This window comes from Helianthus annuus, chromosome 8 (assembly GCF_002127325.2).
Source record: "Helianthus annuus cultivar XRQ/B chromosome 8, HanXRQr2.0-SUNRISE, whole genome shotgun sequence".
Lineage (NCBI taxonomy): Eukaryota > Viridiplantae > Streptophyta > Magnoliopsida > Asterales > Asteraceae > Helianthus > Helianthus annuus.
In genome coordinates this window covers 18,490,258-18,562,346 of record NC_035440.2, presented here as the reverse complement: position 1 = coordinate 18,562,346, position 72,089 = coordinate 18,490,258, and the positions used below count along the sequence as shown (strand labels likewise).

Genomic DNA, 72,089 nt, shown 5'->3' with positions numbered 1-72,089 from the left:
TAAGCCAGAAAGATCCGAACAGCTTCCAGACGTGCAACAGGTGCATAGACTTCGTTGTAGTCGATCCCTTCTATCTGACGAAAACCTTGAACGACTAAACGAGCTTTGTTCCGAAAAACCACTCCACGGTCGTCTTTCTTGCATTTGAAGACCCATCGAGTGCCAATCTTCTTGTAGTTCTCAGGCTTTCCAACAAGCTTCCAAACACCAAGCTTGTGAAATTGCTGTAATTCTTCCTGCATGGCTTCAACCCAAGCACTGTCTTTCAATGCTTCTTTCCACGACTTTGGTTCTTCTTGTGACACGTAACACGCGAAGGACCAGTCATTTTGTTGGCCAGATTCTCTTATAGCTGAATACAAACCAGCATTCCGGTTGTTTCTCAGCTGATTTCGCGTCTGCACACCGCGATGGACATTTCCTATTATGTTCTGCTGGGTATCGTGAATCCTCATTTCAGGATTATCTGGCACACGAGCATTGATACCCAAATTGGTAAGATTAAGATCAACAACCAACTCCACACCAGGAATGTGGGTAGAGGTGGATGCATTCCCTTCAGCAGTGTCTATATTCTGCGTATGAGGTGTATCACCAGAGGCACCTTGAACAGGAGCAGCTGGAGCTGAAGATCCTTCGGCTGCATCATGATATTCATCATCTTCAGAAGAATCATTATAATCAGCAGCATCTTCATAAACCTCATTTTGAACCATATTGTTGACAGACGAAGAAACTTGAGGATCAACAACAATAGGTCTAACCAAAGGCGAGTCAGCAGCGTGGTCACTTTCCAACAACATCCTAGCCGCTGCTGATTCTTCGTCAAAGGTTGGCAGAATGAAGGAGTCAAATAGCCCATCATAATCGAACATCCACGGATCACCCGGAGCCCTAACAGGACTCGTGTACCTTTGAACCCTAACTTCACTCCATAGCTCAATCTTTTTGGAAGCTAGATTCCAAACACGAAAATTCGGAGTAGCATATCCAAGGAAGAAACCCTCGATAGCTCTTGCACCAAACTTTCCATCCGGCTCAATCATAGTACATGGAGCACCAAACGGTTCAAGGTAAGAAAGATCCGGTTTCCTTTTCTGAAGGAGTTCGAAGCAAGTCTTGCCATGTCTCTTTACTGTAAGAACTCTGTTCAACGTGTAGCATGCAGCCGATACAGCCTCCCCCCAGAATTGAATAGGGAGTTCCGACTCTACTAACATTATTCTTGCAGTTTCTATAATTGTTCGATTCTTCCTCTCCGCGACACCATTTTGTTGTGGAGTATAACGAGAACTGTACTCATGAAGAATGCCTTTAGAAGTACAAAACTCATCCATAACTTGATTCTTGAATTCGGTTCCATTGTCGCTTCGGATCCTCTTCACTTTCAACGAATAGAGATTCTCCAACATTGTAAGAAGATCCTTGAGGATGCCAGGAGTTTGACTCTTGTGTGCCATGAAGGATACCCAAGAAAATCTAGAGTAGTCATCAGTAACTACTAAACAATAGGCATCACCAAACGTTGTCTTGTGCTTCATAGGTCCAAACAGGTCCATATGAAGACGTTCGAGAGGCATGCTGACAGTGTTGATTTTCTTCAAAGGGTGAGACTTCTTAGTTTGCTTCCCTTTTTGGCACGAGACACAGATATCTTGTAAATGAAAACTTCTCACAGGCACACCATTCACAAGATTATTTTTCACCAAATGGTTCATCTTTCTCAAGTGAATGTGTCCCATTCTTCTGTGCCAAGATATAGACTCCTTTTCTGTGGCTTTTGAGACAAAGCAAGTGACTTGTGCAGATGTTGTAATCGCCTGGCTCATGTCGAGAATATAAAGATCATTAACTCTCGGAGCCGATAAGAGAATCCATTCTTGTGGAATTTTGAATCCAGGTTTTAGCACATAGCAGCCGGCATCATCAAAATGCACGGTGAATTTCTTATCGCAGATTTGCGACACACTGAGAAGATTGTGATCAATTTGCTTCACATAATTGATCTTATCAAAGCACACGATGCCATTGGAGATACTTCCCTCTCCAGTGATAAAACCGCCTTTGTCACCCGCAAAAGCAACATACCCTCCTCTAATATTTCTCACGTCGTATAGGAGCCGTAAGTCGCCAGTCATGTGCCTGGATGCTCCACTATCAACAATCCAATGACTATTAATAGTTCCTCCTAGAACATCCTGCACATGTCAATTAAACACATCAGTTGAGAATGGGGACCCAAGCCTTAGTGGTCTTGGGTCGTCCCTTAGCATCACGAAACGTGAGCTCGATCTCTTGATGGTTTTCAAGAACAACTGCTCCCCCTGAATTGTCACCCGACTTAGGTAACCAAGTTCGTTTTTGCCTACCAGTTTTTGAAGATTCTGGTTTTATAGGTTGTGACACACTTGGTTCCTTTTGAACTGTTTTAACTTCAGATTTTAAAGCTTTTTCAACAGTTTTTATGTTCTTACGTCGTTTTTAGTTTCTTGTTCTTTTACAGTTCGTTTATCATGTTTAGGTGAAACTGACTGACGTTGAGGGTGAACTGTTTCAGGTGGAGCTTTCTCAACAAATTTCTTCTTTGGAGCATTTGGGCAGTTTCTGATGATGTGCCCAATTTCTCCACATTTGAAACAAGTTCTCCTTTCAACGGACTTAGGAGAACTTGATCGACTAGCAGATGTTGAACCTGTAGAACCTGAGGTACTTGCTTTTTCATCACACCCGTTTGTGTGTTGGGTGTAATTGTTATCACTGTTACGTTTCAAAATCTTGACTTGTTGTACAAAATTAGTGTTTGATTTGTTTTCAAAAGTCTCAATTTTATCTGTACCTTTTGATGCTACAAATTTAACATCTTTTGCTTTCTTCTTGTAACGAGCTCCTTTTGATTCAACCTTAGCCTTTGGCTTTGGAGCTCGTTGTTGTTGTTTACCCTTAGAAGCAGTAGGTTGTTGAGTGGTTGGAGATTTTTGATTACCAAACTGTTTTCTAATCTCAGCCTTAGGAATTGGATCACATTGTGTTACAACAATTCCCGGAAGTGTTTTTCCTAAAAACTTGTTTGTGTTGTCTTCAAAGACTTTATCAATCAAAGATTGATTTACATTTTTAATTGGAAAAACTTGATCTGAGTAGATTTTATTATCTCCAACCAGTGTATACAACACATTACTGCTTTTAACAGTAGACACACATGTCTCATCAACTTTGACAGGATTAATCACTTGTTTCTGAACAGGTTGCACAACAGGAGTAGGAGGATCACAAAGAATATGATTCTCAATTGGAATTTCTACTCCTTTTGTTTCATCAAATGATTCATCCTTGTCATTCACATCTGGTTCATCATCTGAAGAATCATAGTCCTCAATGATTGGAGGACTTTGCTTCACGGATGATGACGTTTCTGGTTGCTTAGAGGATGAATTTTCCGGCTTGAACCCTAGGCCAGTAGCAAATTCCTCAACATCTAGAGGCACACTGGGTTCATACCGAGGCATTTCCTCCTCATCAGGCATCTTGGTATAATTGTTCATCAAAGGGGGGGGGGCATTTCGTGTACCCTATGCCTTTCTGATTTCCCTATGCTCACATTGGGCAATGGCTAATTGCTTTTTAGTTTCTTCCACAATGTTAATATATTCATTTATACTTACTTGCTTGTGGTAAACTACTTTGTTAACCTCGGACACATTTTTCTTTAATGTTTCTATTACAGATTTAAATTCCTTTTCATTCCGAGTTAAAGCCATGTTCGCTTCTTTGCATTTTGACAGTTCAATAACCAAATTCTGGTTATGACTATGAAGCTTTTCTGATTCAAGCTTCATATCAGCACATGATTTACAAACACTAGGAGCAGGAAGTTCAGAATTTACCTGACTAGAAGAGGCTGAACCGTTTGCCATAAAGGCAGTTTGAAAAGAAAAAGCTCCATCTTCAGAAAATAGCTTCTCCATTTCCTTTGATGCAGTATCCGCCTTCCTAATCAGAATTGATTTCTGACATTTAAGCTCATCAGCTTCATTCAGAAGATCCTGAATATCTTCACCTTCTTCTTCCTTCACATCAGGCTCTGAGTGATTATCCCCAGAAACAGAGCCTTCTTCATCCGAACTTCCAGAATAACCAGAACTGTCATCACTTCCAGAAGACTCTTCTTTATGAACATGCTCTATGACCTTAGCATACAAAGCTGTTCCACTTCCCTGATCACCTTCACCAAACTGCACTGACCAGTCACATCCTTCATCAGCTTGAACAGCCAAAGCTCGATTGTGATTTGTAGTTCCAGGCTGTCCCTGATTGTTATTCACTGCCACCATCCTCCGTTCACGGTTTTCTTGTTGGGCATTCACATTCGTCTGGTTCCTGAAAGGGTTGTGATTGTCGTGTTTTGTTGGTAGAGTGCACTCACGTTTGAAGTGCCCTTTATTACCACAGTTGAAGCATGTAACGGCATTGATATCAAACCCATACTTCGTATCTTTCTTTCCTTCTAACGAAGTTCTACCAGTACGAGCCGTGAAGTCTTTGGCCCTTCTAACCGCACTTGCAAAAGCCCACTTGATATCCATCAACTCCATTTCTTCCTTGTCGATCTGTTGGTAGTCTTCATTGGTCATATTGATGTTTCCAAACTGACCATGGTATTAATAATTTCCATATGCTCCTTAGCAACTTCAATGCTAAGGTGTGAAAGATTTGAGTTGTCGACTCGGATTGTGTTAGGATTTTGGGGTTGAGGTTTAGGATTGCTTGCATAATGAGCTTGCTGTTGTTGAGGTTGTGGTTGTGGCTGTGTTGGGACAGGAATGTAAGACCTCGGATCAAATTGAGGTTGTGGTGGAGCAGCTGTTGATTGAGGAAATGGAAAGGAACTTGTGTTGGAGACAAATGCAGTCTGCAGTTTAGGTTGCTGGGCTGCAGCTGCTCTAGCTAGAGCATCGAAACCCGGAAGATACATTTCTGTATTTTGAGGGGCGGGAGCTCTCTTGGCTTTCCTGATTTCTTCATCATTTTTGTGTTCCAGCTTTTGAATGAACTCGTAGATGTTAACTTGATCTAGAGTTCCAGTATGCTTCAACAGCTCAATGAAAGAGCTCCACTTTGGAGGTAAGGCGTCAGCAAACCTGCTCACCATGTCTTGTTGAGTAGAGACAACTCCATAAGCACACATTTCACTAATCAAATGATAGAAACGTGTGGTCATATCATTCAGAGTCTCGTTTTCCAAAAACTGAAAAGATTCAAACTCTTTCTTCAACAAATCATGCCGAGACTTTCGAGCAGCTGCATTGCCTTCTCCTCTAGCTACTAAACAATCCCACAATGCTTTCGTAGTCTTGCAGTATGAGAACTGATGGTAGATGTCTTTGTTGAGTGCTTGAGTAAGTGTTGCAAAGGCCTTTTTCTCCAATTCATAAGCCTTCTTGTCTTTTTCAAGCATATTGGCATAACCCTCAGAAGTGGACGCAGCAGTCTCCAAATTTTCATTGAATGCATTGATGAAACACGTCCAAAGATCGGTGCTTTGCCCTTGGACATACGTGTGAAAGCGGTTTTTCCATGATGGAAACTCATTCATATGATTTAGCTTTGGTGGACGATTGTTACTGCCCGTTTCGCTTTCACTGATCAAAAGGTTTTGAATGCTTTGACTTTGATTGGATACCAAAGCCCATTGACTTGGACTGATTGATGGAGAAGGTAACATACTCTTTGCCCAATCTGCAGCAGTGACTAACTCTTGATTGGATCGTGAGTCCAAACTCCAATCCCAGGGACTTGTACAGCTCATTTTGATCAAATATTAATTGAAGATCTACACAAGCACAAACTGTTAAGTGTACACAGACACAAATTGAAAGATACAAGACTTGTTCGAAAGATCAAGATTTGTTCGAAGGATCAACAGTGATCGAAAGATTACTGTTGAGTTTCGAGCAAAGTCTTCGAAAGATTCACAATGAAAGATCCTTATCTTTCGAGCAATTATCACGAAAGATTCACAATTCGAAAGATATTTATCTCTCGAATACTGATCTCGAAAGATTCACAATGAAAGATCCTTATCTTTCGAGATGAATCCTTATCTTTCGGACTACTAACTTTCGAGAAGATTCCCTGGTTCGAAGGATAGATCTTTGACTTCGAAGGATGGGTCGAAAGATGATTATCTATCGAGCCTTCCTGATCGAAAGATGGTCTTTCGATGTCGAAAGATATCCTTCGAATCCTTCTGACACAACTGAAAAAGGTGACAGGTTGGTACGAAAGGTGATAGGTTGATGTACCAACTTTCGGCAGAAAGGATGTTCTGCCAACAACTTTTCACCAACCTTTTGACTTTCAAACAAGATTTCCCAAAAAGGCAAATCTTATCCAACAAGTCCAGTCACCGGAACACACCGGAAATATGGCCGGAAAAATCAAAGTCACTTAAAAACAAGTTTTCAAGTTACCCAACCCAACCTTGAACACTCCCGAAAGTTTAGAACTCGTTTTTCAGTTTTAAGATGCAAGAAAAACCACCAAAACGGGTGCTAAACCTAGTGTCCAAAAACACCAAGAACTCGAACAACCCGGTTTTAAACAAGGTAAAGAGCCAAAGCTCTGATACCACTTGTAGGTCCCTTTCCGGAGGATGACGAACCTAAACCTTGTTATACAAACCTACTAGCGAGTGCGGAATCCAAGCTAGCAAGCAAACCGGGATGAAGCAAGTATAAACACAACACACAAGGTTCACCGATTAACACCAATGTATTAATACTTATGAAGGTTTCGGTTACAAGCACAATGTTTACAAATCTAACTTGCAAACTCTCAAAGTGTGTGTGTGTGTTTCGGACAGAATGCTCTCAAAGAAACTCTCTATCTCTCGGTGTGCAACTGTCTAAGTGTCTCACTGTCTTAATGAAACACAACACACTGCATGGGTATTTATACCCAGCCCATGATGTCTGGTCCGAAGGATCCGATAGATGGTCCGAAGGATCATCTATCGATGACAAAGTATTCGAAGGATCAGCAGGGACCTCGAAAGATCACCTTTCGAGATCTATCATTCGAAACATATCTTTCGATGAGATCGAAGGATCCACATTATCCTTCGATCTCTTATCCTTCGACACAGAACATCTTTCAACATTTACAAACTGTTGTCCAAGTCAAACCGGAGGATGGTTGACTTGGTCAACTTACAACACTAATCAGGACATCGTTTACATACAGACCGAATACAGACAAAGTACAGACACAAGTGCACCAACAAACATCAATAAATCTAGCGGTCCAGTTCGTGCATTGACTTAGACTTTTGTTGCCCTTGTAATCAATTCTGTAATTATGTTATTCATGTGGATCTATCCTTTTTTTTAACTTTTAATTTTTATTTTTGTAAGAAAGGTTATTGCTATTTCTTATCTCAGTTTTTGTTTCTTTGCATATGGTGTATGTATCTGGGGACTTTTTTTTTTCTCTTTCTACTCACTGAATTATGCTTACAAGGTAATAATATATGAGAAAATCATAAAAGTAGCCATTTTCTTAGTGTGTTATACCTCTATCGTCATGTCAAAACAATTTCACGCACACAGCCGTGAGATACGTGAATCATTGATCGAGTAATTATTTTTGCTCGCCTAAATACTAAATGTTTTCCTTCTATACACGAATAATTATACATACGCTCTATGGTGCTGCGTATAACAATATCATCATTGATGAAAAAGCCTGCGAGTAAAAGTAGACAAGCGTCTTGTGGCTAACTGAGTTATATGTATCTGACATGACTACATATGTGTAACGCACCTAAGAAAATGATTATTTTCATGATTTTCTCATATTTATTTAGTTCTTGGAGCTTTTATGCTATTTTTCGGTTTATGATTTACATGTTTCTATATAGGACTAAAATACTAGCAACTGAAATTGTGGAATACTGTTGGAAATACAAACATATGTTAAACTTTAGTTATGTTATGTATATTTATTCAAACATTATGTATATGTATGATATGTAAACTGATAACTAGTATATTAGGGGAAGCATGATAAGCGGTTTAAAAGGATAAGCGGGTAAATATATTTAAACTACATTATAAGGCAGTTACCCGCCAAATCCAACCGCCATATGTAATGTATATATATGTACTGCCGGCAAATGTTTGCCGGTTACCAAGACATTTTCCCTCCAAAACTGAAAGTGTCCATTTAGTATTTGTTTTCGTTCAATCTTTCTTGTTCTGCACATTCGTTAATCATGTCTGCAAAATATGTTATCTCTTCCGCTGCAAATGGTAATACATATGCAGACGGTGATGATGTCTCGGATGTCCAACATAGTGGTATCAGAGCCACTTCTAGATCCGATGCAGAAATTAAACCAACAGTCACAACAATGCCATGTCAACATTGTTTTGATGAGAAGAATGAAAGAAAACGAAGATCCCGACGAGAACGTTTATGTTATTACTGTCACTTGCCTGGTCATCAAATTTACGCATGTAAAGCCAAGGAGAACGATGAAGAGTTACAACTAATTCGGCAAGCGATCAATGCCGGAATAAGAACCCAGAATGAAGATGTTCACTGTCATGATGAGATGATAGTCACGGGGACAGACGGTGGACAATGGAAGGACATCTGGTATGTTCATTCAACTTTTCATCATCATTATGTGGGTAATATTGATGTTTTCAAAAGGGTTAAACACATCATGGGTGTTGAAACAAAATCCGGTATGAATAATTTTATATTCATACGCAGAGTAGGAATTGTGGAGATGAAAACATGAAATGAAACGCTGAGAATTCCCAGTGTATTTTACTCACCGGATATTGATCGAAATGTTCTAAGTCTTGAACAATTAACACTCCAAGGTTTCACGGTCAGAAAATCCGGTGGTTCATGTAAAATTTTTCCTATGTTTTCATCTCCGGTGGTGAATTCCATAAATGAGATAACTGGGCTATCGAAAGAGGAAGAACTGGGATTAAAAGAGAAAGAGAGGCTACAAAATATGTGTGGAATTGATGATGAATTCAAAAACGATTATTTGAATTCCTATTTTGAATCGCTGAATGTATCGGAGAAAGAAGAAGATGACTGGAATTTAATGATTTTAAAATCATTAGAATTTCGTGATTTCGGCGATTGCAAGGCTCTGATAAACATGCTTGATGATCGTGAATACGTATTCAAGTATAGAGTTATTTTACAAAAGAAATTCGAAGAAATGGTCAAGTGGTTTCTGAATGGATATATGGGAATTATCTCAAGGCCTATCCCTCCCTACACTATGGATCAAAAGAAGATAGATCTGTTAAGTCTCTATATTCTGGTAGCAAGGGATGGTGGATACCGAGAAGTAACAACTAAAAACACATGGCCAATCATAGCCCGGGACTTAGGTTTCAGATATGAAGATGGAGATTACATGAGAATGGTATATGCTATGTATCTCGATGTACTCGAATATTACTACAAATTCAAGTCGATACAGGAGGAAGTTCATGTGAAAGAGATGGCAAATGAAGTCGATAAATTAGCAGGAGACAAACACCGAAAGACTCGGAGTGAAGGACTGGATCAGAATGGAATTACCGATAATGTTTATGCAGGTGCATGTTCTACTTCGACACAGTTTGCACTCTTTGCTAGCAATGGTTGGGAGGATAACTGGAATTTGCACAAAAGAAGGAAGCGTTTCAACTTTGGGTACATGAAGAAGGCAATGGAAGATGCAAATCGAAGTGTAATGGAGAAGGGTTCCAACATAACCAAAGTTTAAGGGGGTTGTGTTGGAAATACAAACATATGTTAAACTTTAGTTATGTTATGTATATTTATTCGAACATTATGTATATGTATGATATGTAAACTGATAACTAGTATATTAGGGGAAGCATGATAAGCGGTTTAAAAGGATAAGCGGGTAAATATATTTAAACTACATTATAAGGCAGTTACCCGCCAAATCCAACCGCCATATGTAATGTATATATATGTACTGCCGGCAAATGTTTGCCGGTTACCAAGACATTTTCCCTCCAAAACTGAAAGTGTCCATTTAGTATTTGTTTTCGTTCAATCTTTCTTGTTCTGCACATTCGTTAATCATGTCTGCAAAATATGTTATCTCTTCCGCTGCAAATGGTAATACATATGTAGACGGTGATGATGTCTCGGATGTCCAACAAATACGTAGTCGATCTCTAAAATTAATGGAATCTGTTTGGTTGAACAGCCAGCTTAAAAGCAGTGTTTGGATATAAAAATAGAATACCAATCTTGAGTTTGCGTATCATATCTGCTTGACTAGATCGTTCATTTAACGTATATTTTATCAGCCTCATTGTTGCTAATGGTGGTTTTAACTTTTATAGTTTATTTAACGTATATTTTATCAACTATATTGTTGCTAGTGGTGGTTGTCATTAGTGATAATGATAATTAACTAAACTAATTTTATATGATCATGACTATTGATTCTTATTCTTTAGTTATACCTATGGTTTACCTGCAAACTTTAGTTTAAAAAACTCTCTATTAGATATAAATACTTATAATATAACCTAGATAGTGTGACATGTATTATTTATTTTTATAACCTAGCGGTTACTCTAATTGGCCGCACGTATATATTCATTTATCATGTATGAACAGAATTATTAAGATTCATATTTTTATGAACACATTATTCATTCAATCAAAACCCTAGAAATCCTAACAAAGTGGTATCAGAGCCACACGCATCGATCAAATACTATCAAATACGAACTCCAGATCTCTGTTTTAGATTATTCTCGGTTCAAAGATGAATCCAGCGACCGGAATTCAAACACAAATTCCAAAACTTACTGGGCAAAATTACTATCACTGGCATATTCAGATGAGGGTTTTACTGGAATCTCAAGAATTGTGGAATATTGTAGAAGACGGATATCAAGAATTAGGAACGAATCCTTCAGAAGACGCTATTGCCGCATACCGGGAATCAACGAAAAAGGACAGAAGAGCACTGCATATTATTTTCCAGTCGGTTAATGAAACTGTCCTTGAACGTATTGCAATGGCAAAAACGTCAAAAGATGCATGGATCACACTACACAAATCTTACAGAGGAGAGAATCGCGTAAAAACGGTAAAATTACAAACTCTTAGATGTAGTTTCGACGCTTTAAAGATGAAAGAGGGTGAGACTGTTGAAGATTATTTCAACAGAACAACTTTAATTGTGAATCAATTAAGAATGAATGAGGAGAAAATTTGTGAGCAACGAGTGGTAGAAAAAATTCTACGAAGTTTGACTCGAAATTTCGAGTATGTAGTTATTACCGTAGAAGAAACGAAAGATTTAGAGAGCCTGTCCACCGAAGAACTCATGGGCATACTTCAGTCTCATGAACTACGGATGAAATTATATGATGATGTTCCTATGGAACATGCATTTCAAATGCAAAACTCAAACACGGACAAATCCGGGCAAGCGAAGGGACGTGGTAGAAACAAAGGCAGATCTTAGGGCTCTATAAGATGTTTTAATTGTCAAAAACTCGGACATACAACCAAGTTTTGTCCGAAAAAGGATGGGAATGAGAAATCTGACAATGCTCTAATTCATAAGGAAGATGAATTAGATGAGCAACAAGATGATACCATGTTCATGATTTTTAACATGGAAGAAATGATTAAGGAAGATTGTTGGTACTTGGATAGTGGGTGCAGCAATCATATGACAGGCAACAAGGGCATATGACAGGCAACAAGGGTCTGTTTGTCAAGTTAGATGAATCACTTCAGAAAGAAGTGAGAACGGGTGATGATAAACGACTAGAAGTTCAAGGAATCGGAGAAGTGATGATATCAATAAAAGGTCATAATAAGAAGGTTCAAAATGTCTTTTATGTGAAGGGTTTAAAACACAACTTATTAAGTGTGGGTCAGTTGCTACAGAAGGGTTACAAAGTTGAGTTTTTGAAGGAACGATGTATCATCAAAGATACAAACAATAGAATTATAGGGGTCATTAAACTGAAAAATAATAAAATGTTTCCTTTGAATCCTGAGAGCGACATATCACTTGCACTTACGATGACGACAACCGATACCTCCACTCTTTGGCATGAACGATTTGGGCATGTGAATTTTGACACTTTGGTTGAAATGGGAAATAAAGAACTAGTATGAGGAATACCAAAAATCACAAAGAATTCAAACACCTTTGCAAATTGTTCATTGGGATATATGTGGTCCCATGAAGACGGAGTCCATTGGTGGGTGTAGGTACTTTATTACGTTTATTGATGACTTCACACGAAAAACATGGGTATATTTCCTCAAGCTCAAATCCGAAGCTCTAAGTTATTTTAAACAATTTAGAGCACTTGTGGAAAAATAGTCAGATCATAAGATAAAGACGCTAAGATCTGATCGTGGAGGTGAATACTATAGCAAAGCATTTCAAGAATATTTAGTGCTAAATGGAATACATCATCAACTAACGAATAGCTACACCATTCAACAAAATGGAGTGGCTGAACGGAAAAACAGAACTTTGATGGAACTTAGTCGAAGCATGATGAACATGAAAAAATTACCAAATAGTTACTGGGCCGAAGCCGTGGCCTGCTCTACCTACATATTGAACCCAACAGTAACTAAAACAAGGCCCAATGTGACCCCTTATGAAGCCTGGAATGGACGAAAACCAAGTGTTGAACACTTCAAAGTGTTTGGATGTTTGGCATATGTACATGTTCCGAAACAACTTCGAAGCAAACTTGATATCAAAACCGAGAAAACTGTGTTTGTAGGATATAGCACAAATACAAAAGGATACAAGTTATATAATCTCCTCACAAATAAAATCATGATTAGCCGAGATGTTATATTTGATGAAAGTAAGACTTGGGTACCTGAATCCGATTCCACTTCGATACCGTTTCTTTTCTGATGAATGATGGAGATAGTTCAGGCACAAGATCTCAGTTAAATCCAGAAATAATACATGAAGTTTCTGGTGAAAATGGAGGCGCTGCCGAAAGTTCTGAAACCAGCAACCATCACCGTCATGGTGAAGTTGAAGTAGCAGCCGAGAACTCAGAATCAATCAACAGTCACATACCTGCAGAAAGCTCATGGGAGGACAGACATCGGACTCAAACTCCACAGTCCAACGTAGTGATGAGGTCATCAATACTAGAAGTATCGGAAGTATTTACAGGAATTCACGGGAACTTATGAAGAAGAGATATCTCAAAAATATGGTGAAAGTCAATCGGTTAACTTCGTTCTCTATGCCAACGCAGATCCATCGTCTTACGAAGAAGCAAGTAAAGACATTAAATGGCAAGAAATCAAACATGGGAGTTAGTAAATCCTCCAATGAATCAGAAGCCGATTGGTGTAAAATGGATTTACAAGACCAAGTTCGATGAGCATGGCAACGTGGACAAATATAAAGCTAGATTAGTAGTGAAAGGATATAAACAAAAACATGGAATAGATTATCAGGAAGTTTTTGCTCCTATGATTCGGTTTGAAACGGTTAGACTGGTTCTGGCACTAGCTGCAAGGAACGACTGGTATCTACATCAAATGGATGTAAAGACGGCTTTTCTCAATGAAAACTTAAATGAGCAAGTATATGTGGAGCACCCTAAAGGATATGTTAAGAAAGGACAAGAAGAAAAGCTATGTCTCCTTAAACGTGCTCTATATGGATTAAAACAGGCTCCTAGAGCCTGGTAAAGTCAAATAGACAATTATTTTAAGTTAAACGGCTTCAAGAAGTGCACATACGAGCACACTCTATTCATCAAGGACACCAATGAAGGGAAGTTGGTGATATGTTTATATGTCGATGATTTGATCATAGCAAGCAACTCTATGAATTTAATTAATGCTTTTAAAAGCATGATGAAGAAAGAGTTTGAGATAACTGACATGGGGAAACTACACGATTTTCTTGGAATGGAAGTTTCATATGAAAATGGAAATATAATTCTTTCTCAAAGAAAATATATGCGAGGCCTACTAGAAAAGTACAGCATGACTCAATGTAATTCAGTCTCTACTCCCATGGAATATGGAATAAAACTGTTAAAAGAGGAATCAGATGTATTTGCTGACGAAGGAATATATCGAAGCCTAGTTGGAAGTCTCATGTATCTTACTAACACCAGGCCAGATATCACATATGTTGTAACTAAGATCAGCAGGTACATGGAACATCCAAAGAAAAACCATTGGGAAGCACGCAAACGAATACTCAGATATATTAAAGGAACATTGAATCAGGGGGCCATATACTCAAAGGGTGGACAAGGAAAACTGATGGGGTTCAGTGATAGCGATTATGCAGGAAATGTAGACGACAGTAAGAGCACGTCAGGACATGTATTTCTTCTAGGGTCAAGTCCCATTTCCTGGCAATCCAAGAAACAAAAGGTTGTGGCATTATCATCTACGGAAGCAGAATATATGGCCTTATCTTTAGCCGGATGTCAAGCAATCTGGATCAAAGGGATACTTGACGAGCTCCAAGGAAAGATAGAATATCCAATTCCAATTTATTGTGACAACAAGTCAACAATATGTCAGGCAAAAGATCCAGTTTACCATGGCAAGAGTAAACATATTAGAGTCAAGTATCACTTTATTCGAGATTTGATCAAGAAAAGCGAAGTAGAAGTATTGTTCTGTGTAACAAAGGATCAAACTGCAGAAATTATGACTAAAGCACTACAAAACAAGGATTTCTCAAGACTGAAGGCTCGTCTTAATATGGAAACTATCTAGCCTACGGGAGGGTATTAGATATAAATACTGTTGGTGCACTTGTGTCTGTACTTTGTCTGTATTCAGTCAGGATGTAAACGATGTCCTTGTCAGTCCTGTAAGTTGACCAAGTCAACCGTCCTCCTGGTTTGACTTGGCCAAACAGTTAGAAAATGGTTGTCGAATATTCTGTGTCGAAGGTTGGTCCATCGAAGGATTGCTTCTATCCTTCGATGACCTCGAAAGATATGTTACGAAGGATACTGTTGGACTTCGAAGGATATACAATCCTTCGAAGTATGTGTGAATCCTTCGATAGCTTTCACATCGATAGATGATCCTTCGAGACATCTATCGGATCCTTCGGACAGACTTGCTGTGTTTGGGTATAAATACCCATGCAGTGTGTTCATTTGAGACAGATGCACACAGAGAGATAGAAATATATTGAGAGCATTCTGTCCGGAACACACACACACACTTTGAGAGTTTACAAAACAGATTTGTAAACATTGTGCTTGTAACCGGAACCTTCATTCGCATTAATACAAGTGGTGTTAATCGGTGAACCTTGTGTGTTTTGTGTTTATACTTGTCTCAACTCGGTTGCACTCTAGCTTGGATTCCGCACTCGCTAGTGTGTTAATATAACAAGGTTAAGGTTTAACCTCATCCTCCACGAGGGACCTACAAGTGGTATCAGAGCCGTGGCTCTTTACCTTGTTAAAACCGGGTTTTGTTCAAGTCTTGGTGTGTTTGGACACTTGGTTTAGTACCCGTTTTTGGTGGTTTTCTTACATTTTTAAACATAAAAACGTGTTCTAAACCTTTCGGGTGTGTTCAAAGGCGGGTTGGGTAACTTAAAACTTGTTTTTAAGATTTTTGGTGATTTCCGGCCATAATTCCGGTGGGTTCCGGTGACCGGATTTTCTGGATAAGGTTTTCCTTTTTGGGAATATTTTATTTCAAAATCAAAGTTGGTAGAAAAGGCATGGTCTGTCCATACTCTTTTGCCGAAAGTTGACTTCGAAAACCCATCACCTTTTCACCAACCTGTCATATCAGTGTCAGTGTGTCAGGAGTATTCGAAGGATATCATTCGACATCGAAAGATCATCTTTCGATCAAGGAAGCTTCGATAGATATACATCTTTCGACCCATCCTTCGGAGTCAGAGTCTTATCCTTCGATCAAGGAATCTATTCGAAGGATAGCTGTTCGAAAGATAAGGATATTTATTTCGAAAGATAAGGATCTTTCATTGTGAATCTTTCGAGATCAGTATTCGAAAGATAAGGATCTGTCATTTGTGAATCTTTCGAAGTCTTTGTTCGAAACTCAACAGTGGTCTTTCGAACACTGTTGATCCTTCGAACAAGTCTTGATCTTTCGTACAAGTCAGTATCTTTCAATTCGTGTCTGTTTGATCGTTAACAGTTTGTGTTTGTGTAGGTTTTCTATTAGTATCTCATTAAAATGAGTTGTACAAGTCCTTGGGACTGGAGTATTGACTCACAATCCAGTCAAGAGCTAACCTCTGCTGCAGCTTGGGCGAAAAGTATGTTTCCACCGCCATCAATCAGTCCAAGTCAATGGGCATTGGTATCCAATCAGAGTCAAAGCATTCAAAATCTTTTGATTAGTGAAAGCGAAACGGGCAGCAACAATCGTCCACCAAAGTTGAACCATATGAACGACTTTCCATCATGGAAAAACCGCTTTCACACGTATGTTCAAGGGCAAAGCACCGATCTTTGGACGTGTTTCATCAATGCATTCAATGCTAATCTTGAGGTTGCGGCGTCCACTTCAGAAGGTTATGCCAACATGCTCGAAAATGACAAGAAGGCTTATGAATTGGAGAAAAAGGCCTTTGCTACACTTACACAAGCACTCAACAAAGATATCTATCATCAGTTCTCCTACTGCAAGACCACGAAAACATTGTGGGATGCCTTAGTTGCTAGAGGAGAAGGCAATGCAGCTACTCGAAAGTCTCGTCATGATTTGTTGAAGAAAGAGTTTGAATCATTTCAATTTTTGGAAAACGAAACTCTAAATGATATGACAACACGGTTCTATCATCTGATTAGTGAAATGTGTGCTTATGGGGTTGTATCTACTCAACAAGACATGGTGAATAGGTTTGCTGACGCTTTGCCTCCAAAATGGAGTTCTTTTATTGAGTTGTTGAAGCACACTGGAACTCTAGACACGGTTAACATCTATGAGTTCATTCAGAAGCTGGAACATAAAAATGATGAAGAAATCAGGAAAGCAAAGCGAGCTCCCGCTCCTCAGAATACAGAAATGTACCTTCCAGGCTTCGATGCTTTGGCAAGATCCGCTGCAGCTCAGCAACCTAAACTGCAAACTGCATTTGTGTCCAACACAAGTTCTCTTCCGTTTCCTCAATCAACTGCTGCTCCGGCTTTTGATCCAAGGTCTTACATTCCCGTCCCAACACAGCCACAAGTCCAACCTCCACAACAACAACAGCAGGCTCACTATACAAACAATCCTCAACCTCAAAACCCTAACACAATCCGAGTCAATAATTCAAACCTTTCACGCCTCAGCATTGAAGTTGCTATGGAGCATTTGGAAATTATCAATACAATGGTCAGTGCTTACTGTGGTTTGGTAGCTGGTCAGCTTGGAAACATCAACATGACCAATGAAGATTATCAACAGATCGACAAGGAAGAAATGGAGTTGATGGATATTAAGTGGGCTTTTGCAAGTGCAGTTAGAAGGGCCAAAGACTTCATGGCTCGTACTGGTAGAACTTCGTTGGAAGGAAAGAAAGATACGAAGTATGGGTTTGATATTAACGCTGTTACATGCTTCAATTGTGGTAATAAAGGGCACTTCAAACGAGAGTGCACTCGACCAACAAAACAAGGCAATCACAACCCTTTCAGAAACCAGACGAGTACTACAAATGTGAATGCCCAGCAAGAAAACCGTGAAAGGAGGATGGTGGCAGTTAATAACAATCAGGGCCAGTCTGGAACTTCAAATCCCAATCGGGCTTTGGCTGTTCAAGCAGATGAGGGATGTGACTGGTCTGTACAGTTTGGTGAAGATGATCAGAGAAGTGGAACAGCTTGTTATGCAAAGATCATCGAGCATGTTCATAAAGAAGAGTCCTCTGGAAGTGATGACAGTTCTGGTTATTCTGGAAGTTCTGATGAAGAAGGCTCTGTTTCTGGAGATAATCACTCAGAGTCCGATGTGAAGGAGGAAGGAGGTGATGATATTCAAGATCTACTGAATGAATCTGATGAGCTTAAATGTCAGAAATCAATTCTGATTAGGAAGGCGGCTACTGCATCAAAGGAAATGGAGAAGTTATTTTCTGAAGATGGAGCTTTTTCTTTACAAACAGCCTTTATGGCAAATGTCTCAGCCTCTTCGAGTCAGGTAAATTCTGAACCTCCTGCTCCTAGTGTTTGTGAATCATGTGCTGAAATGAAGCTTGAACTAGAAAAGCTTCATAGTGTAGGTCCCTTTCCGGAGGATGACGAACCTAAACCTTGTTATACAAACCTACTAGCGAGTGCGGAATCCAAGCTAGTAAGCAAACCGGGATGAAGCAAGTAGAGAAACAAACACACACAGGTTCACCGATTAACACCACTGTATTAATACGTATGAAGGTTTCAGTTACAAGCACAATGTTTACAAATCTAACTTGCAAACTCTCAAGTGTGTGTGTGTGTTTCCGGACAGAATGCTCTCAAGAAAACTCTCTATCTTTCTGTCTGTGTGCATCTATCTCTCTCACATACACTGCATGGGTATATATACCCAGCCCAGGTTGACATGTCCGAAGGATTCGATAGATGGTCGAAGGATCATCTATCGACTACAAAGCTTTCGAAGGATCAGTATTCACCTCGAAGGATGATCTATCGATCATCCATTCGAAGGTTCATCTTTCGAGTTCATCGAAGGATCAGTATTATCCTTCGATGTGCATCCTTCGAGCCAGACAAATGACAACCAATAACTAACAGTTTGACCAAGTCAATCCGGAGGATGGTTGACTCGGTCAACTTACAGAACTGACACGGACATCGTTTACATCAAGACTAAATACAGACAAAGTACAGACACAAGTGCACCAACAAACTCCCCCTTGGCTGTAGCTTTGTCTCGAACTTCGATGGTCGTTGGTCTTCGAGTTCTCAAAACTCTGATGTCCTCTCAAGTCTCGGATGTCCTTTCGAGTCTTCAATGTCGGAGGATCTTTAAAGTCTTCACGTCTTGAAAGCAGAAAGTGTATCAACAAACTACCCGTATCATGTAGGAAGTGTGTTGACAAACTCCCCCTTAACATAAGCTCCCCCTTGAGTTATGCTCGTGAACAACTTGATCTTTATGAAGTGAGATCCTTGTGGTTTTGATGATGGCCAGCGGCAACTCGATCATCTTCATCTTTTGAGCGCCTTCTCGTGGTGTCTTCATTCCAAAGCTTGTCATCGACCATGTTCTCCTAGCCTTTAGAATCTGCACATGCAAGAAATCTAAACGCGTAATGAGAACAACTGCTTGGAATAGTTAGTGTGACCAAATGACACACGAATGACCATGTTACAATCAAACACCGTCCGACAGTTTGAAAGTTTAATAAATTTGTCAATTTTAGTCTTTAACTTTCAAAACATGCAAATTTCGACCGTTTATGAAGATTTAGTCAATTTGGTTTTCGTTCAGATTTCAGGTAACGAAGACTCGAGCTCCAACATCGTACGATCGAAAATAAAGTAGAAATAAAATCTTTTTGGCTTTTATAAAGTTTATATTAAAACTCAGATTTTAGGTGAGTTTTTGAAATTAAAAGACAACAATTTTAATATCCTTTGAGTGTTATCAAAACGACATCACCGCTAATGTCGTGCTGATATGCACCAAACGACGAAACTGTTTAAAAGAAAACAATAAAGGTTAAGCAGTAAATAAATATATACAGACATTCTTTTTGCGAGTTTCGAGGGTAAGAGAATCATATCAGTGTACGGTCATGCCAAAACACTCTTGTTGTTCAGTTAGTTAACATTAAAATAAGCATCCTATAACAATTATCGGTATTGTTGTCCACTTAAGCTCAACTTATCAGATGTAATCATGGCGAGGGGATACGTTAAGGTATGATTTATACTTACCGACCGGTGTTCATCCACATCACGACACATTCCCGTATCAAGGTATGCACGAGAGTTCATCTTACCGGTGAGTATACCGATTATCATCTGTTTGACCGTATAAGCTGTGAGATACTCACTTATTTTGATTTGAAAACAAGCCCTATGTGATATAATCACTTATTGATGAGGAACTTGATTTTCATATGCATGAGGGCACAGGTGCAAGTCCGTGAACAGGTCAGTACTTCCGTACAGCAGAGAGACGAAATTGACACCCGGATGAATGTGATATTTTATCACTTATTTGTTTTGGACATGTGATTGTTTATCACTTATTGAGGTCGAATGCAGTATGTAATATGTACACGTATGTATAGTATCATGGAAGATCTAGACTTGCGTCCCCGTTATTTTTCGGTAAAAGATACAACCATGATACCCAGATGATAAGCAGCATAAAGACCGAATATCTCAGAACCTCGGCAATCTATCAAACGAAATTTCGGTACTAAGACCATATGCCAATGAGTGGTTCCCACCTGGTCTTCAGTCGATTAAGATTTATATCACCCTGCACACTTTAAAATGATTGTGAGCCTACCGATACATCTTATATAGAGCTGCTTATCGTTTTTCAATTAAGGTTTAAAGAGGTTTGGATAGACCACTGATGTACTATCATTTTCTCTTTTGCTCGCCAGGAAACTCATTTTTGTTTTTCTATTGTTTTTGTGTTTTTGAAATTTTTCGATGTTTTTGGATTTTCAGATTTTTGGATTTACTCCCCCTAAAATCAATAAACTAAGATAAATTTAAAACACAAAGGAATTTACAAAAATGATTTTCCGATGTTGGTTTACTCTTGCTTGACCTTAATGCCGTTTACCAATAATAAGAAGTCAAATCTAGATTTGTCAAAAGCTTTGGTAAATAAGTCGGCACGTTGGTCATCGGTGTGGACCTTAACAACATCGATTAGCCTTTTCTCAAAGCAATCACGTATGAAGTGATATTTGATTTCGATGTGTTTGGTCTTTGAATGCTGCACAGGATTTCTAGTGATATCTAAAGCAGCAGAATTATCAACGTAAATAGGAGTAGTTAGGAATTCAAAACCGTAGTCCCGCAATTGTTGTTGGATCCAAAGAACTTGGGAGCAACAACTTGAGGCAGCAATGTATTCAGCTTCGCATGTTGATGTAGCGACGCATGTCTGCTTCTTGCACTGCCATGTGACTAGGCGATTTCCTAAAAACTGACATCCAGCCGTTGTGGATTTGCCGTCGATTTTGCATCCGCCAAAATCAGAATCACTAAATGCTACCAATCCAAAGTTATTATCCCTAGGATACCACAGACCGGTGTCAGGGTAAGCCTTCAAATAACGAAAAATCCTTTTAACAGCTGCAAGATGTGAGGCCTTCGGGTTAACTTGATATCTGGCAAGCAGGCATGTTGGATACATTATGTCTGGTCTTGATGCTGTGAGGTACATAAGAGATCCGATCATTGCGCGGTAGTAAGAAGGACTAACAGCTTCACCCTTCAAGTCAGGAGTAATTCCGTGATTAGTTGGCAATGGGGTACCAATGGGCGTTGCATCAGACATCTGGAACCGGCTCAAGATGTCACCAACATATTTAGTCTGATGGATGAATATCCCAGACTCAGTTTGTTGCACTTGTAGGCCCAAGAAAAAGGTCATTTCCCCCATAGCACTCATCTCGAATTTATCCTGCATAATGCGCTCGAAATTCCTACACAAAGCATCATTAGTAGAACCAAAAATAATATCATCAACATATACCTGTACCAGAAGAAGATCTCCATCTTGTTCTTTGATGAAGAGAGTACAATCGATAAGACCTCTTCGAAAACCGTTCTCCAGCAGATATGTAGATAAGGTTACATACCAAGCTCGTGGTGCTTGATGAAGACCATAAAGAGCTTTGTTGAGCAACCAAACCCGATCAGGATGGACAGGATCTTCAAAACCTGGAGGCTGTTCGACATATACCTCTTCTTCAACCACACCATGTAAGAATGCACTTTTGACGTCCATCTGATAAACCTTGAATCCTTTGAAAGACGCATAGGCTAGAAAGATTCGAATTGCTTCGAGACGTGCAACAGGTGCATACACTTCGTTGTAGTCGATCCCTTCTATCTGACGAAAACCTTGAACGACTAAACGAGCTTTGTTCCGAATAACCACTCCACTGTCGTCTTTCTTGCATTTGAAGACCCATCGAGTGCCAATCTTCTTGTAATTCTCAGGTTTTTCAACAAGCTTCCAAACACCAAGCTTGTGAAATTGCTGCAATTCTTCTTGCATGGCTTCAACCCAAGCACTATCTTTCAATGCTTCTTTCCACGATTTTGGTTCTTCTTGTGACACGTAACACGCGAAGGCTAGTCATTTTGTTGACCAGATTCTCTTATAGCTGAATACAAACCAGCATTCCGGTTGTTTCTCAGCTGATTACGCGTCTGCACACCGCGATGGACATCTCCTATTATGTTCTGCTGGGGATGGGTATCGTGAATCCTCATTTCAGGATTATCTGGCACACGAGCATTGATACCCAAATTATTCAGATTAAGATCAACAACCAGCTCCACACCAGGAATGTGGGTAGAGGTGGATGCATTCCCTTCAGCAGTGTCTACATTCTGCATATGAGGTGTATCACCAGAGGCACCCTGAACAGGAGCAGCTGGAGCCGAAGATCCTTCGGCTGCATCATAATATTCATCATCTTCAGAAGAGTCATTATAATCAGCAGCATCTTCATAAACCTCATTTTGAACCATATTGTTGACAGACGAAGAAGCTTGAGGGTCAACAACAATAGGTCTAACCAAAGGCGAGACAGCAGCGTTGTCACTTTCCAACAACATCCTAGCCGCTGCTGATTCTTCGTCAAAGGTTGGCAGATTGAAGGAGTCAAATAGTCCATCATAATCGAACATCCACGGATCACCCGGAGCCCTAACAGGACTCGTGTACCTTTGAACCCTAACTTCACTCCAAAGCTCAATCTTTTTGGTAGCTAGATTCCAAACACGAAAATTCGGAGTAGCATATCCAAGGAAGAAACCCTCGATAGCTCTTGCACCAAACTTTCCATCCGGCTCAATCATAGTACATGGAGCACCAAACGGTTCAAGGTAAGAAAGATCCGGTTTCCTTTTCTGAAGAAGTTCGAAGCAAGTCTTGCCATGTCTCTTTACTGTAAGAACTCTGTTTAACGTATAGCATGCAGCCGATACAGCCTCCCCCCAGAATTGAATAGGGAGTTCCGACTCTACTGACATTGTTCTTGCAGTTTCTATAATAGTCCGATTCTTCCTCTCTGCGACACCATTTTGTTGTGGAGTATAACGAGAACTGTACTCATGAAGAATGCCTTTAGAAGTACAAAACTCATCCATAACTTGATTCTTGAATTCGGTACCATTGTCACTTCGGATCCTCTTTACTTTCAACGAATAGAGATTCTCCAACATTGTAAGAAGATCCTTGAGGATGCCAGGAGTTGTACTTTTGTGTGCCATGAAGGATACCCAAGAAAATCTAGAATAATCATCAGTAACAACTAGACAATAGGCATCACCGAACGTTGTCTTGTGCTTCATAGGTCCAAACAGATCCATATGAAGACGTTCGAGAGGCATGCTGACAGTGTTGATTTTCTTCAAAGGGTGAGACTTCTTTGTTTGCTTCCCTTTTTGGCACGAGACACAGATATCCTGAAGATGAAAACTTCTCACAGGCACACCATTCACAAGATTATTTTTCACCAAATGGTTCATCTTTCTCAAGTGAATGTGTCCCATTCTTCTGTGCCAAGATATAGACTCCTTTTCCGTGGCTTTTGAGACAAAGCAAGTGACTTGTGCAGATGTTGTAATCGCCTGGCTCATGTCGAGAATATAAAGATCATTAACTCTCGGGGCCGATAAGAGAATCCATTCTTGTGGAATTTTGAATCCAGGTTTCAGCACATAGCAGCCGGCATCATCAAAATGCACGGTGAATTTCTTATCACAGATTTGTGACACACTGAGAAGATTGTGATCAATTTGCTTAACATAATTGATCTTATCAAAGCACACGATGCCATTGGAGATACTTCCCTCTCCAGTGATAAAACCGCCTTTGTCACCCGCAAAAGCAACATACCCTCCTCTAATATTTCTCACGTCGTATAGGAGCCGTAAGTCGCCAGTCATGTGCCTGGATGCTCCACTATCAACAATCCAATGACTATTAATAGTTCCTCCTAGAACATCCTGCACATGTCATGAAAACATCAGTTGAGGATGGGGACCCAAGCCTTAGTGGTCTTGGGTCGTCCCTTAGCGTCACGAAACGTGAGCTCGATCTGTTGATGGTTTTCAAACACATTAACTCCCCCTGAACTATCACTCCTTTTAGATCTCCAAGTTTGTCTTTGTTTACCAGATTGTGTATTATGTACAGTTTCTGACTTTAATGGTTGTGACAAACTAGGTTTTCTTTTAACCGTTTTGACTTCAGATTTTAAAGCCTTTTCAACAGCTTTGATGTTATGACGTCGTTGTTTCGTTTCTTGTTCCTTAACAGTTCTTTTATCGTGTTTTGGAGAAACAGGACGACGTTGTGAGTGACCTTGTTCAGAAGGGGTTCTTTCAACAAAATTTGATTTGGGCAAGTTTGTGCAGTCTTTAATGATGTGCCCAACCTTCCCACATTTGAAACAAGTTCTCCTTTCAACAAACTTAGGAGAACTTGATTGACTAGCAGATGTCAAACCTGTAGAACCTGAGGTACTTGCTCTTTCATCACACCCGTTTGTGTGTTGGGTGTAATTGTTATCACTGTTACGTTTCAAAATCTTGACTTGTTGTACAAAATCAGTGTTTGATTTGTTTTCAAAAGTCTCAATTTTATCCGTACCTTTTGATACTACAAATTTAACATCTTTTGCTTTCTTCTTGTAACGAGCTCCTTTTGATTCAACATTAGCCTTTGGCTTTGGAGCTCGTTGTTGTTGTTTGCCCTTAAAGGCAATTGGTTGTTGCTTTGTCGGTGACTTTTGGTTTCCAAATTGTTTTCTAATTTCTGATTTTGGAACAGGATCACATTGTGTTACCACAACTCCTGGAATGGTCTTTCCCAAAAATTTATTCGTAGTATCTTCAAACACTTTGTCAATCAAAGATTGATTGACATTTTTGATTGGAAAAACTTTGTTTGAATAAATTTTACTATCACCGACCAAAGTATACAACAGATTATCACCTTTAACAGCAGACATACTTTCCTTGTCATTCCTGACATCTTTAACAGCTTTGACAGGATCTATCACTTGCTTGACAAAAGGTTGCACGACAGGAGTAGGAGGATCACAAAGAATATGATTCTCAATTGGAATTTCTACTCCTTTTGTTTCATCAAGTGATTCATCCTTGTCATTCACATCTGATTCATCATCTGAAGAATCATAGTCCTCAATGATTGGAGGACTTTGCTTCAAGGATGATGAAGTTTCTTGTTGCTCAGAAGATGTGTTTGAAGAATTGTCCGGTTTGAACCCTAGGCCAGCAGCAAATTCCTCAACATCAAGAGGCACACTGGGTTCATACCGAGGCATTTCCTCCTCATCAGGCATCTTGGTATAGTTGTTCATCAAAGGAGGCGGACATTTCTTATACCCTATGCCTTTCTGATTTCCCTTCGGTTGTTGAACCTCGATGATGTGATCAAGCACAAATTGGGAGTTAGAATAACTATCCAATTTTTGTTTGATCGCATCATGCTCGCATTGGGCAATGGCTAATTGCTTTTTAGTTTCTTCCACAATGTTAATATATTCATTTATACTTACTTGCTTGTGGTAAACTACTTTGTTAACCTCGGACACATTTTTCTTTAATGTTTCTATTACAGATTTAAATTCTTTTTCATTCCGAGTTAAAGCCATGTTCGCCTCTTTGCATTTCGACGGTTCAATAACCAAATTCTGATTATGACTATGAAGCTTTTCTGATTCTAGCTTCATGTCAGCATAAGATTTACAAACACTAGGAGCAGGAGGTTCAGAATTTACCTGACTAGAAGAGGCTGAACCGTTTGCCATAAAGGCAGTTTGAAAAGAAAAAGCTCCATCTTCAGAAAATAACTTCTCCATTTCCTTTGATGCAGTAGCCGCCTTCCTAATCAGAATTGATTTCTGACATTTAAGCTCATCAGCTTCATTCAGTAGATCCTGAATATCATCACCTTCTTCCTCCTTCACATCAGGCTCTGAGTGATTATCCCCAGAAACGGAGCCTTCTTCATCTGAGCTTCCAGAATAACTAGAACTGTCATCACTTCCAGAAGACTCTTCTTTATGAACATGCTCGATGATCTTTGCATAACAAGTTGTTCCACTTCTCTGATCATCATCACCAAACTGAACTGACCAGTCACATCCCTCATCAGCTTGAACAGCCAAAGCCCAATTGGGATTTGAAGTTCCAGGCTGGCCTTGATTGTTATTAACTGCCACCATCCTCCTCTCACAGTTTTCTTGTTGGGCATTCACATTTGTCGTACTTGTCTGGTTTCTGAAAGGGTTGTGATTGCCATGTTTTGTTGGTAAAGTGCACTCACGTTTGAAGTGCCCTTTATTACCACAGTTGAAGCATGTAACGGCGTTGATATCAAACCCATACTTCGTATCTTTCTTTCCTTCCAACGAAGTTCTACCAGTATGAGCCATGAAGTCCTTGGCCCTTCTAACCGCACTTGCAAAAGCCCACTTAATATCCATCAACTCCATTTCTTCCTTGTCGATCTGTTGATAATCTTCATTGGTCATGTTGATGTTTCCAAGTTGACCTGCTACCAAACCACAGTAAGCACTGACCATGGTGTTGATAATTTCCATATGCTCCTTAGCAACTTCAATGCTAAGGTGTGAAAGATTTGAACTGTCGACTCGGATTGTGTTAGGATTTTGAGGTTGAGGTTGAGGATTGCTTGTATAATGAGCTTGTTGTTGTTGTTGTTGAGGTTGGACTTGTGGCTGTGTTGGAACAGGAATGTAAGACCTCGGATCGAATTGAGGTTGTGGTGGAGCAGCTGTTGACTGAGGAAACGGAAAGGAACTTGTGTTGGACACAAATGCAGTTTGCAGTTTAGGTTGCTGTTGTTGAGCTGCAGCGGATCTTGCCAAAGCATCGAAACCTGGAAGGTACATTTCTGTATTCTGAGGAGCTGGAGCACGCCTTGCTTTCCTGATTTCTTCATCATTTTTATGTTCCAGCTTCTGAATGAATTCGTAGATGTTAACCGTGTCTAGAGTTCCAGTGTGCTTCAACAACTCAATAAATGAACTCCATTTTGGAGGCAAAGCGTCAGCAAACCTATTCACCATGTCTTGTTGAGTAGAAACAACCCCATAAGCACACATTTCACTGATCAGATGATAGAAACGGGTTGTCATATCATTTAGAGTTTCGTTTTCCAAAAACTGAAACGATTCAAACTCTTTCTTCAACAAATCATGACGAGACTTTCGAGCAGCTGCATTGCCTTCTCCTCTAGCTACTAAGGCATCCCACAACGTTTTCGTGGTCTTGCAGTAGGAGAACTGATGATAGATATCTTTGTTGAGTGCTTGTGTAAGTGTAGCAAAGGCCTTTTTCTCCAATTCATAAGCCTTCTTGTCATTTTCCAGCATGTTGGCATAACCTTCTGAAGTGGACGCAGCAGTTTCAAGATTAGTATTGAACGCATTGATGAAACACGTCCAAAGATCGGTGCTTTGCCCTTGAACATACGTGTGAAAACGGTTTTTCCATGATGGAAAATCGTTCATATGGTTCAACTTCGGTGGACGATTGTTGCTTCCCGTTTCGCTTTCACTAATCAAAAGGTTTTGAATGCTTTGACTTTGATTGGATACCAAAGCCCATTGACTTGGACTGATTGATGGCGGTGGAAACATACTTTTTGCCCAAGCATCAGCAGAAGTTAGTTCTTGACTAGATTGTGAGTTCAAACTCCAATCCCAAGGACTTGTACAACTCATTTTGATCAAATATTAATAGATAACCTACACAAACACAAACTGTTAAATGCAAACAGACCCGAAATGAAAGATACAACCTGGTTCGAAAGATCAATACTTGTTCGAATGATCAACAGTGTTCGAACGATCACTGTTGAGTTTCGAACAATGACTTCGAAAGATTGACTTCGAAAGACTGACCACACGAAGGATCCTTATCTTTCGAAAGATGATTTCGAAAGATTCTCCTTATATTTCGAACACAGATCTCGAAAGATTCACCAACACGAAGGATCCTTATCTTTCGATGAGTAATAGTAGCTCGAAAGATGTATCCTACGACAAGATTCCTTGGCTCGAAAGATAGAACACAGGCTTCGAAGGATATTCGAAGGATGGGTATCTGTCGAGCCTCCTTGATCGAAAGATTATCTTTCGATGTCGAAGGATGTCTTTCGAAGAGCTCTGACACAACTGAAAAGGTGACAGGTTGGTGAAAAAGGTGACAGGTTGGTGTACCAACTTTCGGCAGAAGGGATGTTCTGCACACGATTTTTCACCAACTTTTTGACTTTCAAACAAGATTTCCCAAAAAGGCAAATCTTATCCAACAAGTCCAGTCACCGGAGATAACCCGAATCTTGGCCGGAAAATTCAAAGTCACTTAAAAACAAGTTTTCAAGTTACCCAACCCAACCTAGAACACTCCCGAAGGTTTAGAACTCGTTTTTCAGTTTTAAGATACAAGAAAAACCACCAAAACGGGTGCTAAACCTAGTGTCCAAACACACCAAGAACTTGAACAAACCCGGTTTTAAACAAGGTAAAGAGCCACGGCTCTGATACCACTTGTAGGTCCCTTTCCGGAGGATGATGAACCTAAACCTTGTTATACAAACCTACTAGCGAGTGCGGAATCCAAGCTAGTAAGCAAACCGGGATGAAGCAAGTAGAGAAACAAACACACACAGGTTCACCGATTAACACCACTGTATTAATACGTATGAAGGTTTCGGTTACAAGCACAATGTTTACAAATCTAACTTGCAAACTCTCAAGTGTGTGTGTGTGTTTTCGGACAGAATGCTCTCAAGAAAACTCTCTATCTTTCTGTCTGTGTGCATCTATCTCTCTCACATACACTGCATGGGTATATATACCCAGCCCAGGTTGACATGTCCGAAGGATTCGATAGATGGTCGAAGGATCATCTATCGACTACAAAGCTTTCGAAGGATCAGTATTCACCTCGAAGGATGATCTATCGATCATCCATTCGAAGGTTCATCTTTCGAGTTCATCGAAGGATCAGTATTATCCTTCGATGTGCATCCTTCGAGCCAGACAAATGACAACCAATAACTAACAGTTTGACCAAGTCAATCCGGAGGATGGTTGACTCGGTCAACTTACAGAACTGACACGGACATCGTTTACATCGAGACTAAATACAGACAAAGTACAGACACAAGTGCACCAACACATAGTCATAATCAAAATTTGGTTATTGAACTTTCCAAATGCAAAGAGGCAATTATGGCTTTAACTCGGAACGAAAAAGATTTTAAATCAGTAATTGAAACTTTAAAGAAAAATGTGTCCGAAGTGAACAAAGTAGTTTACCACAAGCAAGTAAGTATAAATGAATATATTAACATTGTGGAAGAAACTAAGAAGCAATTAGCCATTGCCCAATGCGAGCATGATGCGATCAAACAAAAATTGGAGAGTTATTCTAACTCCCAATTTGTGCTTGATCACATCATCGATGTTCAACAACCGAAGGGAAATCAGAAAGGCATAGGGTATAAGAAATGTCCACCCCCCTTGATGAACAATTATACCAAGATGCCTGATGAGGAGGAAATGCCTCGGTATGAACCCAGTGTGCCTCTTGATGTTGAGGAATTTTCTACTGGCCTAGGGTTCAAACCGGACAATTCTTCAAACACATCCTCTAAGCAACAAGAAACTTCATCATCCATGAAGCAAAGTCCTCCAATTATCGAGGACTATGAGACATCGGATGATGAATCAGAAGTGGATGTAAGTGAACAGGATAAATCACTTAACAAGATGAAAGGAGTAGTTATTCCACGAGAGAATCACGTTCTTTGTGATCCTGATACTCCTGGTGTCTCATCTGTTAAGAAACAAGTGATTGATTCTGTCAAAGTTGAGAAGACATGTGTGTCTACTGTTAAAAGTAGTAATGTGTTGTATACATTGGTTGGAGATAATAAAATCTACTCAGATCACGTTTTCCCAATTAAAAATGTAAATCAATCTTTGATTGACAAAGTCTTTGAAGACAACACAAACAAATTTTTGGGAAAAACACTTCCGGGAATTGTTGTAACACAATGTGATCCAATTCCTAAGGCTGAGATTAGAAAACAGTATGGTAATCAAAAATCTTCAACCACTCAACAACCTAGTGCTTCTAATGGTAAACAACCAGTCAAACGAGCCCAAAAGCATAAAGTCTCTCAGATGAAGTCTGAAACAAAAGGAGCTCGATTTCAAAAGAAAGCAAAAGATGTCAAGTTCGTGTCATCCAAGGGTACTGATAAGATTGAAACCTTTGAGAACAAATCTAACACTGATTTTGTAAAACAAGTCACAATCTTAAAACGTAACAGTGATAACAATTACACTCAACGCACAAATGGGTGTGATGAAAAGGCTAGTACCTCGGGTTCCACGAGTTCGACATCTTGTGGTCAATCAAGTTCTCCTAAATTTGTTGAAAGGAGAACATGTTTTAAATGTGGAGAAATTGGGCACATCATCAAAAACTGCCCAAATGCTCCAAAGAATAAATTTGTTGAGAAAGCTCCACCTGAAACAATTCATCCTCAACGTCGGTCAGTTTCACCTAAACATGACAAACGAATTGTAAAAGAACAAGAAACTAAACAACGACGTAAGAACATGAAAACTGTTGAAAAAGCTTTAAAATCTGAAGTTAAAACAGTTCAAAGGGAACCAAGTGTGTCACAACCTGTAAAACCAGAATCATCAAAAACTGGTAGGCAAAAACGAACTTGGTTACCTAAGGCGGGTGACAATTCAGGGGGAGCAGTTGTTCTTGAAAACCATCAAGAGATTGATATCACGTTTCGTGATGCTCAGGGACGACCCAAGACCACTAAGGCTTGGGTCCCCATTCTCAACTGATGTTTTTAAATGACATGTGCAGGATGTTCTAGGAGGAACTATTAATAGTCACTGGATTGTTGATAGTGGAGCATCCAGGCACATGACTGGCGACTTACGGCTCCTATACGACGTGAGAAACATTAGAGGAGGGTATGTTGCTTTTGCGGGAGACAAAGGCGGATTCATCACTGGAGAGGGAAGTATCTCAAATGGTATGGTGTGCTTCGATAAGATCAATTATGTTAAGCAAATTGATCATAATCTTCTCAGTGTGTCGCAAATCTGCGATAAAAAATTCTCCGTGCATTTTGATGATGCTGGCTGCTATGTGCTGAAACCTGGATTCAAAATTCCACAAGAATGGATTCTCTTATCGGCTCCGAGAGTTAATGATCTTTATATTCTCGACATGAGCCAAGCGATTACAACATCTGCACAAGTCACTTGCTTTGTCTCAAAAGCCACGGAAAAGGAGTCTATATCTTGGCACAGAAGAATGGGACACATTCACTTGAGAAAGATGAACCATTTGGTGAAAAATAATCTTGTGAATGGTGTGCCTGTGAGAAGTTTTCATTTACAAGATATCTGTGTCTCGTGCCAAAAAGGGAAGCAAACAAAGAAGTCTCACCCTTTGAAGAAAATCAACACTGTCAGCATGCCTCTCGAACGTCTTCATATGGATCTTTTTGGACCTATGAAGCACAAGACAACATTCGGAGATGCTTATTGTCTAGTTGTTACTGATGACTATTCTAGATTTTCTTGGGTATCCTTCATGGCACACAAGAGTCAAACTCCTGGCATCCTCAAGGATCTTCTTACAATGTTGGAGAATCTCTATTCCTTGAAAGTGAAGAGGATCCGAAGCGACAATGGAACCGAATTCAAGAATCAAGTTATGGATGAGTTTTGTACTTCTAAAGGCATTCTTCATGAGTACAGTTCTCGTTATACTCCACAACAAAATGGTGTCGCGGAGAGGAAGAATCGAACGATTATAGAAACTGCAAGAACAATGTTAGTAGAGTCGGAACTCCCTATTCAATTCTGGGGGGAGGATGTATCGGTGGCATGCTACACGTTAAACAGAGTTCTTACAGTAAAGAGACATGGCAAGACTTGCTTCGAACTCCTTCAGAAAAGGAAACCGGATCTTTCTTACCTAGAACCGTTTGGTGCTCCATGTACTATGATTGAACCGGATGGAAAGTTTGGAGCAAGAGCTATCGAGGGTTTCTTCCTTGGATATGCTACTCCGAATTTTCGTGTTTGGAATCTGGCTACCAAAAAGATTGAGCTATGGAGTGAAGTGAGGGTTCAAAGGTACACGAGTCCTGTTAGGGCTCCGGGTGATCCGTGGATGTTCGATTTCAATCTGCCAACCTTTGACGAAGAGTCAGCAGCGGCTAGGATGTTGTTGGAAAGTGACAACGCTGCTGTCTCGCCTTTGGTTAGACCTATTGTTGTTGACCCCCAAGCTTCTTCGTCTGTCAACAATATGGTTCAAAATGAGGTTTATGAAGATGCTGCTGATTATAATGAATCTTCTGAAGATGATGAATATCATGATGCAGCTGAAGGATCTTCGGCTCCAGTTGCTCCTGTTCAAGGTGCCTCTGGTGATACACCTCATATGCAGAATGTAGACACTGCTGAAGGGAATGCATCCACTTCTACACACATTCCTGGTGTGGAGTTGGTTGTTGATCTTAATCTTACCAATTTGGGCATCAATGCACGTGTGCCAGAAAATCCTGAAATGAGGATTCATGATACCCACCCCCAGCAGAATATTATAGGAGATGTCCATCGCGGTGTGCAGACGCGTAATCAGCTGAGAAACAACCGGAATGCTGGTTTGTATTCAGCTATAAGAGAATCTGGTCAACAAAATGACTGGTCCTTCGCGTGTTACGTGTCACAAGAAGAACCAAAATCGTGGAAAGAAGCGTTGAAAGACAGTGCTTGGGTTGAAGCCATGCAGGAAGAATTGCAGCAATTTCAAAAGCTTGGTGTTTGGAAGCTTGTTGAAAGACCTGAGAACTACAAGAAAATTGGCACTCGATGGGTCTTCAAATGCAAGAAAGACGACCGTGGAGTGGTTATTAGGAACAAAGCACGTTTAGTCGTTCAAGGTTTTCGACAGATAGAGGGAATCGACTACAACGAAGTCTATGCACCTGTTGCACGTCTGGAAGCAATTCGGATCTTTCTGGCTTATGCCTCATTCAAAGGATTAAAGGTTTACCAGATGGACGTCAAAAGTGCATTCTTACATGGTGTGGTTGAAGAAGAGGTATATGTCGAACAGCCTCCAGGTTTTGAAGATCCTATCCATCCCGATCGGGTTTGGTTGCTCAACAAAGCTCTCTATGGTCTTCATCAAGCGCCACGAGCTTGGTATGCAACCTTATCTACCTATCTGTTGGAGAACGGTTTTCGAAGAGGTCTTATCGATTGTACTCTCTTCATCAAAGAACAAGATGGAGATCTTCTTCTGGTACAGGTATATGTTGATGATATTATTTTTGGTTCTACTAATGATGTCTTGTGTAGGAATTTCGAGCGCATTATGCAGGATAAATTCGAGATGAGTGCTATGGGGAAAATGACCTTTTTCTTGGGCCTACAAGTGCAACAAACTGAGTCTGGGATATTCATCCATCAGACTAAATATGTTGGTGACATCTTGAGCCGGTTCCAGATGTCTGATGCAACGCCCATTGGTACCCCACTACCACAAAATCATGGAATTACTCCAGACTTGAAGGGTGAAGTTGTTAGCCCCTCATACTATCGCGCAATGATCGGATCTCTTATGTACCTCACAGCATCAAGGCCAGACATAATGTACCCAACGTGCCTGCTTGCCAGATATCAAGTCAACCCGAAGGCTTCACATCTTGCAGCTGTAAAAAGGATTTTTCGTTATTTGAAGGGTTACCCTGACACCGGTCTATGGTACCCTAGGGATAATAACTTTGACTTAGTCGCATTCAGTGATTCTGATCATGGCGGATACAAAATCGACGGCAAATCCACGACGGCTGGATGTCAGTTTTTAGGAAATCGCCTAGTCACATGGCAGTGCAAGAAGCAGACGTGCGTCGCTACATCAACATGCGAAGCTGAATACATTGCTGCCTCAAGTTGTTGCTCCCAAGTTCTTTGGATCCAACAACAATTGCGGGACTACGGTTTTGAATTCCTAACTACTCCTATTTACGTTGATAATTCTGCTGCTTTACAGATCACTAGAAATCCTGTGCAGCACTCAAAGACCAAACACATCGAAATCAAATATCACTTCATACGTGATTGCTTTGAGAAAAGGCTAATCGATGTTGTTAAGGTCCACACTGATGACCAACGTGCCGACCTTTTTACCAAAGCATTTGACAAATCAAGATTTGACTTTTTATTATTGGTAAACGGCATTAAGGTCAAGCAAGAGTAAACCAACCTCGGAAAATCATTTTTGTAAATACCTTTGTGTTTTTAAATTTATCTTAGTTTATTGATTTTAGGGGGAGTAAATCCAAAATCTGAAAATCCAAAAACATCGAAAAATTTCAAAAACACAAAAACAATAGAAAAACAAAAATGAGTTTCCTGGCGAGCAAAAGAGAAAATGATAGTACATCAGTGGTCTATCCAAATCTCTTTAAACCTTAAATGAAAAACGATAAGCAGCTCTATATAAGATGTATCGGTAGGCTCACAATCATTTTAAAGTGTGCAGGGTGATATAAATCTTAAATCGACTGAAGACCAGGTGGGAACCATTCATTGGCATATGGTCTTAGTACCGAAATTTCGTTTGATAGATTGCCGAGGTTCTGAGATATTCGGTCTTTATGCTGCTTATCATCTGGGTTTCATGGTTGTATCTTTTACCGAAAAATAACGGGGACGCAAGTCTAGATCTTCCATGATACTATACATACGTGTACATATTACATACTGCATTCGACATCAATAAGTGATAAACAATCACATGTCCAAATCAATAAGTGATAAAATATCACATTTATCCGGGAGTCAAGTTCGTCTCTCTGCTGTACGGAAGTACTGACCTGTTCACGGACTTGCTCCTGTGCCCTCATGCATATGAAAATCAAGTTCCTCATCAATAAGTGATTATGTCACATAGGGGTTGTTTTCAAATAAAAATAAGTGAGTATCTCACAGCTTATACGGTCAAACAGATGATAATCGGTATACTCACCGGTAAGATGAACCCTCGTGCATACCTTGATACGGGAATGTGTCGTGATGTGGATGAACACCGGTCAGTAAGTATAAATCATACCTTAACGTATCCCCTCGCCATGATTACATCTGATAAGTTGAGCTTAAGTGGACAACAATACCGATAATTGTTATAGGATGCTTATCTTAATATTAACTAACTGAACAACAAGAGTGTTTTGACATGACCGTACACTGATATGATTCTCTTACCCTCGAAACTCGCAAAAAGAATGTCTGTATATATTTATTTACTGCTTAACTTTTATTGTTTTATTTAAACAGTTTCGTCGTTTGGTGCATATCAGCACGACATTAGCGGTGATGTCGTTTGATAACACTCAAAGGACATTAAAATTGTTGTCTTTCGAAATATTAAAACTCACCTAAAATCAGTTTTAATATAAACTTTGTAAAAGCCAAAAAGATTTTATTTCTACTTTATTTTCGATCGTACGATGTTGGAGCTCGAGTCTTCGTTACCTGAAACCTGAACGAAAACCGAATTGGCTAAATCTTCATAAACGGTCGAAATTTGCAAGTTTTGAAAGTTAAATCTAAAATTGAGAAATTTATTAAACTTTCAAACTGTCGGACGGTGTTTGATTGTGACATGGTCATTCGTGTGTCTTTTGTTTATACTAACTATTCCAAGCAGTTGTTCTCATTACGCGTTTAGATTTCTTGCATGTGCAGATTCTAAAGGCTAGGAGAACATAGTCGATGACAAGCTTCGGAATGAAGACACGACGTGAAGGCACTCCAAAGATGAAGATGATCGAGTTGCCGCGGACCATCATCAACACCACAAGGATCTTAAGCTTTGAAGATCAAGTCATTCACGAGCATAACTCAAGGGGGAGCTTATGTTAAGGGGGAGTTTGTCAACACACTTCTTACATCATACGGGTAGTTTGTTGATACACTTTCTGCTTTCAAGATGTGAAGACTTTGAAGATCCTCCGACATTGAAGACTTGAAAGGACATCAGAGTCTTGAAGACATGAAGATCAACGATGATCAAGATCGAGACAAATCTGCACCCATCGAAGATCGAGACAAAGCTACAGCCAAGGGGGAGTTTGTTGGTGCACTTCTATCCTTCGATGACCTCGAAAGATATGTTACGAAGGATACTGTTGGACTTCGAAGGATATACAATCCTTCGAAGTATGTGTGAATCCTTCGATAGCTTTCACATCGATAGATGATCCTTCGAGACACCTATCGGATCCTTCGGACAGACTTGCTGTGTTTGGGTATAAATACCCATGCAGTGTGTTCGTTTGAGACAGATGCACACAGAGAGATAGAAAGATATTGAGAGCATTCTGTCCGGAACACACACACACACTTTGAGAGTTTACAAAACAGATTTGTAAACATTGTGCTTGTAACCGGAACCTTCATTCGCATTAATACAAGTGGTGTTAATCGGTGAACCTTGTGTGTTTTGTGTTTATACTTGTCTCAACTCGGTTGCACTCTAGCTTGGATTCCGCACTCGCTAGTGTGTTAATATAACAAGGTTAAGGTTTAACCTCATCCTCCACGAGGGACCTACAAATACTTATAATATAACCTAGATAGTGTGACATGTATTATTTATTTTTATAACCTAAGTCTGCAGCGGTTACTCTAATCGGCCGCATGTATATATTCATTTATCATGTACGGACAGAATTATCAATTCATATTTTTATGAACACATTATTCATTCAATCAAAACCCTAGAAATCCTAACACTCTCAAACCCAAGAACCTAACGATCCAAATCCTATGGAGAAAATGAACCGTAAAAGAAAGAAAAAAAAAGGCATAGGTATAATAAAGCAGTCATATATCTAACCAGCGATCATATGTATTATTAAAGAGCTAAGTATATAATTGCAGCACATTGATTACATAGTATATTGTTATATTAAACTTTAGGTAACAGACCCAAGTTGGCCAAGCCCCCCCCCCCCAACCGGAACCTGCTTTTGCGGGAGCCTCTTGCACCGAGTTTGCTCTTTAGCTTCTTTAGGTAACAGCCAGCTTAACTCTTCCATGACCTTCTTCAATCTTAAAGTGTTCAGTGATGCCAAGATGTGCCATCAGAAGCCAAACATGAGTAAGAAGCTCTCCACCCTTTTCAAGCTGTTGAGCATGGTCAAACCCTCGGCATTGACTCGCTGCATAGCCAAGAATCTCCACCCACACATCACCCACCATCTTCCACATCTTTCCAGGATCAGAATCACCCATCTCACTCAATGAAGCCGCAAGCTTGCACGCCTCAAACAATACCGACTTACTACGATCCCCCTTTACTGTTGCCGGAAACACTTTGGTGCTCACTTGCCCCAACATTTCATACGCCTCAAGTTTACTTGTGCTGTTTCGCTCTTTAAAAAACACCATGGCTTCTGCACATGTATCTCTGAACCGTATCATTCCTATTCCAATGGGCAACATGAAAGGACACATGACCAGTATATATAACATGTAGTCTGCTAATCGTTTGCTCAATATCATGTAGTGATTCCATTCTTGTTTGAATTCCTCACCAGTCTTATCTAGATTGAAGCATAGATCAGTAGCAATATGCCAAATGAGAATGCTATGATCGAATTCCACATCAACCGTCCATTTAAATGTGCCATAACTTTTGTGGGTTCGCAGAGAGACCGCTCCACGACAGGTGTTTAAGATCTTTAGATCCAATTCTGTGTCGGTAGATTTCTCTTTAAAGTGATTAAAGATGAAAGATTTTAGTTCGGGTGTTATTGTAAGATGTTTAAGCTGGAGCATACTCTCCCATTTCTCCCATAAGTTCTTGATCCTTTTATGCAAAGGGATGACTTTTGAGATTTTTTGAAACGATGCGGATTTATGGTTGAGGCAAAAATCTATCAAGCTGTATTGATACATAGAGTTTGACCATCTTTTTCCTTTCTGTGAAGACTGGAGCGACGAGACTACATGCTTAAATGGAAACTTCAAAGAACGATGGCTTAACCATAGATTTGCCCAATCCGAGAACAGCAAAGATATGGCTGCATATGCTTCAAGCAAAATAGCACCGATCAGCAATATGCAAGTAATCACAACATCTTCAGGTTGATGTTTATGTGGCCTCATGTTCATGGATGCAACAAAAGTCAATAACACCGAGAGCGTGATGAAGGAAGTAGCGAGCCGGAAAAACAAACCGAAAGGAGTGTATATGATAGGTGCTTTTGTATAGAAAACATCATAGGCAAATCCAAGTTCAATTTCAATCACCTCAAACGCGGTGTTGTATTCCTGTTTCTCAAAGAAAGACTGACTCACATCTCGTGGATGGAACCCGAGTATTAGATCCACAAAAAGCCGCTTGAACTTCAATGTTTCAAAGAAGTAATCCGCTATGTCTAGTGTGCTAGCATCAGGGTTAGGAACAGATGGAGCAGCAGCCCCCGCAGTGTTTTCCACATCATCTTCCGGAGAGTTTCCCTCATCCACTTGCACAGCCGCAACATAGTACCCCTCAGCCTCTTTCAAACAGAACTCCTCCATAAACCTAGCATAATTCGGACCAGGGTCTTGATCCGCAAGAACCGAATCACGAAACTGCTCCCGGTTAGCCGACATCAGAACCCAACTCCTCTCACCATACTTGATAATCCCACAAACAAGCATAGGAACTGTGAGGACAGAAACAACACTGCCATCCCATGCCAACAGAGTGATATAAATTGCTGCAGCCGTCTGGACCACGAGTCCAAGCAAGTGTCTTAACCATAATTCGTTATCCGCTAACGCGTAAGCAGTGATGGTGTCCGGCCCACCTAGATGAAGCAAAAGAAAGGGTGCCCAGAAAGCCATGAGTGTTAGATCTCCATAATCTTTGTTGCTGTTATTAGAACTAGAACTGGCTGAATTCCCTTGGCGGTCGACCAGGAGGCCGAGGGCCACGGTGGCTATCCAGTCGGCTAACAAGTAAGCACACCATATAAAGATTCTGATCCTTCTTTTGGCTATATACTTTCTGCGGTGACCGCTGTAGATTAGTGAAGTTTGCAGGGTGAGGCTGAGAAGAACCAATCCTCTTAGCTCCCATTTGTTCCATTGTTTCCTCACAGGATCTGGGAAAATCTCAACCAGTCTTCTTTTATCATCCACAGTGATGAAGTTACTGAAAACTGACAAAAAAGGTAAATGTTTAAGCTAAAAAGTTAATAATAAAAAGATAAGTGAATGAGTTGGAATCTTGATTTTGGATGTTGATTAACTTACTGTTGAGCATCATCTTTTTTATAATTTCTGGACTGTAAAAGATGAATATGTTGTAGTGAACTGGTGCTGTATGAGTTGGAAATTAGATGTAAAGTAACATATTGACCTGCAGGCTGGTTTGGTCAATGATTACAGTTTAGAAAGATTATTTTTAATTGGAGGATATTCGAGTCAGTGATTGGTGGGTGGATATGGGCTAGGTTTGGTCTTCGTTTAATAATAATAAATAAGGCTACACTACAAAACGTACTACTTTCACACAACCAACCACTGATGTACAAATCTGTCGGTGAAGGTAGGATCAGTCTGTAGTGACTGAGTCAGGATAATTTTATCTAGTGTCTGAAGTATTCAGTGCTTAAATTAATAACAAACCCATATCATAATTTTTGGTTATATGAACCTACATTGTAATTGAAAAAAACACAACATTTCAAATACATATATTAAAAAAAATCCATTTTATAGTTGTTTTTCTTTGAGTTCTCATGTTTTGAAAACAACTCACTACATCTTCAATCGTAACTTTTGCAAAGAACTATTTTTCAGTATAACAAATGCCAGAATTGTACATACAATCATCATCCATTGGATGCAATTTGTTTTTACTTTTTTCATTGAAGAAAAACGTCTGTCAACATTTGTCGTTGGCTCGTTGCAATCGATGAAACTAATGCTAACTTTAATAATAAAGAGACAATAGAGGACACATATATCATTTTCATTTAGGCTCGATTAAATGAATTGTGAGAATTGGGAAATAAGAAAATGAGATTTTTTTAATTGGTAATAACTTTGGGCTTTTAAATGAAAAGTTGGGCTTATACAAATTGGAATTAGAGTAAACTGCCATTTTGGTCCTTGAGGTTTGGTCACTTTTGTCATTTTAGTCTAAAACTCAAACTTTTTAAATCTGGATCCCTGTGGTTTCACTTTTATTGCCATTTTGGTCCAAAAATCAAATCACCTCTTATTTAGCTATTAAAATCTGGTTATTTTGTCTTTTTCTTTAGGGGCAAAATGGTCTATTTCAATTTATTATAACATATTAATAACTAAATTAATTATATTTAATTCATTTACCCCCAAAACTTCATCTTCCCCAAATTATATACCCTAAAATCGCCCCACACCAATGACCAAACCCTAATCCCACAACAATCTTCTTCATCTTCTCCCCTGTTTTAAGGTAAGTGGTGATAATAATTCTGGTCGAAAAACGGGTAACTGTAACGGGAGAAAACCTTGCACTGTAACGTTCAACATATTATCATACACTAAAATTCAGCCTTTTCTCGTCGCCGACGGGTCCCAAGCCGTCGGCGACGCCCCCTAATTATGCCCGTCGGCCAAAAAGTGTCGTATCGTTGGTGAAAGTGACACATCGGAGTAGAGTTATGGGTTCAGTGCCGGTTAAAGTGCTGGGTCAACCGAAGGTTGTTAGGGGGGATATGGTTGTGTTCTTGAAGATGTTCCTCATTTGACTGACTATATCTCTCATCTTCCGGTATGTTGTATGAATATCCATCTCTCTCTCTCTTCACACACACACTGTTAATTTTGTGTTATTTGGTTAATTGTTTTGGACAAACGTGATTAGTATTATATCGTTAGTTCTCATGGATTTGATAAAATTTAACAATTGGATACTGGAAATTAGAATTTTGAATATGTGATACATTGATTTTGACAATATCTTGTGGTATGTGTTGCCAGCTAGTATGTATGAATGAGACATGAGAAGAGATACAACAATACACAGCTCAAAATGGGTTCAAGAGAAAACGAACCTCAACAAGACTGCAGGAGAGCTGTAACATTGCGAGGAAACTGGATAAAAAAATCGTTAAATTGTAACCAAACAGGGGAGAATATGAAGAAGATTGTTGTCGGATTAGAGCATTCTCATCCACTCCATCATCTTTAACCCTATAATTTAACTCAAAACCACAACTTTTTAAAATTTATCTCACATTTTAAAAAACCTTCTACATCCAACTCCTCATACCTATCTCTTTATTCTTTTTTTATTATTATTTCTTTTCTTTCTTCCACTTACAATTTTAACTACTATCTATTTTGTCTTATTATATTTTTTCTTCTAAAATTGATTCTAATAACTTTGTTTATAGAAATTATACTACTAATTATTATTTTTGGGTTTTTCGGGTCGGGTTAGTTTAACTACTAATTATATCATCATAAACCAACAAGAAAAAATTGCTGACACATAGATACCATCTTTGCCGATATACATACAAGGTCTTGTTGTTTTCCAAAACCATAGTTGGCGGTTTAGGCATTCAGCCGAGAATTTTTGTCAAAATTAGCCAAACTGGACTGTTAACACTCTTTAGAATGTGGGTTGAACAGTAGTATTTAGGTAACAAAGCAAATTACCGAGCCACACAACAAACACACCCAAAAACACAAACAGCACGCTAGGTATTAACCAGTCTAGCTACGCACAAATGTGACAGTGGTGCCACGCGACCCAACGGATCCTCCAAACATGAAGGGCTGGCCAATACATAAGGGCTGGTCAAGCTTACCACTAAGCCACCAGGAGCTACAAGTTTTGAGATGGACTCCCAATACATAATCCTGTAATTAATTAATATATAAATAAGCATGTAATTTTGACCATTGGAATTGAAAGACAAAGTCACATATTGATATAATAGCTTGCCTTTAACAGGACCATCAGGATATTCAGGATGCTCTTTCACTATAGTCTGTTCCAGTTAGATCAGATCAGAGAACCTATATTCAATTCACATCAACAGTCAAGCTCCATAAATTTAAACTTTATGCATGAACTGATGAACAAGGTTAATATTACCATACCTCGAATGGTTGCAAATCGTTGTTGAAGTACACCAAATGCTCGCTCGACATCTTTTCTTGCAGATTCTTGTGTTTTTGCAAAATGTTTATTCTTGTTCCCTCTTGGTGATGAAATCGTTTTTAGGATAAATACCATCTGCAAGGTAATACCCCATAATATAGTCGTGGCCGTTGACTGTGTAATTGACTGGTGGAGCACGCCCTTGTGTAAGTTCCGTGAAAACAGAAGATCTATCTAGAATACGGAGAAATAAAGGACGACTCATCCGAAATCTCAGTCGAAATAGATTCGAGGGATATACTGGATTTTCTGCAAAATAATCACGATATAAACGCTCATGTCCCTGAATATGATTGCGTCGAATAAATTTACGAAGTTTGCGAGTACATTGTTCTTTGACATCCTCATCAAGGTCATCATTGCTATCATCTTCCGAAGATAGGTATCTCAACAACTTGTGAAAGAATGTACAAACCATTTGATCAAACGTGCAATTAACTCAACCTGTCATCATACATGTTATAAGTCAAAAAATGTTATAAACGCCAAAAAGTGCCGGTTTTTCAGTGAAAAACGTCAAAAAAAAGGTTAAGAGATGAACAAGAACGAAAGAAAACCCAGTTTGGCCAAAAAGATTAGTACACTAAGAAGTATTTTTTAGAAATCTGGCATTTCTAAGGGGTCTTTATATATTCCTTCTCAAAAAGATTAGTACACTAAGCTAACTGAGTTATAACAAAATGATAATATTTTAAGTAGTTTGATATTTATACAGTTAACTTTAAAAGTTGATTTTGAGTAATAAGAAAGCACAAGATAAATGCAAAAGTTTGACTTTCTCAATGCCTAACCACTGTTTCTTTTTTATATTCAAGGATGGGTTTAATCAGATTAATAAAAAAAAAGTTTGACTTCTTAGAAAAGTAAAAATGTAGTAATAAATAAAATTCAGACTATGAGCTTTGATTTCAAACCTTTAACATACAAAGGAAAGCATCTTATGACCACCATTATCCAAAGACTGTTGATCGTCAAAAAACGGTTCAGCCAAAAAACTGCAGATTTTTAGCCGAAAAAACCTAAAAAAACGCAGGTTTTTTTCTGCGAAAAACCTCAAAAAAACGCAGTTTTTTAGCGTAAAAAGCAACCAGCAGCAGCAATGTTGCTGCAGGTTTTTTGGACTACGTTTTGGACCGGCGAACACAGCAACAACAGCAGCATTCTGCAGTTTTTTGGGACCGGTTTTTTGGACTGGTGAGTACATGCTGCTGCTAGATGGTAGTATCTTTCAGTAATTATTGATAGTCACACTCTTTTAGTACGCCGCAACGCGCACACGGTATAAAGTTAGTCTGTATAAGAAATTAAATCTCCTAAAAGCTGACTAGTTCTTTTAATTTAAATGCAAACGATTCTCACGGTTATGTATGGTTTTCGATAGGTCGGAACCGGAATCGGAACCGTATATTCACGAAATATAAGAACCATGAACCAACCCTTTTGCCAAAACGGTTCTAACCCTCGGTTCTAAAGAGCCGGGTTCGTGGGTCTCGCAGGCCGTAAGTGTTTATTGCTCACCCCTAATACTTACACCTAGTTTTCCCAACATTCACATGACAAACTCTACCATCTTTGTATATAATAACACAAAAAAAAAAAAAAAGAATCATACCTGTTTGAATAAAATAAGCTTACAGAACGCAGCCCTTCGAAATCCAAAACCTACATTTTATACACTTCATGAATTAACAATCAAAACTCAAAATCCAACACAAGATTGAATAAAATAAGCTTACAGAACGCAGATGGATGGAGATGTGAAGGATGAATCAATTGATATTTCCACCGATAGAAAAATCATTTTCAAATCGGAACCCTAGTTTTCAATAGAAGCCGCATCATTGCCTATGTTTACAAATCGAACTCGGAACCCTCCACACTTTACAAATCAGAACCTAACCTGGGAAGTGGGAACTTGATGGTAGTTTTGCTTAATTTGTTGATGGTATTCGATGTGCAGAAGAAAGAGGGGCGGGAGAAGGTGTGGTTGTTGGAGATGGGGGAGCTACAGAAGCTTTTCATGTATAAAAAGTTACTGTACCTCTTTTTTAATATTTAAGGTTAGGGTATACATATGATGGACTAGTTGGAGTGAGTTTTTAGAAGATTTTTTTATACTTTAGAGATAGTGGTTGCTTTGATGGAGTGGATGTGAATGCTCTTAGAGTTTGGTGTGGGGCGATTTTGGGGATATATAATTTGGGGAAGATGAAGTTTTGGGGGTAAATGAATTAAGTATAATTAATTTAATTATTAATATGTTATAATAAATTGAAATGGACTATTTTGCCCCTGTAGAAAAAGACAAAATAACCAGTTTTTAATAGTCAAATAAGAGGTGATTTGATTTTTGGATCAAAATGGCAATAAAAGTGAAACCACAGGGACCCAGTTTTGAAAGATTTGAGTTTGGGACTAAAATGGCAAAAGTGACTAAACCTCAAGGACCAAAATGGCAGTTTACTCTTGGAATTAAAACCAGTGTGTTAATTGGTTAAACTCTTAACAATAATTATTTATTTAGTTAAAATTTTATATAATTTTTTAGTTTGTAAAAACCTTAAATAATTCTTTTAATTATAAATCCGACGGATGCGATGCCAGAATTTCATAAAACCAAAAAGGTCATCATAAAAAAGTATTAGGGTTGTTTAGAATTTTCGTGTTATACGTTCTACATGAAACACAAAAAAAGAATGGGATCTGGCGATCCTATACCTATTTACTTAGCTCCGCCAATGCTCGTTGGTAATTTGCCAATAAGGGTCGTTTAGAAAACTAATGTCTAACTCACACACTCTAAAGCTATTTCTAAATCTTCACCAATGTCTACTATGATACCATTATCCATGGCCACTTTGGAAGAAACGTCTTCACAACAAATCTAAGTACCGCTAGACTACAAGTCCTTTTGCTTTAGGAACAAAATGTGTTTTTTTAAACGTTGTATTTATTCATAACCATTATTTTTTGGTACGCGGCATGGCGCTCTAGAACGTCGTATTTGAAATTTTACAAAAAAAACAAAAACAAAAACAAAACTTTCACGTTAACCCACCTTTGGCGTTTCTCTAGGTTCAGATTGCTTTATTTCTTCCTCTTTCGCATTTTTCTGCATCGGTCGTCGTCATCCATGCGCCAATTGTCCTCGCGTGCTGTGCTGGGTGTGTAGATGCGGTGAGAAATATGTAAACTAGTACATTAGTATTCACCCCCTGAAAAAGTCACATTGAAACAACAATAAAAATAAGCAAGCTACACGGTTAAGTAAACACGTCGAAAATCTTAGGTTCAATCATAATAAGTAAAATAAAAAAGAAGAAAAAAAGTTATATCTTTATTAAAGTTTATGGGTTATAGTATTGATTGTTAACTCGCAAAATTTAGATTGATACTTAAAACAAAAAATTTGTAAGAGATAAAAAGTATATGGGATCAAAGTTGAAAGTGAAAAAGTGTTTGAGGTTAAATTGTAAAAGATAAAAATTATAAGGGTAAAAATCAAAATTTGAAAAAATCACAATAGCATTGGGTACAACCAACATTGCATAAGCATATTGGTAATTAATATATATATATATATATATATATAATTATATAATAATAATAATAATATAATATAACATAACATAATATAATATAAAGTTAAAACCGCTATCTAGGGTGTTGAATATTCGAATCAGATTCTGAAAAAGGGAATCCCACCTAGACCTTATTGGCCATTAATAATCCCACCTCAGAATATCCCCCCCACCAGTCCCACCTTTCACATATTTTTCCTACAATGGTCCCCCGTTAAAAAAACTTAACGGAGTTAAGCTTTTTTCCAAATTACAAACATATTTTTTAGGGCTTTTGATTAGAACGATGATACGAGTCCATTGATGTAAAACTTGCCTCGAAACGGTGCTCTAAACGATGAAAACGGCGCTTCAATTCGGGTGTTTAAATTTCCAATTAACCAAAATCAAGTCACTTGGAGCACCATTTCGAAGTAAGTTTTACATCAATGGACTCGTATCATCGTTCTGATCAAAAGCCCTAAAAAATCTGTTTGTAGTTTGGAAAAAAGCTTAACTCCGTTAAGTTTTTTAACGGGGGACCATTGTAGGAAAAATAGGTAAAAGGTGGGACTGGTGTGGGGAATATTCTGAGGTGGGATTATTAATGGCCAATAAGGTCTAGGTGGGATTATTACTGGCCAATTCCCCTCTAAAAAAAAATCAAAACTCGACTTGATTTATTCATATTTTATTCATTATGCAGCTGACCCACACGTGCATGTTGATCTATGCACTATAGTTTGTAGAGTTCGTTGTACCCTCCTGCATTTTCTCATTATGTTGCTTCTTTTTGTATATTCATTCGATTACGATACCATTTTGGTATCAGAGCAAGAAAAATTAAAACACCAAAGACTTTTGTCGTTGTTAAGCATGACCGACGATAAGCAAGAAAAGAACAAGAGGAGCATATGCCATTGATGTGAACTTTCCTTACTACATCCATGCATCAAATTATCCCAAAAAATGAAAGTTAATGACGTCCTAACAGACAGGATCTACAAAGATTGGGCACAAGAAATGACGAATTTCCTATTCACTAAGACCAAAATGGGTTTTACCAATGGCTCAATCGGTAACCCCGAAAAGACTGACCCAACCTTCATGGCGTGGATGAGATGGGAAACAATGATTACAGGCTGGTTAACGACGACGATGGAGAAGGAGATTAGGAGCAGTGCCAAGTATGCAAGCACATCAGCTGAAATCTGGTATGACCTTGAAGAAAGCTTCGGGAAATAAAGTGCCCCCAGGGCATACGAACTAAAGCAATCGTTGTATACAACTCAGCAAGACAGAGCATTGGTGTCAACTTACTACAACAAAATGCGAGGGTTATGGGATGAGATACAATAAGTTCTCTTCATGCCTCCATGTATTTGTGATGGTTGTGATTGTGGAGTTAGAAAGAAGATGATGGAACAAACAGAAAAAAGAAAGGCTATACGAGTTCTTGATAAGTCTTGATACATATTTTTTGGTCATCAAAACCCATATACTTGCCATGAAACCAACCCCATCTTTAGGAACAACCTACCATTTGATGGCGGGAGATGAGTAATAAAAGGTCATCTTAATTGGGAAGAAATCAAGTATTGATGCAACAACTTTTCAAGCTTTCTTCAAGGGAGGCCGAGACTACAATACAACACAAAATAAAGGATGGAAGCGAGCAAATGGGTGATAAAATTGAATGATGTAGCTTCTGCAGGAAAAATGGTCACAACAAAGACAAATGCTTTACAAGGATCGGCATCCCGAGTGGTGGCCAGGAAAGGGAAAGAATAGAGGGTGTGGAGGTTGTACCAAGTCCGATCCCCAGTATAACCGATGAATAATACCAGATGTTTCTGAAAAACTTTGCATCAGACGACGAAGCGTCCAACAATCATACCCCAACAGTAGGAAACATGGCAGGTAAACTGATCATTAAATTCAACTGGTTGGTGGACTCGGGTGCGACTAAGCATATAACCCACCAAATTATAGCACTTAAGGATCTAAACAACAACATGAATGAGGTTCCGGTCACCATTCCGGATGGTGATGTAATTCTAGTCAAGGGTAAACGAGATGTTATTCTACTAGGAGGAACTAAAATAAACGGAGTTCTACATGATCCTGATTTTTATTGCAACATATTGTATGTACGACATTTAAAAAAAATCTTTAATGTGCTATAACATTTTCCCTATTTTTTGTGATGCAGGGCTTGGTATCAAGGAACTTGGAGCGGGAAGGTGTGAAGATGGACACTGCCGAATGGGGGAATTAAAACAAGGAAGAAATATTATGATGGCTATCGTGGATTTATGGCACAAGCGACCAGGTCACGCTTCAAATAAGAAACTTTGTCACCTTGGTTTTCTTAAAAATGTACCTCGAAAGCTAAACAAACTAGGATTCCATTCCTGGTTAATTTTATTAAAACAAAGGAACCTTTTGATTTGATACATTTGGATATATGGGGTAAATATATATTAAACACCTTCTCGAACTCAAGCACGTTATTTTCTAACTATTGTGGACAACTATCGTAGAGCGGTATGGGTTTACTTGTTAAAACACAAATATGAGGCCAGTCAGTAACTATTTGATAAGATTTCACAAGATAGTAAAAACTCAGTTTGGGAAGGCAATAAAAAGAATATAATACGATAACAGGGGGAATTCACGATTAGGTCTAATCTCTTGACCAGGTTTTACATTGAGGAAGGAATGTTATTGGAAACTACTTATCCACACATTGCTCAACAAATGGAGTGGTGGAGAGTATACACCGACATCTCCTAAAGACGACTCGTGTGTTGAGTTTTGAAGCAAAAGTTCCCATAATATTGTGGGGAGAATGCATCTTGACAACAACATATATCATAAATAGACTTCTATTAGAAGTCATAGAGAATAAACCCTATATGAACTAATCCTTAATCAAGAACCGATTTATGATCACATGAAAGTTTTTCATTTACTATTGGAACACAGACATGAAAGATGATAAATTTGAGGCTCGAGGAAAACCCGGTGTGTTCTTGGGTTATCCTCAAGGGACGAAGGGGTATATGATATATGATTTAGAGGAACGAAAAATGGTGAAATCTAGGGATGTGACATTTGTTGAGACCATCTGTCTTTTCTTCTATTCCAAGCCCATTTATAGGAAAGAGGAGGAAGAAATTTTTAACTACCCTTTTGATGAAGGAGATGAACCAAAAAAAAAAAAAAAAAAAAAACAGGAGGCATGGAGATATGGGAGAAGTGAACGAGCAAGAGGAGGATGGAATTGTAAATGGTTTAGAAAGTAATGTTAAGGGTGGTGAAATTCCAAGACAAGAAAATTACACTGTTGAAAATTCATCAAGAACACATGGGGTTGAAAATTCATCAACTACACATGGGGGGCCACAAACCTTTGCTGAGATGAAGTAAATGACATCACATTTGAGATTGATCCTCTTGAAACAATGGAATACCAAACAGAAGAAATAAGAGAAAAAAGGGGTCATTTGGATGACAATGAGGTAAAATTTCCCCTGTCGGTTGATCTCATATGACTCCCATCTAACCAAGTTCCTCAACGGTACACTCCTTAGATCACTATATTTCTTATGATAATTTTTCTGATAATCACAAAGTTTTTCTAACGATCATTACTTGATGAGCAAAAACTTTTTGTACAAGCATCACAGGATCAAAGATGGCGAGACGCCATGAAAGCGGAAATAAAAGCACTAGAAGAAAATAAAATGTAGACTCTTGAAAAACTCCCTAAATGGGAAGAAAGCCATCGAATTAAAGTGGGTATACAAGATTAAATATAATCCAAATATGGAAATCGAAAGGTACAAGGCACACTTGGTGGCTAAAGGATACACACAAATGGAAGGATTTGATTTTCACAACACTTACACACTGGTCGCAAAACTTATCACAGTAAGGACCTTGCTGTTGCAACAAAGAAAAATTGGGTTATCAACCAACTTAATGTTAACAACACTTTTTTACATAGCGGTCTTGAGGAAAAGGTATACATGAAGATTCCCTAAGGTTTTTCAAAGTAAGGAGAAACAAGAGTATGTAGGCTGCGAAAATCATTGTACAGCCTAAAGCAAGCATCACACAACTGGTAACCAAAAGTTTCCAAAGTTTTACTTGACTTAGGCTACAAACAATCAATAGCAGACCACTCGCTATTCATATTCAAGAAAGAAGGAACCTTTGTAGCAGCCTTAATCTATGTAGGTAATGTAACTGTTGTGGGAAATGATCAAGGCAAGATACATGAAAAGAAATAGGTTCTTGAAAACAAGTTTAGTCTCAAGGATCTTGGAGTTTTAAAATACTTCTTGGGTATTGAGGTGGCTCGAATGGGGGAGCGATTAGTACTGAGTCAAAGGAAATACGTGTTAGAGATTATCAAGGATTGCGGTTTAAAGGGTTGTCGTCCGAGTATGTTCCCTATGTTACAAAACATGAAACTAGGCAAACCCACATGGAGCGACAAGACCGGACATCGCCTATTCCATCAATGTACTAAGCCAGTTTGTTGTTGATCCTAGGCAAACCCACATGGAGGCAGTAACAAGAGTTCTTCGATATCTAAAGACGACACAGAGACAAGGGATCCTTATACCGAAAGATTGAGGTATGAGCCTTACCACGTATTGCGACTTTGAATGGTTAGGATGTCCATGTGACAACCGGTAAATCCGAGACATTATCTGTACATCTAATTAATCATGTTTTGCGCTAGTTAAGTGCATTAGACTTAATTATTGATTAATTGAGGCCAATAAGTCTATCAAAGTCTGGGTAAATGGATGTGAGTGTATTTGATAACCATTAGATATAATTTTAATGACCATCGGATTTTAAGTTCTAATATTTCGGCCACTTCTATTTAGATGTTTAAGTTTTATATGTATTTGAAAAAAAAAACTTCTATATTATAGGACAGGTGGGTATGGTTTTTATATCTCGCCGAGGGCCCATTTTTAACACTTTTGGAGACAGCCTGTAGTGTATACAAGGCGTATGAGTCATGTAGACCATATGACAAAGAAAAAAGGCTATACGGGCCATATATGATTATCAATGGTCACATCAGCCATTCTTGGTGAAAACATTAATACATTATACAAGCATATGATTTAGCCCTCATACGATCCCAACACCATTTTTCATCTTGTCATACAACCCATATGACTATTTTCGCTATCTTATATGACTCACATGATCACTTTTACTATGTCATACAACTCACATGATCATTTTCAACATGTTATACGACTCATACAACCATTTTCATAATATCATATAAATCACATGGCTCATTTATGAAATCTTGTAATGTATCGTTCTTGTTTCTTTTAACTATCTCCTTTTATAATTAAATAATTCACAAGTTGAATGTAATTTTCTTGACTATCTTTGCATCCTAACTCTATATATATTACATCTCTGAAATTTTAAAACTCCATAATTTTCTTTTTAAATATATTGGATGAAAATTATTGACAAGAAAATTATCGAGTTTTAAAACTTAACTTTTGGATGAAAAAGACAAAAAAAATCTTAAATCTTACAGACGATTTTGGCAAAAATATTAGACGCTTAGATGAAAATGGCAAAAAAATCTCAAAAGTGAATAATAATCTGGTACAAAAAGATTGTTTTAGATGAAAATAACAAATATACCTAAACCTCAGGATGATTTTGACATTTTACTCATTATAAAATATCTTTTCTAAGACCATGCGTAGTGGTAAGGGTGAATAATGCCTCCACACTTGGGCGTTTTCCGTCATGTGGCAGTCCAGTCAGCAAGGGGCATTATTGGGCGTTTTTCTAAAATGGGTATAGTGGGGATGTGAGTATTATCTTAAAATGGGTGTAAAGAATTAAATAAAAAACAAACTAACCAAAAAAGAGGATTGCCCAAGAAAAAGAGGATACATCTGATTGGCCAACCAATTTGCTATTTAGCGTGATTCAAAGCACGCCTAGAGGGCATTTTTGCTAAATCACGCTCAATCACACCATGAGGGGTGTGGGGAAGCGTTTTGGGCGTGTTTGAAGGAGAATCACGCGAGATCACATGTGACTACGCATGGTTTAAACGATAATGAAGATGTTTCCGAGTTGAGTCAACGTTGCAAACTCCAAAAGTGTGTCACCTCCCTTTCATGGTCAAATACGACACCTACCATCTTTCTCTCTCTAAAACTTTGACAATTGAGAAACTTTCGCTTTTGACTTTTGAGTTTCTCAACATACATTACATACATTCATTGTTCATACCCCCTCTTCCTCTTCATTTCTTTCTTTCTGGTGCTCTCAAACTCTCGCTCATCAATAAATGCTACAATACCTTGCAGAATTCAATTAAGTAGCAATTATTCAAGGTAATTTTGCTTCATTTCCTCTGAATTATGTTCATTCTGTGATTATGATTTTCAAGTAATTAGTGCATTGACTATTGCTGATGGAAGTTATAATAGTACCGCATAGATGATCCTTTGTCATATGTTAGTATAAGGAAATGATTTGGTGATCTTCAGAGTTGTGTTATGTTTGTATCCATGTTTATTGTTGTCACATAGTGCAACATGAAGGAACTCGTTAGAAGGTGTCCCGAGCTATGCCTTAAAAAGCGCGCCTCACGGTGATCCTTGAAGTGATCGCCGATCGGGGTACATGAGGCGCACTCTTGTACTTTTTACGCTTCTTTAGGCACCGGAAACAACCTCTCTATTCCTAGAGTAGAGGTCAGGATATCTACATTTTACCCTCCTCGGACCCTATCTTAGCAATGCTATTCGTGGGATTTATTAAATTATATGGGTTATATGTATATTAGCTGACCCGGAGGAGGGGAAGAGTGGGACTGCCCAGGGCCCGAATTATGTTAATTTATATATTTCAAGGTTTTGGGTGTATTTTTCTTTTATAAAACAAATATGTTTATGGACTCATTTTTCTACTTTTGGGGATTCGCGGGGACGGCCTGATTATTAAAATAGAGGTTTTACTATCTAAATTTTGTGTGTTCAAGCATTAACATTGATACATTGTAGTAAATATCATCTAAAACTAAATTATAAATATTATATAAATACCTAGCGCCTCATGGATGGTCAATGGCAGGGGCGGAACCAGAGGGGGGTCAAGAGGGTCCGTTGACCCTCCGATCACGGCAACTTTTTGAATTTTTATTTATAAATTCTGAGTTTTTGAAGAACAAACTTAGAGATGGACCCCCTAATTTGAACCAGTATAGAATATAAGCTTATGATGACCCCCTAACTAAATCGTTCTGGTTCCGCCACTGGTCAATGGACGTGATGCGTAGGCCTTTGTCTCTTGCCTCGGCTCCAGGGATCCTATCGCCTAAATGTGCCTCGCACTTTTTAGAACAAAGGTATCGAGGTCACACCCTTGGACACCCTCTGATGGTCAAATCAGTACCAAGGCCATAATAACTATATATCAATGTATATGTTATGTACATATGTATATGCGGTTAGAGAGAGGATAGTAGATACCATGCTAAAGATGGAGGGAAGGAAGTTCTTTTGAGGGGAGGGTTATGTGGGCCCGGATCCCAAATGGGCCTAAGCTCAGGCTTTAAGCCCGATCCAGACAGGTCATCAACTACAGTTGTAGTTTGCAAGTTACAAAATTTGATTGTTGATTCATTTTCAGCTGAAACATTAGGAAATCAGTTTAATACCCCTCTTTCTTTGCGTCTTTAGCTTCATATTCTGATATTCTACAGAATTTGATTGTTTTTTTACAGGTTGCGCGCGTTATAATGGCCGGGAACTGGGATGAAAGTCATGAAATCGGTAGCCAATCAGATGACAGCTTTCAATATGAAAAACTACACATAGAGCCTATTTACGATGCGTTCATATGCCCTCTTTCAAAACAAGTAATGACAGACCCTGTAACGATCGAAAACGGGCAAACATTTGAACGTGCAGCCATTCAAAACTGGTTCAACGAATGTAAAGAAAGCAACAGGAAACTGGTTTGCCCTATGACATTAAAAGAACTAAAAACAACTGATATGAATCCAAGTATTGCTTTGAGGAACACAATTGAAGAATGGAGTGCTAGAAATGAAGCTGTTCAGTTTGACATGGCCCGGGTATCGTTGAATCTTAGTTGTCCTGAGACGGATATCTTGCGTGCTCTAAGATTCGTTCAACGTATTTGCCAACAAAGTGTTTCAAATAAGCATATTATTAGGAATTCTGAGCTGATTCCGATGATTGTTGATATGTTGAAGAGCAGTAGTCGTAGAGTCAGGTGTAGAACTTTGAAGACTCTTCGAGTTGTGGTGGAAGATGATGACGATAATAAGGTATTTAAACATCTATTCTTTTTTCACTTGCATATCAATCCAATACTCAACCTCTAAATAATTAGCGTCACAAATCTATCGAGAAATTTGCGGGTTTGATTTTAGTAATAACAGATCCGGGTCGACCCGCGAACATGGCGATTTAACTGGTTGGGTATTTTATGCCAATAGTTAAACGTTAAAAGCGAACTTGATATAAGGTTTTATAATTTACATGTAATTAGTATAATTTATATTTTTGGTTGTACATTTGTAATTTCAAAGTAATAATATTAAAAACTTTAAAAAGAAAAAAATCGGGTGGGTTAAATGGGTCATGTTCGTGTCAACCTGTGAATATTAGCGTCGTGGTCTCTGTTTTTTGTCTAACGCAAATTTTGTGTTCGTGTTGGGCTAGGCCCGCCAACTCGCGAACACGACCTGTTTAGCACACCATTATATAATTTATACATCATCATTTAGTTCTTATTGCATAAAAACGGCAGTTGGGTAGCCGTCTTTGTTTAACTTTAGTAAATTTTTGTTTAAGGTAACCTAATCAGGTCAATGGAAAGCCAACACGGTCAGACTTGCATGCAACATCGTCTTTTTAACTGATGATAGTTCTCTTTTCTTGCAGGAAATAATGGCTGAAGGGGATAACGTGCGCACAGTAGTCAAATTCTTGTCTCATGAAAAGTCAAAAGAGAGAGAAGATGCTGTCTCCTTGCTCTTTGAGCTCTCAAAGTTGGAATCTTTATGTGATAAAATCGGATCTGTTAATGGTGCAATTCTCATGTTAGTTGGAATGACAAGTAGTAAATCTGAAAATCTGTTGACAGTTGAGATGGCAGATAAAACTTTGGAAAATTTGGAGAAGAATGAGAATAATGTGAGGCAAATGGCTGAAAATGGCAGATTGCAGCCTCTTTTGACACTTATACTTGAAGGTATTTGCATCGAGTTCTATACTTCAACTAGTTGCTAATTTGTTATATTTTGAGGTGGCCACTTGGACCCGTTTGTGAACAAACGGGTCAACCCTAGTCTAAGTTGTTACAACTGATGCAGAGCGGAAGCAGAAAGAAACAAAGAAAATAGTCTTATATAATATTGAATGCACAGACTATTGCATCAAGCTAATTGACTTGCTACATAAATGCGTAAATTACTCAAATCAAAGATTCATGTGTTTTTTATTATATAAAAGGAACCATACCAAAACTCATAAAATTGGGAAAAACCGTTGAATTCAAAATCGGGGCCCTAGGGTTGGGCCTGTCGTTTGATCGGGCCCGTTTGAAACGTTTCTGTCTAGTATATATGGGGCTTGTAAATCTAAACAGAGCGAATGTCATGCCTGTTTTAAGTTGGGCTTTTTCTAGCCCATTTGTCCACACGGATGGTCCATGTGGTTAACCAAAATTTTGGATTTAGTCCCTAGTTTTCTTAAAGTACACGGATCGTCCCTGTGGTTTGCACTTTGTAATGCATTTAGTTCTCAACTTTTGCCAAAAGTGCATGGATGGTCCCGGCGGTATGTACTTTATAACGCACTTTGTCACAAAAACGTTGGGGACTAAATGCGTTACAAAGTGCAAACCACAGGGACTATCTGTGTACTTTTGGCAAAACTTGGGGACTAAATACGTTATAAAGTGCAAACCACAGGGACCATCCATGTACTTACTCTTATCCAATTGCTTCTAGTATGAGTCTGTCATCTTTTGGAGACAAATTATGAGATTATGCTTGTATTTGATAAGTGTCAAACTAGACCTCTAATGCACAAAATTTTAACCACTTGGATGCTTGCAGGTTCTCCAGAAACCAAACTATCCATGGCTTCATACCTCGGCGAGCTGGCTCTAAGCAACGATGTAAAAGTCTTGGTGGCTCGAACCGTTGGTTCATCATTAATCAACCTCATGAAAAGTGGTAACATGGAGTCTCGAGAAGCGGCTCTAAAAGCCCTGAACCAAGTCTCATCATGTGACCCAAGTGCCAAAATATTGGTTGATGAAGGTATACTTTCACCGCTAGTCCAACACCTTTTTTCGGGCCAGAACCAGCTCCCAATGCGACTCAAAGAAATCTCCGCTACGATACTCGCAAACATTGTAACCTCGGATTGCGAATTTGACTCGATCCCCGTGGGCCCCAACAACCAGACCTTTGTGTCGGAATACATAATACATAACCTACTCCATTTGATCAGTAACACCGGGCCCGCAATCGAAGGCAAACTGTTACAAGTCCTTGTTGGGCTCACCAGCTCTCCGGCTACATTGACCGGTGTCGTGTCTGCTATCAAAAGCTCAGGTGCTATTAACGGGCTAGTGCAGTTCGTTGAAGCCCCACAGCAAGATCTCCGTTTGGCTTCGATTAAACTTCTACAAAATCTTTCACCAAACATGGGTCAAGAACTGGCCAGTTCGTTACGTGGGACTGCGGGCCAGCTCAGCGGGTTAATAAAAGTAATTGCGGAAAACATTGCAAGTACAGAAGAACAAGCGGCAGCAGTTGGGATCCTAGCAGATCTCCCCGAAGAAGATATAGGCCTAACACGTCAACTGCTCGATGAAGGTGCGTTCGAAATGATGATTTCGAGAATCAGAATGATTCGACAAGGAGAACCAAGAAGAAGCCGGTTTGTAACACCGTATTTAGAAGGGCTTGTCGGGGTACTTTCAAGGATTACATTTGTGTTACCCAACGAGCCGAAAGCCGTCTCTTTGTGTCGGGATCATGATCTTACGGGGTTATTCACCGAACTCCTTCAACAAAGCGGGCTCGATAAAGTGCAGATGGTCTCGGCTTATGCTTTGGAGAATCTATCTCAAGAATCCAAAAACCTGACCAAACTTCCGGAGATCCCTGAACCGGGGTTCTGTGGGTCGATCTTTCCTTGTTTTAGTACACAACCGGTGATGACGGGTTTATGTCGGGTTCATCGTGGCTCGTGTTCACAAAGGGATACTTTTTGTTTGTTAGAAGGACCGGCATTACCGAGACTGGTGGCTCTTTTAGATCATGCAGATGTGAAGGTGGTTGAAGCGTCTTTAGCTGCATTGTCAACTTTATTAGACGACGGTGTGAATATAGAAGGAGGGGTGGCGGTTTTATGCGAGGTGGAAGGGATTAAACCGGTTCTTGATGTTTTACTCGAGAAACAAACTGAGAATTTAGGAAGGCGAGCGGTTTGGGTGGTGGAAAGACTTTTAAGGACGGATGATATTGCCTATGAGGTGTCGGGTGATCCTAACGTTAGCACTGCACTCGTGGATGCATTCCACAATGGTGACTATAGTACACGTCAGATTGCGGAACGTGCCCTGAGACACATTGATAAGATTCCTAACTTCTCAGAAATCTTTCCCAACGCGTAATCACACGGTCCTTGGGGGGTTTATTGTACAATAAGAGGTTTTTGTATCATATTGTTTTCGTTACACTATGTGTGATGAAAATTTTACTCAAACATCAGCTCGTAAATGACGATGATTCAAGAGCAATTAAGAATGATGATAGGAAGAAAATGATAATGATTTAAGAGCCGTTTTGGTAGTTTATTTTGCATTTATAGTGTATATAGATGTGTATTATGTATAATAGATTTTGTAAGCATTTAAATGAACTGTGTAAGTTATAGTAATGTAAAGTTAATGAATTGGTATATGTTTTGTAACAGTATTTAGTTGCAGTGCTAGGTGATGGTGAGAATGTCGTCGTAGAGTCTGCAAAAGAAAGAACATCGTTAGCTTCATCAGGGGTTATCGTGACCTGATTGTGATGTGCGAGCAAGTATTTGATGTTTGTAGAGATGAAAGAGCAAGTGACACATCAAAATAAATACTTTTTACGGAGTACTTACATGTGGGTTTGTAAAGAGGTTTTTATAGTCGGTAATTGACATTAATGGCGTTTACTCTTCATACCTTATATGATATGTCCTTTATTTTGTCAATAATGATACTATAGCAAGTACAAGACATAGTTATGTGCTACAAGTCAACGTAAAACTTTGCTCGTGTTATCATGTAGCATTTAATACTCTCATGTGTTACTGTTGCACTTGCCCTGCATTTTGACTACGGACATCTTAATTTTTAGTCGATCAAAAATGGTTCATGGTTCAGATTTTGCAAGGTGTTCAATTGTCCATATATCATGATGGACCAGTCATTGAGGTAACGTTCGAACGAGTTTACCATATAATTTTATCCAATCACCGCACATATGCGTCATCCATAACCTCTTCACTTCCTCAGTTCCTTCACATATCTCCACATATCCTAAGTCTTCTAAATGCTAGAGATGGTTTCCAAAATCATTTATGATAGATATATGACATGCATGTTAGGGTGTAAGGGGTGCTCACCTAATAGGTGAGTCCCCTCTCTTACGCCCAACCAATACTCGTGTGCCACGTCAACTCCCCTCTTAAACTCCCCTAACACCCCAATTTGATGGCGGCACTCCCCTCTTAGGGGACTTGGTTTTTTATTAAAAAAAAAAAAAAACAACAACAATTTGATTGGTGGAAAAAATGGACCCCACACCCTCTCTCTTCAATCTTCATCGGTGAACAACACACGATTTCACTCCCCTAATTGCCTCACCTAAGGGATGGCGGCGGTGTTCCCCTTAGGTGAATGGGGTCACCGATTTCACTCACCGCTTACGCCCCTTACACCCTTATACTTTAATCTTTTACAAACCCAAATCATATTCTTTAGATGATAGACGAGGTATATTTCACAAGAGTCAATACTCAAGGGGACAGTTCTGAAATTCTCATTATCAACGAGGGGCAAATAGATAATTTCTAGAATTAATCCGACGTGTTCAGGCCCTACCGCCCTACGCCAGGTGTCTCTTTCCAATTGGTCGAAACACTCGTCTTCCACGTAGCAAAAATCTCCGGTCAGCGGTCAGTTTTTTAAATCTCAGTTCAACGAATAACCGACGGAGTGCGTGTTTGTGTGTAGGTTTTCGCCGGAGAGAAGAGTAGAAGATGGCGGTTGCGGTGGCGTTGCGACGCTTGATCTTCGTGACGACAATATTCGTCGCTTTATCGTTAGCTCATTCAATTCATGACAAATGCAGAGCTTGCAATGCCGTAGCTGTGAGTAATCGATTCGTTGTTCCGTTTTTGAAATTTCCGATCTGTTGTTGTGTTGTAGATCTAGTTCTTGCTTTTTGATGTGTGCGTGTTGAATGTTGATATATCTGGCTTTTTTATTGTATGATTGGAGAAAGTTTATTTGATTTTGTGGTTAGGTTAAAGGTTTTAGGTATAGGAAATTGACGAATTGATATGAATACATATAGGCAATTGAACATAATATAACAAATTATACAAAGTTTTGTGAAGTAAAAGGTAATTAACTTTTAATTCCTCAATTTTAGGTAAAAATAGTATGTGTTACCATTGGATTGATCCTTTTTTTTTGTGGTGAATTGAGTGATGTGAGCTATGATACAGACTTTAAACTGACTGGTTAGTGAGTTTTTAGCTGAAGATTGATGGAGATGTGTTCTGGTTGGAATTAAAGTTAGCTTTCATGATTTGTTTTGTTAAAATAAAGCTTATTACAGGTGATATAATGTACGTTTAAGGCGTCTTCTACCTAGGGCTGTCCAAAAAACTCGTGGCTTGGAGCTTGCTTGGATTTAGCTCGGATTATTTTACTTTTAATGTATTTTTTTTATATACTTTATAATATATTACAAAAAACTGATTATTATTTACATGTATTGATGAGTGTAATTGTATATCTATGGCATGTTTGAAGGTGGATTACCATGCTAATAAACTTATATTGTATTTCGTTGAAATTTGAAACTTATTTTGTGTTGTTGAACTTGATTTTCGCTTGTAATGTATTAGGTTGAACTCCTTTTGGATATGCTCTTTTAAACTATCGGATAATATTTTAGACTATTGAACTTTGAGAGCTATGTATTAATTTTTCTTTTTGAATTCGAGCCAAACCAAGCCAAGCCCGAGTTTAGATTTGCAGCTCGGTTTTAAATCCGAGCCGAGCCGGCTCAGTTTATAATCGAGCCAAGCCCGGCTCGGCTCGGCTCATGAACAGCCATACTTTTCTACTTGCTGATTAAATTATTTTTGTGGAAAATATTGGCATTTATGGACTGAAAGTTGAATTTAATATTTTGAATTGGTCAACTGGTTTACATTTTGTAGGAGGAGCTGGAACTTGAACTGATGAAGGTACACCTTTCTGCTTTCTTCCAAATGCATTGTTTTTCCTATCCTGAGAAGTGTTTTACTTTTACAATCTTGCTTCCAAAATCGCTTCCAAAAGAAATGAGAAAAATGAGAGTGGTGATGTAGAAGAAAAGATAATGATTTGGAACTATAAATGGGATTCTCATGTTAATTGGGTCACAGTAGAATAAATATAATTTACCTTGCACCTTGTGGTGGAAATAGAATTCCTTGGCCAGTGTTCAACATAAGTTCTAGTCTCTACCGGCTACACTATGTTTTTCTTTAAAAACCCCTTAGAGGTTTATAACATTGATGAATTCCGACGGACGGATGTCTTAACTTGCATAAGAGGATTATTACTGCTCACTTTATACTGATTTCTCAACTTACAATGGTTTTCATTTTCCTGTCCCAAAAAAGAAAGGAAGATGTTTTCATTTCTTGAACTGTTCTATATGAAAGTGTCAACCCTTTTATCCTATGTTTCTTTTCTATTTTTATTAATTTGTAATTTATCTTGTTCCAGGAGAAACCAAAAAACCATCTGGATATGAGACATCGATTGGACTCCAAAGGTCAACGTCAAGGAAAAGTGATAGATTACAAGTAAAAATTCAAAAAATGATTACATCTCTTTATCGGATATTTTACCCTTTGCATTACCGGCTACAGCTATAAAGTTTTGCACAGATGACTCAAAATTTGTTTACTAACTAACTTTCATTAAACAGAGTCAGTGAACTGAGAGTGGTTGACCTCCTGGATGGGCTTTGCGATAAGATGCAAGACTACACTCTTCAGAAGGTGAATGCTTAAACATATTATATATAAAATATTAATAAATGCTTAAATGTATCATATATTTATTATTAATAAATGCTTGGACATGTAATATAATAATACTGATAATGGGTGCTTTGTGATCATTTATGCAGGTGGATTCAACTAAAAAAATATGGATGAAAGTGGATGATTGGGATAACATCACTAGCAGTATGTATTGGTGACAACTTCCTTCAGTAAGCTTGTCTTATACAGTTTACTTTAGCTTAACAGGACCAAATTTATATTTGTATCTAGTGACTAAACTAACATGATTACTTATGTACATGCTTTATTTATTTACACAAACGGCCTCTTGTTGTATAAGTTTTTCATTTCATTTTGCAAATAAGCAAGAATCTTTTCTTCTGATGTGTAGATAAGCAAGAGTCGCGTGCTTACTCAAAGGAGATATCATCTTATTGTGGAAGGTGAGATTAGAAATCAATTCACCATAAGAATTTTAGTCTTAGTATGCTGTTTATGTGGAAAAATATACCAACCTGACTACTTTGTTTTGTATATCTATTGCAGATTACTCGAGGAAACCGAAGATGAGGTGAGTCAATGCTTTATAGAATTTGTTTGTCCCTAAGGGTTCAATCCATTTACCGGATCGGCGGATCCCACCATTGAAATAGCGTGCCAATTTTGATTCATTTACTTATTGAGTCGATTCACAGGTTGCATCATCTCTAGTGGGTCAAAGACTCAAAATCAAAAGATTAGTCAGTCAACTGGATTGAATGATTCAAATAGGTTAAAAATATTCAAAAGTTTATTTATATGTATAAAACTTCTTGACTCATTTTACTCCATAAATTAAATTATTGTTGAACCAATTTAAAAGTTGTAATCATAATTTAACACCCTTTTTCTAAATAAATTTTGAACAAACGATGTTATGCGTCAATATTGCCAGACCGTATAAAAAATTTAGTCGACATGTCTTGACTTGAAACATAAGATTTTTTTATTCTTATGTGCTTACTCATTTGTTGCGGTATTTAACCACAGTTGGCAGACTTGATAAAGAAAGGATCGGTTAAAGTAGGAGAAGTGAGCAAAGTTTTATGTCACGACCTTAGCAAACACTGCAACTCGTCAACAAGGTAACTTTCGAATCTTTAGCTGTACGATTCTATAACAGACCTGGGTTCTTTTTGTTTGTGTTCAGTTTTACACTTTATAATTTTATTAATACAGTGTATTTGCGATTAGAGATAAAATATAAACCAAAATCAACCTACTGCATGATGACTTGAAATAGAATCTGATGTCTTAACGTTTGACTGCAGTCATGACCATGAGTCAAGTCATGATGAAGATGATGAAATTCATGGAGAACTTTGAGAACCTGTGATCATTGAACTGTAATGCGAACTGCTTGTGAGAGGCGAAACCAAAGAACACTTACGAATTCCAAGCCACAGTGTGTAAGCTTTGAATCCATAGTACGAGTTCAATATATGAACAATTTAGACCGAAAAGAGTTTTACATCTTTGTAATATTTGTGTTTCAGTTAGTTAATCTAATCCCTTAATCTAAATTTGGTGCTTAACACATGCCATGCCTCGAAAACATGGTCTAGGGGTGGCAATTTTACCCATAACACTGATGCAAACATGACAAAAATAATCACATTTATCTTAGATGATTAATAAACGAGTCCTGTTCAGGTTCACCTATTTAATTAAACGCCCATGTTCGGGTTGACCGCTTTAATAAAAAGATCATATTTGGGTTAACCTGTTTAGCCTAGATAATTAAATATATCGAATTGTCGACCCGCTAAGTAGTTTAAATAAACAACTCGACCTGCCAAACACATTTACCACTTGATTACTATCCGCCAAATCGTTACACATTTAAATAGATGGGTTAAACGGGTCGCGGGTCGCGTTTAGGTAACATGAATTTAAGTGTGTCTAGGTTAGGTTTGATGTTTTTGGCACGAATAGAAGTTTTAACAATTCAAACCTCCAATCGGAAACCTGTCAACTTACCAATCCGACATGATTGAGACCCTATTTGATATCACATTTTTCCCGAAACAAGTACACAAAGGTCGCTAATTTCCATCATATTTTCCTGAAACAAGTACATAAGCATTATAAACACAGATTTTTATAAATTACCATCTAAAATGCCCTTAAGAAAGTTTAAGCCTTCTGAAGAAATACCCCTCCTATGTCCGATTTGTGATTGAATCTCAATCCAAGGTGGTGGATCTGGAGAAAAACATATCACAATTACCGTCAAATTATCACACGTACTCCGTTTAAGTGCTTCACGAACGAGCTCTCTCGAGCATCTTTCCGGGTCGTTATGAATCATTAATTCTTTTCGGGCTATTGTCACAGCACATTGACTGCTCATGACATCCCACAGTCCATCACACCCCATTATAAGAAACTCATCATCTTCCATCAATAAAATTTCTTGCAACTCCGGCTCGGCACTTAACGGGCAAGCAGAGCCTTTCGGGCCTTTCATGTGCCAGTCTCCAAGAGCTCGGGCCACCGATAATTGACCATTTAAGTACCCGTCATAAATCACACCACCGAGCTGTTCAATTCTATGCCTCTCTGATAAACTATTAGGTTTGTGGTCGTTCGATAATTCTATTGCTTTGCCTCGTTTTCCTAAAACGGCCCGACAATCACCGGCATTTGCAACTACCATCATCCTGAACGGAAATAAAAAAAAAACATCGGGATTTATTTTTGTAAATATGCATGGGTAAATGAAAACAAGAAGCTCACCGACCTTCCAAATACAAGAGTGGTCAATGCAGTGGTTCCCGAAGATATATCAACAGAACTGTTTTCTGCAAATGCTTGATCGGCTTTTATGTATGCATTTCTTATCGCCTTCTTCAAGCAGCCCGGAAACTGCGGGTCCTCAATTATGAACTTCAATATGTTCTTTCTAACATACGATGCAGCATCGGTTCCACCATGCCCATCAAAAACCTGTTGGCGTCAAATCACAACCGTTGATATTTAAGGGCATATATATGTAATTAAAAATCACAACCATTGATTTATATGCATACCCCATAGAAAGCTCCAACGGGAGGTAAACCTTCTATCGTGTCTAAATGTTCTAGAAGATCGTCTATACATATATGTTCATCTTCCATGTATTCCTTCGGCCCTTTCTCCGCACAACTTCCTGATCGAATCATCATCGGCATATATTCAGATTCCCCAACAATCCCAAGGTCAAAGTCCTTACAAATTACTTAAAAAAGTCAACAAATGACAACATGAAAAAAAAAAAAAAAACTAAAAAACTTGACAACAAAATATCAAAGCTTTCAATCAAGTCTCAAATTTATATGATTTATATACCGGATTTGCAGGCGGCAGCAGCGTAGCAGTGCTCACGCTATGGCGAACAACCGACATATGTCTTGGCGGTTTTCCAACTTCCAGTTGATCCAACTGGTCTGAATTCTTTAATCTTTCTTCTTCCACCCCAGAAGTGATATTAATATTAATATTATTATTCTTAAAATCATCTTCTTCTACAATCACACATGATGGTGTAACACCAGTTCCACCAGCCATACTTTATTTTGGTACATAAAAAGTAACAAACTTGTGCCTAACAGTCCACCTTAAAATCATCAAAAACTAACTAACCATAGTAACAATAAAAATAATAATAAAAGCTTCAACTTTCTCTTTAAAAATTCATTGCAAGTCCAGTAATCTTCACAAAACCCTTGATCATGGCATAAATGATTAACCTAGATAGTGAAAGCAAAAATGAAATTTTTTGGTGAGATTGTCACATATAAGGACCTAAATCTATGACTATAATTGGGCAGAATAATAGATATGGTGAAGAGAAATTGCTCACAAGTTGATTCTGATGCTTTTGTGGGTTGCAAATGTCACCCAATTTTGGTAACCCTAAAAGAAAAGAAAGCACTACTTGAAATGGAAATCAATCAGAAAGAAAGGGTAAATTGCTAAAAGGTGTTTATTTATGAAAAGGACAGGTTACAATTAGACCCCCTAAACTTCATGGAGTATTTGTTTTAGTACCCCTCAAAGATGGTTTATTTGACTTTTAATGTATGGTTTAGTAACTTATGATGGATGGAAGTAGATCCATATTGAATGAATGTTTTCATTATTAAGTATAGTTAATGTGTGAGATTAAATATATTATTAATATAATATTTAATCTTTTAGCTATTATAATTATTTATATTATATAGATCAAAATATATTAATAACCTATTAATAATTAGTTGGTAATTGTTGATGGACCATATTACCCTTATTAACTAATTAGGTTTCCTCTTGGGTGTATATATAAGGAGATCATTAGAGAGTTTAAGTGTTAGACAATTACACAATTCACACAACCCTCATAACATCAAATCGGCTCTCTCTCCCAACCGATTTTTCCCTTGTTTCGGTTTCATCACCATCATAACTTTACACTATAAGGAGGAACCAGATCATCCTGACAATCATGTCGAACTCAATGGCTGCATCTCTGACTGGATATTCTGCTGGCCTGTCTGCTGTAACAGGTATGTAATTCATGTTTTCCATAATGTTTAAACAGAACTGATCAACATGTGGTATCAGAGCAGATGTTGATAAATCAGTTCTGTTTTCGTATCCATTATTCTGGGATCATAATCTGGAAAACAGAAAATTTTTAATCCTTAAAGATCTTGGCTGTTTTCGTTTTTTTATTTTGAGCCGAAATCATTGTTTGAGTAAAGGGTGGTTTATTATGTCACTCGAAATCATTATGGGTAAATTGATATCCGAAATCTGTTAATAAAAATCTTAAAATTCAGGTTTCGGATCCCAGAATTATATTTTAATTTTTTAGGGTTCATCATATTGTTCTAAGAAAACTCGAAAATTCATTAAGTTTTGGAATATAATTCGGATTAGTGGGTGTTTTTTACTATGTTGATCTTAATTTTATCTATTAAAGTTTCCGAAAACTGTTAAAGAGATAATCAGTTATTATTTTCGAAATCTTTTGATAATTTAGATCAGCAATAAAACAGGAAACACTATCCCACAATCCCTAAAATTTCGAGTTTTCAGTTATCATCACAAAACAGCTGTTAACAGGGATTTGAGACCATCAGACTGCGAATCGAGACCATCAGATCTCGACTCGAGACCACAAGGTCTCGACTCAAAATCATAAGGACTCTCAAATCTTTACAACTCGAGACAAGGGTCTCGACTCGAGACCATAAGGTCATAACTCGAGACCATAAGGTTGCGACTCGAGACCATAAAGCTACAACTCGAGACCAAGGTTGCGACTCGAGAACATAAGGTCATAACTCGAGACCATAAGGTTGCGACTCGAGACCATAAGGCTACAACTCGAGACTAAGGTTGCGACTCGAGACCTCATAACTAACTCGAGATCTCATAACGCAGTCGAGACCTAACTCGAGACCTGACTCGAGACCCCATTACCTTAGGCTGTTTCATGTGAACTAAATTTCAGCTCGGGGCTCCGCCCCTAACAGGTGGTTTGCTATTTAATACTTGGTTTTGTTAACACTTAATTAACTAAATCAGAATCAGATAATTTTTACAAAACCAAAATATCTTAACTTAAATGAGCTTCTGATGTATTAATTCTGGCCAAAGCTGATTTAATACATCTATTTATTGTTCAAGTATTATAAAAGGCTATGTTGAGTATGCATTGCAAACGTGAAATGTCTTAATTCTGGCCAAAGCTGATTTAATTCATTTATGTTTAGCATGCTTGACAAGTGCATAACTAAAGTGATTGTCTCATTTCTGGCCAAAGCTGATTTGTCACGATTACTTTGCACACATACTTAAATGATTACACTTCTGGCCAAAGCTGATTTGTCTTCGTTTAAGTAGAATTTTACTAAGTCTATTATTTTGATGTTAGTAATAGACATTATCACAGCTTCATAATTAAAATGGTCATTATTTATGCCTGCCTTAGTATAACATGCCCTTAGATCACATTAGGACTTCTTTCTTAGTATCATAACTTGCTCATCTTATTTCCACTATCAGCACCCAATTGCGGGATTCCACCTTTGACTGGTGATAACTTTGCTGAATGGAAGGATGCCCTCATGCTTACACTAGGATTGCTAGACTTCGATTATGCCCTTAGAGAGAATAAGCCAGCAGACCTTACTACTTAAAGTACTGCTGCTGATCAGATAGTTCATGAAAAATGGACTAGATGTAACCGCATGTCTCTCATGGTCATGAAGCAATCCATTCACAATGCTATTAGAGGCGCCATTCCTGATTCTGAAGATGCTAAAACCTACCTGGCTTCTGTGGAGGCTCAATTTAAGGGAACATCAAAAGCACACGCTATGTTCACTTCATCATCACTTCGCTTCATTCGTCCTATGAAGCATTCAAGATCAATTACAACACTCAGAAGGAAAAATGGACGATGAGTGAGCTGGTCGCTATGTGCGTACAGGAGGAAGAGCGTATGAAGATGGATCGCACTACTGATGTTGCCAACTTCACAACCTCCAACTCTAAGAAGAGGAAGCACAATCATCAAAGAAAGGATGCTTCCAAAGTCCAAAAGCCCAATCCTAATACAAGTGCACCTTCCAGCTCTAAGAGCTCCTTAGGCAAACCCTATTGCAAGTTCTGTAAGAAAACAGGACATAAGCAAAAGGAATGCCCTGATTTCAAGGAGTGGCTGGCTAAGAAAGGTAACGATTTTTTCATGGTACTTGAGTCCTTTAATTTAAATGTTCCTGCTAATTCTTGGTGGTTTGATTCTGGTTCTATGGTTCATGTAACTAACTCTACTCAGGGATTCCTTTCAATCCGGAAGCTGGGAAGAAACCAATGAACACTTAAAGTTGGGGATGATCGGGAATTAGAAGTGAAGGCCATAGGAACATTACATTATTTTTGAAAACTGGTTTATGTATTAAACTTTATGATACCTTATATGTTCCTGAGGTAACTTGGAACCTTGTATCAGGACCAAAGTTAGACATGGACGGTTTTGTGGTTTCTCATGGTCATCGCAAACTCTCTATTCTCTATGATTCCGTTGTTTATGGTACTGGCATTCTGGATGGTGGTTTCTATAGATTAGAACTAGATGATAATTTTTCTAAATCTTTGTTGTCATATAATATTAATGAATCACTCACAAAGATGAAACAGATTCGAGACTTAGAGACTTCATCCATGTTGTGGCATCAACGTTTAGGCCACATCTCAAGAGAACGATTAAATCGTCTCATAAAGGATGAAGTCTTACCTCCTCTCGATTTCACTGATTTTGGAACATGTGTCAAATGTCTTAAAGGCAAAATGACATCAGCGAATAAGAAAGGTGCCATTAGGAGCTCTAATTTATTAGAACTCATTCACACTGATATTAGTGGTCCCTATCAAATCGCTGGCATCACAGGACATACTTCATTTATCACTTTCATTGATGATTATTCTCGTTACATGTACTTGTATCTTATTAAGGAAAAGTCTGAATCTCTTACAACTTTTAAAGATTATAAAGCTGAAGTTGAAAAGCAATTAGATCGTCAGATTAAAGTGGTGAGATCAGACAGAGGCGGTGAATATTATGGAAGACATACTGATGTGGGTCAAGCTCCTGGTCCATTTTATGAGTTTTGTAAGGGCCAGGGGATTGTGAACCAATACACCATGCCTGGTACACCTCAGCAGAATGGTGTCGCTGAACGAAGAAATCGTACCCTTATGAACATGGTGCGCAGTATGTTAGCCTACACTAATTTACCATTATTCCTCTGGACTGAAGCATTAAAAGCAGCTGTTCATATACTCAATAGAGTTCCTTCTAAGTCTGTCCCTAAAACTCCTTATGAACTTTGGACAGGAATGAAACCGAGTCTTAAATATATGAAAGTATGGGGCTGCATTGCTGAAGCAAAACTCTATAATCCTTTCCGAAGGAAACTTGACCCTAAAACAGTTACCTGTTTCTTTACCGGTATCCTGATTATTCAAAGGGTTATCATTTCTATTGTCCTTCCCATGTCTCCCGTATTGTTGAAACCAAGCGTGCTGCGTTCCTGGAGGATTTCAAGGTCAGTGGGAGCAGTACCAACCCTTACGAAGAATTGCAAGAAGTACAAGACGCGGGGGGGGGGGGGACTCGTCGCTTACCGTTACTCCGTTTACTCCTCTTGTACCCCATGCAACTGCACTTGAAGCCACTTCACAAATTCCATCTCCACAACCAGAACCCATTATACCTCATAACGAAGGCACATCAAACACTCAAAACCAAGACAACGTTGAACCCGATAATCAACTCAGGAGGTCATCTAGGCAAAGACGGCCTACTAATTGGGATGATTATGTTACCTACCCGACTGAAATGGATGCTGGAAAGCTCAATGATCCTATCTCTTATAATGAAGCCATTAGCAGTGATCAGTCTTCTGAATGGAACAAAGCAATGATTGATGAGCTTGAATCCATGAAGAAAAATGACGTTTGGGATTTGGTCGAATTACCCAACGGTGTCAAACCTGTAGGTTGTAAATGGGTGTTCAAAACAAAACTGGATCCGAATGGGAACGTTGAACGCTACAAAGCGAGATTGGTTGCAAAGGGCTACACTCAGAAAGAGGGAATTGATTATCAAGAGACGTTTTCACCTGTCTCTCGTAAAGATTCATTAAGGATCGTTATGGCCCTAGTAGCTCATTTTGATTTAGAGCTACATCAGATGGACGTCAAAACTGCTTTCCTTAACGGAGACTTAGACGAAGATGTTTACATGAAACAACCTGAAGGCTTCAAACCTGAAGGTCAAGAGCATCTAGTCTGTAAGTTGAAGAAATCCATTTATGGGTTAAAACAAGCATCACGTCAATGGTACCTCAAGTTTGATGAAGTCATGAAGAGGCAAGGTTTTATGAAGAATCAAGTGGATCAATGCACCTACCTCAAGATGAGTGCGAGTAACTTTACTATACTTGTCCTTTACGTAGATGATATTCTATTGGCAAGTAATAGTTTAGACATGTTGCATGAGTCGAAGCGATTACTCTCACATAACTTCGACATGAAGGATCTCGGAGATGCTTCTTACGTCATTGGCATCGAAATTCACCGAGATAGACACAAAGGGATCTTAGGATTATCTCAAAAGACTTACATAGATCGTGTCCTTACACGTTCCAACATGCAACAGTGCAAACCCTCCGTCGCTCCAGTAGTTAAGGGAGATGTTTTCGGTTCATTCCAGTGTCCGACAACAGAGGTTGAAAAGGAGCAAATGAGCCAGATACCTTACGCGTCAGTAGTCGGGAGCCTGATGTATGCTCAAGTCTGTACTCGCCCAGATATCGCTATATTGCTGGAATGCTAGGCCGTTATCAGACTAATCTTGGCCTAGATCACTGGAAAGCCGCTAAGGAGGTCCTTAGATATCTGCAAGGGACGAAAGACTATAAACTGACATATAGAAGAAGTGATTACTTAGAAGTGGTAGGTTATTCTGATTCTGACTTTGCCAAATGCAAAGATGACAAGAAATCCACTTCGGGCTACATCTTTATGTTAGCAGGCGGACCTATCTCATGGAAGAGTCATAAACAACAGTTAACTACAACTTCCACAATGATGGCAGAATACATTGTTGTTTACAACGCAACCTGTCATGGAATGTTGCTTAGAAATCTGATCACTGGACTCAAAATCGTTAATTCCATTTGTAGACCATTGAAGCTTTACTGTGATAACTCAGCTGCAGTTAGTTTCTCGAACAGTAACAGTTCGACTGGAGCTGGTTTATATCTCGATACAAAATATTTGTTCGTACGTGAACGAGTTGAGGAAAATAATCTTTGTATTGAGTATATTAGTACTAAAGATATGCTTGCCGATCCGATGACTAAAGGTCTCCCACCTAAAGTTTTCGAAGAACATGTATCGAATATGGGACTTACTAAAGACCTTATTTAATGGCATATTGTACTAGCTTATGTTTTAATTAATGAAATTTCCTCAGTTTGATTTTGTATGTCTCTAACATATGTTCTGCCGGTGTAAAGACATATAGACAAATATAAATACAAATCAGACGCTAAAGGGCTTATGCGTATTTTGATCATAACTGTTAGGTTTTAAACTGAGGCTATAGTATGACTAATGGGGGTCCTGAGTCGAATGATGATTCAACGGCTGTATTTCTCTGCTATAGTTCTTGGTTTAAGGCTAAAATGAGTGTTAACTCCTGGCCAGGCTCATCTAATACTCATGATAAATGATTACTCGGCTAAGTGGGAGAATGTGAGATTAAATATATTATTAATATAATATTTAATCTTTTAGCCATTATAATCATTTATATTATATAGATCAAAATATATTAATAACCTATTAATAATTAGTTGGTAATTGTTGATGGACCATATTACCCTTATTAACTAATTAGGTTTCCTCTTGGGTGTATATATAAGGAGATCATTAGAGAGTTTAAGGGTTAGACAATTACACAATTCACACAACCC

The 72,089-nt window shown here is 38.6% G+C and overlaps 4 protein-coding genes and 1 long non-coding RNA gene across 9 annotated transcripts; 2 read left to right on the top strand and 3 right to left on the bottom strand.

The window, feature by feature from the left end:
* Positions 1–37,248: 37,248 nt before the first annotated feature.
* Positions 37,249–39,838, bottom strand: LOC110872271. The gene is made up of 2 exons (XM_022121044.2): positions 39,668–39,838; positions 37,249–39,573 (listed from the first exon to the last, which is right to left on the bottom strand). Exons 1-2 carry the CDS (start codon positions 39,678–39,680, stop codon positions 37,430–37,432), a joined length of 2,157 nt encoding a protein of 718 aa, XP_021976736.1. The 5' UTR covers positions 39,681–39,838; the 3' UTR covers positions 37,249–37,429.
* Positions 39,839–42,355: 2,517 nt separating this feature from the next.
* Positions 42,356–44,661, bottom strand: LOC110872270. Of its 2 annotated transcripts, XR_004864787.1 has the most exons (4): positions 44,312–44,661; positions 42,903–44,237; positions 42,515–42,824; positions 42,356–42,430 (listed from the first exon to the last, which is right to left on the bottom strand). It is a non-coding gene; the product is annotated as an uncharacterized LOC110872270 (long non-coding RNA). The 2 variants fall into 2 exon arrangements; XR_004864786.1 differs by having other exon boundaries at positions 42,515–44,237.
* A 7,748-nt stretch (positions 44,662–52,409) lies between these two features.
* LOC110872269 (U-box domain-containing protein 44) lies at positions 52,410–58,161 on the top strand. 2 transcript variants are annotated; one of them, XM_022121043.2, is made up of 4 exons: positions 52,410–52,542; positions 53,937–54,506; positions 55,126–55,435; positions 56,304–58,161. In XM_022121043.2, the coding sequence occupies exons 2-4, from the start codon at positions 53,952–53,954 to the stop codon at positions 57,872–57,874; spliced, it is 2,436 nt and encodes an 811-aa protein (XP_021976735.1). In that variant the 5' UTR covers positions 52,410–52,542; positions 53,937–53,951; the 3' UTR covers positions 57,875–58,161. The 2 variants fall into 2 exon arrangements, with proteins under 2 accessions (XP_021976735.1, XP_035832376.1); XM_035976483.1 differs by lacking the exon at positions 52,410–52,542 and adding an exon at positions 53,545–53,783.
* Positions 58,162–59,444: 1,283 nt separating this feature from the next.
* LOC110872268 (protein canopy-1) lies at positions 59,445–63,107 on the top strand. 2 transcript variants are annotated; one of them, XM_022121042.2, is made up of 9 exons: positions 59,445–59,613; positions 60,697–60,723; positions 61,250–61,329; positions 61,455–61,527; positions 61,659–61,716; positions 61,925–61,976; positions 62,080–62,104; positions 62,563–62,657; positions 62,862–63,107. In XM_022121042.2, the coding sequence occupies exons 1-9, from the start codon at positions 59,503–59,505 to the stop codon at positions 62,896–62,898; spliced, it is 558 nt and encodes a 185-aa protein (XP_021976734.1). In that variant the 5' UTR covers positions 59,445–59,502; the 3' UTR covers positions 62,899–63,107. The 2 variants fall into 2 exon arrangements, with proteins under 2 accessions (XP_021976734.1, XP_021976733.1); XM_022121041.2 differs by having other exon boundaries at positions 59,446–59,613; positions 62,844–63,107.
* Positions 63,108–63,562: 455 nt separating this feature from the next.
* LOC110872267 (probable protein phosphatase 2C 27) lies at positions 63,563–65,519 on the bottom strand. Of its 2 annotated transcripts, XM_022121038.2 has the most exons (5): positions 65,417–65,519; positions 64,903–65,303; positions 64,605–64,781; positions 64,316–64,521; positions 63,605–64,235 (listed from the first exon to the last, which is right to left on the bottom strand). In XM_022121038.2, the coding sequence occupies exons 2-5, from the start codon at positions 65,119–65,121 to the stop codon at positions 63,674–63,676; spliced, it is 1,164 nt and encodes a 387-aa protein (XP_021976730.1). In that variant the 5' UTR covers positions 65,122–65,303; positions 65,417–65,519; the 3' UTR covers positions 63,605–63,673. The 2 variants fall into 2 exon arrangements, with proteins under 2 accessions (XP_021976731.1, XP_021976730.1); XM_022121039.2 differs by lacking the exon at positions 65,417–65,519 and having other exon boundaries at positions 63,563–64,235; positions 64,605–64,723; positions 64,903–65,047.
* Between the last annotated feature and the right edge of the window lie 6,570 nt (positions 65,520–72,089).

Bases quoted from the DNA above. Each gene is read 5' to 3' on its own strand.
- LOC110872269 (XM_022121043.2), top strand. From the start codon at position 53,952: ATGGCCGGGAACTGGGATGAAAGTCATGAAATCGGTAGCCAATCAGAT. The intron at 54,507-55,125 runs GTATTTAAACAT...CTTTTCTTGCAG, and splicing joins AAGATGATGACGATAATAAG to GAAATAATGGCTGAAGGGGA. The intron at 55,436-56,303 runs GTATTTGCATCG...GGATGCTTGCAG, and splicing joins TTTGACACTTATACTTGAAG to GTTCTCCAGAAACCAAACTA.
- LOC110872268 (XM_022121041.2), top strand. From the start codon at position 59,503: ATGGCGGTTGCGGTGGCGTTGCGACGCTTGATCTTCGTGACGACAATA. The intron at 61,528-61,658 runs GTGAATGCTTAA...TCATTTATGCAG, and splicing joins AAGACTACACTCTTCAGAAG to GTGGATTCAACTAAAAAAAT. The intron at 61,717-61,924 runs GTATGTATTGGT...TCTGATGTGTAG, and splicing joins TTGGGATAACATCACTAGCA to ATAAGCAAGAGTCGCGTGCT.
- LOC110872267 (XM_022121038.2), bottom strand. From the start codon at position 65,121: ATGGCTGGTGGAACTGGTGTTACACCATCATGTGTGATTGTAGAAGAA. The intron at 64,522-64,604 runs GTATGCATATAA...TGACGCCAACAG, and splicing joins CCGTTGGAGCTTTCTATGGG to GTTTTTGATGGGCATGGTGG. The intron at 64,236-64,315 runs GTCGGTGAGCTT...ATTTCCGTTCAG, and splicing joins ACCACTCTTGTATTTGGAAG to GATGATGGTAGTTGCAAATG.